The sequence below is a fragment of the Centroberyx gerrardi genome, chromosome 2 (assembly GCF_048128805.1).
Source record: "Centroberyx gerrardi isolate f3 chromosome 2, fCenGer3.hap1.cur.20231027, whole genome shotgun sequence".
Classification (NCBI taxonomy): Eukaryota; Metazoa; Chordata; class Actinopteri; order Beryciformes; family Berycidae; genus Centroberyx; species Centroberyx gerrardi.
In genome coordinates, this window is record NC_135998.1 from 24,596,620 (window position 1) to 24,668,708 (window position 72,089).

The following is a 72,089-nucleotide window of genomic DNA, read 5'->3' on the forward strand; positions in this document are numbered from 1 at the left end:
TGAAAATGGTGAAATCTGAGGTGAAAAGAATGAAAAATCAGGTGAAATGTGTCAGACTTCAGCTGAACAGGTCGGGATGATGAGTGCTGTAGTGCTGGAGGGGAGTGACAGATATTGATTTAGTGAGATCAGCAATCATATTGAAAATCTTGTTTTCTTCAATCAAGTTGGAGAGCTATGCAGACCTGGCCACAGCTGGACTATAATGAGTAAATCCATCTTTCTACACTAATCGGTGCACTTTTAGCCTAGCGGCCTAGTGACACCCTCAAAAACAACAAAGGGAGGAAAGGAGTGGAGCTCATCAGTTGAGCCACTGATTGATTTATCACAATTTATCACAAAGTATCACAATTCTGTCTTGTCATCAGATCTAAACGTATCCCATTTTTGTTTAATTGACTAGCCCACCTTTCTTTGATTCACATGGAACAAGGTGTCATGAAAACTAGGATGGTGATGCCTCATTTAAAGGGATGCATTGTAAGATTTAAGCCTGTTTTAAGTGAACACTAGGGAATCTACAGTAGCTTGTGATTTGTAATAGTTTGTAATTATTGGGTGTGGTGGGAGTTAATACTGATTAGATATAGTCATCATCATCATCATCATCATCATCATCATCATCATCATCATTATCATCATCATTTTAGTGAGCTGACTTTATTTGAATCATTTTCTAGAAAAGTACTCTGTATAATACAGTACTTTTAGCTCCAGCCTAATAGACTCCAGACTCTAACAAGGTTAGTCCTGTACCATTTTGTCCACTAGGTGGCTCTGATGTCATGTACATGAAGGATTTGCTGCCATAGTGATTGCTCTATACATACAGTATTACTCTATATATCACTACAGTAAAGTTATTGACCGGGTAAATCAACAATTTGGAAATTCAAGCCACTGCCTGTTTTACAATGTTTCAACAGGGGGCAGACAAAAGATTTTTGTTTGTTCAGAATTTGAATGACAGACTATGTTAATAGGGAGTTTAGCAGCCGCTTGGAACAGAAGTGCTACTGGCATGTAGGCAAACATCTGCTAGTGACAACAACAAACACAAACACCACCACCACTACTACCATCATCACAACAACAACAACAATTAAATAGGCTTAATAAACCTAATAAATAAAACGAAGCTACAATAAAGTGAAGACTTGCGCTGCTGTCCTCATGAAGAGCAGCTGAAAAGAAACAAGACCACATGCGAGTATGTAGCAGGAAAATAAATGAATTACACTACAGCCTGGAAAGCCCACAAAGAGTTCAGCAGGAGCCAAGCACATGATCAAAAAGGACAACAGATATGGCTGTCTCATAAAGACCCACTCAGCAAAATACAGAGACCATATTGGACTGACAACACCAGCAACAACTACCGACTTGTGGTATTCAGCAGTGAGTTTATAGTAACCTTATCACACTTTATGGTATTTTCTATCTCCTATGGTATCACTACAGTTTTAGGGTAGGGTGGGATATATTATATGGGCTATAGTTTGTAGTTTTACTGTGACATTTGTACAGTATGCTTCTAAAATGTATTGTAGGATTAGTTCTCTTCTTAGGGTAACAATTTCATTAAAGTGAAATGTGAGCAATAACAAGTTTAGAAAAAAAATTAAGAAGATACTGTTTGCTACTCATATTTCCTCAGGCATGTTGTTTCAAAGTTTAGCAGCCCTGATCACAATTGCTAAATCAGGTCTTGTCTTGACTTTGGAGCAGTTGAATACTTTGTCTGCGGATCTAACAGTAAAGCTTCTGTACACAGAAAGTCAAAGGCTCCACAATGCAAGCTGGGTCCATGCTCTTTATTGCTTTAAAATCAATCAGGTAAAGTTGGATAACTCTGAATCTAATGAAGAATCCAACAAGGCTTTGTGAACTCAATGTTACTTGATTGTGGTTATGGTGTTGGTGGGTGGATGGGAGGTCTCCGTCCTCTATACTGTAGCAAATGGTCAGAGGTAAAGCAAACAGATGCACAACAACATTTAGTTGCACTTGCACTGATCGCTTGCACATTAAATTGGGTCATTGCTGCTGAGAATAAGACAAACAGAGAGCAGGCTACTGAGGATAACTAATGACAACAATCCAGCATGACAATAATGAAACAAATAAAATGCATAGAGACTTATTGCAGGCAGATTGCATGCAGGTTTGAAGTCAATATGCAAGTGCATCACTAGCTATTCACATTCACACAGAGCTGCAGAAATGTGTCCAGACATGCAAATAAGCATTGTAATAAAGCATTGTGGATCACATTTACATATAGAAAACATCTCTACCTGCATGCAGAGGCTATGCAATGATGCTTAGGGCTATTTTCTGTCCTTCAGTTTCACTTGTGTCCAAACCCAGTGACAAGTTTGACTTTTTCACACCTTCAGTGCAGTAGTACCCAAACTGGGGTCCGGGGACTCCCAGGGGTCCCAGAGAGAGGGTCCCAAAATTGATGAATAGTTTAATTTGACTAATTCGCACAATGAGAAAACATGTAAGAAAGACTACTCTGATATTAGGTTCCCACTGTTATCTCTCCAACTGGTGCAACTCTAAACTAAATTATAGCAATATCTTGTCAGGTGGCGGGAGGGGGGGTCTAGGACAAAATGTCATCAAGCGGGGGGGGGGGGGGGGGTCCGTGGTCTATCTACTTGGGGGTCTTTGCCATGAAGAAGTTTGAGAACCCTTGCTTTAGCGGACCAACTATTGCCTCCATACCACTCTGCATACCCCTCCCACTTCATTTCCTACACGAGGCGACGGTCCTCCCCCTTCTCACTGTAAACACACCCATTGATTTGACCGAGGGAAGACGGGGAGCGCAGGAAGGGGCCGGCAGAGAGGAGCAGCGCCGCGGGAGGGACATTTCTCTACATCTCGGTCAACCGTCCGTGCTGAGCCGTGAATTATCTCATCCAGCATTTGTAGAAACCCCAGTGTAAGGGCCGTTATCCGACGAAAAGAGCGTTAATCCTGACTGAGTATCCTCTAGCATTTCGGACATAACCAAGGAGTTACACTCCCGAGCGCAGGGTTTGCATCGTGGCTCTTTCAGAAGTGGCATGTTCGAGGGATAAAGCGGGCAGAATTGAACTCCTACTTTCACCCAAAGAGGTATGACACATGGAATTGACAATATCACATTAGTATTATGTCATTATTAATATATAGCGCTACTAACAAGCTATTGGATCCTTTTCTTGTGCCTGATTACAGTAAACTCCGGGTTATAGCAGAGAAAGAGCACTAGCCTATTCACAAATGTTGTCTCATTTAGAAAACACATGCAGGCTAGTAGCTAAGAAAGACTTCTATCGATATTCACTGATTATCTCATCATCATGTTGATCTGATCATTTACATGTAAGCAGCACATTCCTGTTCGTTTTTAAAAGGCATGCCTGTCCTTTCACGGTGCATTTGTAACGTGTCTTCTGCTTGCACATCACCAAATGCACCGGGGTTTAAATGGATTAAAGGGGGCATCAGGTGTGCCAGGTCCTTGCTTACATCCTTGCTGATGTGTCATTAATGTTGCTAATTTGATAAACAACAAATCCTCAGTGGCAGGGCTTTGGTCTGTAACACAATTAACCTCGCCCGTAGAGATGTTGACAGCTGGCTTGGGACTGTGAGCGTGAATCTGTTACATTACAATTAAGATTGATACAATTTGAAGACCGGTTCAGACTGGACATCTATGTTGTCTGGAGTCTTCTCTCTGTTTCCTAGTAGCAGATGTGTATGACCGGCCCATATAGCTCGGTGTTTACTTTTGAAAGTCTCCCCCTCCCATCTCTCTTCCTGTATCCATGGTCAACTGTGAACACCTGGCAATGATTTTAAACAGATTCCAAGCAGCCAGTCGTCAGACGCAGTCCAGAGGCCGCGTGTGCCTTTTCATGTGTGTTTTATGAGCGTGGCATGTATGTGTCTGCGCCCCTGCATCTGTTTTCTGTGAGCGGATCATGAGAATGACAACTCTCACAGCCACCCAGCCCCTCCGACACTGTAGGCATCCGCGTGTTGCTCTCGGGGCACTTTGTGCTGATATTTACTGTAGCAGACAACAGCCTGAGAAATCAAACGGAGACCGAGGAACAAGTTCACCTCCCATTATGAGCACAGATTATTGGCCAGAATAACATTGGTTGGTTCATATTCTGCTGAAATCAGAGACTTTTTAATTTATTATGTGTGTACAGTATGTGTACTACTACTACTATCTACTATTACTACTACTAGTAGTACGACTACTATTACTACTACTATTACTACTACTACTACTACTACTACTACTACTAATAATAATAATAATAAAGATAATAAATCACTTTACTTAACAAAGGTGCAATGTGCTGTGAACAAAACAAGCATTGCAACAAATAACTCAATAAGATTATGTCATGGCGAGAATGAATAACAACACTATAAGCTTGAAGTTCCACTCAGTAGTACAGCGACCTCTAAGCACTCCATCAAACTGAAGGCAAAGGGACAGTGGATACTCTAGTTCATCTCTCAGCAAAAATCAGAAACCATAGTGGAATCCCAAGAAACAAATTAACCACATATTGCATACTGTGAGCAACAGGTTATCAGACCACATAGACAGTGAACAAAGTGGTGATGTGATCAAGGCAGTGCTAAGGTCAAGTAGAACTAGAACAGAACATTCACCGGCATCCATATCTAAAAAAAAACAACATAATTTCTAACTCTGAGACCACCCAGTCAGATAGCTAGGCAAAAGATAATACAGAGTTCTCCATGAACAACTATTGAGGATAGGTGAGATAGTATGCAAATATGTATGAGAAGGCAAATTTACATTTAAATTACAAATGTGTATCAACAGACGAACACGGGACGTTTGGGGCCCCAGGGCATGTTGGTAATCCAGGCATTATTCCCTCATATCTAAGTGGAAAAATATCAGGTTTACCGCTCTTCCGTTTTTGTTCAGCTTTCCTGCACTTGCTCTTAATTGCATGGGTGAACTCATTCAACCATGGAAAAAGTTTTGCCAGTTTGTTTCTTTTTATTCTAAAATTCAAAACTTAATTTAGATAAGCCATTGATGTTCTCCATTAGATTCTTAAGTAGACATTCTATAATAGATGTAAAACAAAGCTAATGAAAAACATTTTTAAATTTACTTCCAGTGATAGAATTAATTGTATCAGACAGTATGTAATTTAATGAGATCTTAGTAGGACAGAAACAAGGAATGTTACAAACCATAGGAAGATGATTAGAGACAGTTAAGCCAAAAATTGTGACAAGATCAAGTGTTTGAGTTGATGAGCTTGTCTTTTAATGAATTGTGTAAGATTAAAGAATTTAATTAAATTTGAAATTCTTGACTCAGTATATTATTTGGACAACAGACAAAAGTATTGGTATCTCCAAGAACAATTATCAATCCGTTTTCAAGATGAGATAAAAGCTCTTTGAAATCAGAGAGGAAATTGTTTTGTTTTGGAGGTTGATATACAGAAAGAATAGATTGTTCAGAGAGCTGCAACAACAGCTACATTTCCATCGTTTTAGTATTACTGCCATTACTGACATAGCAGTGCTTTTTTCTTATTATTCTTGTTCGTTTTCCCATTTTGGGGGGTAAACATAACCGCAAGCCGAACGCTACCACATCATTTGAAATAATCATAATTGTTGATTTGCTCTCAATGTTTCTGCTGTGCCGTCCTCCACTGAGGTTCTTTGTGCATCAGCAAACTAGCAAAATACCTCTGGACTAATTGGAGCGGAGCAGCCAATCAGCTGCTCTGCTTCAAATCAGGAGAGTAGTTTGATCGATTGTTTAATTGCAGGAAGTCTGAATCGATGATCAGTTGTAATAGATCAGGTTCTGTCTTGGGTAGATATTGGCTTTGACCCAAATGGTGAGGGAGAATGTGCTTCAAATAAGGGAAGGCTAATTACTGCCGTATGCAAAAACTTAGCGTGCAGATTTCTCCAGTTTACCGTCTGATTTATTAACACCACTTATGCAAGTCAAGTCAGTCGCACTTTTCCAATTAGAATACCCGAGGTGCAATATAAGTACGGCATGTCTACTAGGTGGAACATGCACAGGTGAGAGAGCAGACTGTGTTACCCCCCACTAGCTGCCACCGTCCGCTGGAATTACTCCTGCTGGACTGAGGTTCCAGTTAGATTTCTTATTTCATCAAGTAGTGATAAATAATATCAATATTATTATTGTTTTAATAATTAATATGACTTGGAGAGGGGGGGCAGTCCAGCTTGGCGGTCGGCACAGATTATCCTGTAGTGTGACCGGGTTCAAGATTGCCGACTCTGTACCTTTGGCCCAACAACATTTTTTGATGCTCCAGAATTGGTGTTAAAATTGTCTAGTGTGACCTAGGCTTTATTTGTTGTCCTTGTTGCCTGATGTGCCTTTGAACAAATAACACAGCAGCCAGGGTTTCTCAGGGTGAGAAGCATTGGTGTAGAATCTAGATAGTTCATAATGCCAGTTTATTACTGGTCAATAATATAGTGAATATAGTGAGCAGAATGGGAGAGCTCAGTACACAATATGTAGGTACTGGGAAGTAAACTAAAGGACAAAATGAAATGGCACCTTTACTTCTTTACTTCCTTGATGCATTTCCTGTTGAAACAGGATGTTGGGGCGGGACATAATTCAGTGAAGGATCATTCAAAAGTCTAAATGGTCCAATGGAATATGAGTCAGGGAGAGAAAGGCAGTTTTATTTTATTGGATGGGAGAGGTGCGGAGGGTCGGGATTGTTAAAAAATCTGATGGTTTTATTGGTTAGAAATTTATATTTACACCTACTAGTGCAGCATGAGGTCACCATTAAAGATACTGTGTTTTCCAGGTAGTAAAAGTAATAGGAGTTCATTTCATGTGGACTTAAGTCAAGCTGTTTGTTTCAGTCAGCTGACCATTCAAGTCATAGAAATGTCAGTCAAACAGCTGCTTTAACTGCACAACAAACAAGATAAATAAAAACTCTACTCTAAGCTCTATAGCTCGATGCCCACCTCATCATTTTTTCTGGCACCATCTGACAGGAGGGCAGCTTCCTCCCCCACAATATTCAACTAACTACTCTATCTAGAAATGCGTTGTAAATGCACTCATGTGTAGGCCTACTGCAAACTGAAAACACAGATACATGTTTATTAATTGATTCTTGTATATAGGGCTGCGCTGTCGCGCGTGAAAATAGGCCAGCTGCGCAAAAAAACAATTGTCGCGCTCTGAACAGCAGCACTGCTGTGTGACTATATGAAACAGGCTCAGTGGAGCAGCTTTCATTGATTACAATGAGTAGCATAACCTTGTGGCTCTCTGCGAGCAGCCATGTTGTGTTGGGTGCAGCAGCCACCTAATGAGCATACGGTGTATGCCTGCGTATCAGATAGACTACACTAGTGGTGAGAAGTGTGTTTCATCTGGCCATTAAATATCACATGCAATTAGGCTACAGGTGAAATTGACACGTTTTGATTTAGTAACGAGAGTAGAGAGTGATCTATTTCAATAATCTCCATTTTTGCGCCCTACCATTGCTACTCCTCAAAATAATTTGCTAATTGCTAATTGTTTGATAAATTGTATTTAAAAGCTGTAAGAATTCACCAGAGAATGTAGGATAACTGCAGGAGACTCCTCAATAAGACATAGTTTTAGTCACTATTAAAATGTTTCACAAACTGTTTAATAACTTTTTTTTTTCCCAACCAAATTATTTGAATATGTTCATTCTTTTGCTTTTTTTTTGTTTTAGGGAAATGAAAATAGAATGAAAACATGAAATTTAGGCAATGAAATAGGCTAACAGGACATACTTGAAATGGACGCAATTCTTTTGAAACAGCGGTCACATAAATATTTTCTCATCTATGCAGCTCACATAAGAATCAATAGGTTATCTCCCCCTTCTGCTATCTCTGTCACCCGGCTACTTTCAGCTCCACAGCTTCGGCTCTACTGGTGGAGGCTTGGGCTGGAATGCATGGCAAGTAGTTTAAATACATTATGTTCATACACGGCTACAGTTTATGTCATTCCCATGAATGACAGCCACACAAAAACAGCGAGCCTGGGAGTCTGGACTTTTGAGAGTAGAAACAGTACAGGAAGTGGCTCGATTTCCAGATACACTGGAAGTTAAAATGAGAATAAATTAAATCAATACAAATAAAAGACTTGCTTACATGTAACATAAAGAAGACCAAAGACCTAGACCTAAATGATCAGGGTTATTATTGAGCTCTTGAGCCAAAGGTTTGTGCTACACTGCCACCCACCTTCAGGGGCCTCATTGGACTTGCACTTGATCTTGCAGTAAATCTACCAGGGCACAGTTTGATGGTCTAATCCTTTACCCGAAGAGAACATTGTGAGGATCTTTTGGAGCAGCTGATGCAATTGATTCATGTCTGTGATGCTATGGATGTTGGACCACAAAAAGGGGAAATGGGGAGAAATGGGAGTTGTTCTCTTTGAACGGGCTGTGCTGCCTGGTTTTTGGCAGGAATCATAGTTGGCACCTGGGATCTTTGAAACTCTAAATAGGAGGGATAAGGGAAGTCTGTAAATTTGGTTGAGGAAGCTGACAGCTCTGGATGTAGGTCAGGGAGGCACTCAGTATCTCTGGACATAGAGTGCAACAGGCACCTGACATCTCTAGGAAATGGCTGGAGGAATGTGGGAGGAGAATGCATCTCTCAAGAAAAGGAAGAGGGGAGCTGTGGTTCTCTGGAGGGAGAGTGGAGTACATTCTGTGCATTTCTCAGGGGTTTAAAAAGGGCCCTGATCTCTCTTTCTTCTCTCTTTTGTTGGAGAGGTCTGCAGAGGGACCCTGACTTGTAAGTTGTGGCATCTCTAAAAGAGGGGGATCAGTTCCTCTCAGAGTTGGAAGTGGAAAAGCCTCCTGCTCTCTGTGAGAAGACAATTGTTATCTTCTTGACCTTCACAGCTTCCAGTCTTATGTTGTTTTGACTCTCTCTCTAAATATCTCTACCTCTTGGGAAGGAGTTCAATGCCCTCTCCGAACAAATGCATATCATTCATCATATGAATATGAACATCGTTGTGGAGAGCTGTGCGCAGGGAGAAGGAGGACAAGGCTTATCAGTGGCAGAAAGAGGGCTTGAAGGATCGACAGCGTTAGTGGTGGGAAGAGACTGGAGGAATAGGGATCTTCAGTGAGTGTAGAAGGAGGTTGTGTTAAGATGGAAGATACGCTCTTTTAATACGCTTATTACGCTAATGGTCTCATCTCTCTGCTTAAGCTCTCTCTTGACAGCAGCAAGCTCTCTCATCATATCATCCTTGAAAGCTTCCATCCTCTTAACGAAGAAAAAAAACTCATTAATATGATGCAAGCCTCTCAGCTCTTCTCACAACTGTTTTAAAGAGAATTTCAAATTGTTCTTCAACTGGCAGACCTGGTCCAACTGGATGTGAATCCTTTTTTCTTGTTTAACTGGCTAGGTATACCATTATTGATTGCAGAAAGTGTTAGAGTTGACCTTGAGGGGGTAAATGGGACTGTTTCCTAGATCATATATTTAGTGAAGCCTTTTCAGACTGCCCTCTCAGCAGGTCTAACTAGTGCTTTATTTTTATAGAAGTCCTCAAAAACCTTTAAGGTTGATTATTTACCTTGAGACTGTACCATTGACATGCAGCGGTATTCCAGTTTTATTACTGTTCCTATAAATGTAAATTTATCTAATAGCAGCACATTCAGTATAACAGTAAACATATTATACACCAAGAGTCTAAATTTTCTAAAAAGCTAAATAACAACTGACACTGACCAGATTTAATGAGTTTACTTTTAAATTCTATTCATTTTGTAAAAAAGTGGAAAAATTAAAATAATCAAATTAAAGAAATTGTATACTTACCTGCCTTTTTTCCTTCTCTTCATTGGTCTTGGTTGAATGTCTAAGTGATCAGAAATCCTTTATGAGGGGAAGATGGTCTTTGTTCTCCTTCACTACAAAAATTATTCAATTCAATTCAATCAAGATTTGTTGATATTCTTGAAATCTTAAGTAACCAGTAGTAGAATACAAAACATCCCACACTGTAAATCCTATCGTAATTTCCTTTCAAAGCTGCAAAATTTCTCGGGAGTAAGAATGGTCAGCAAAAACATTGTAGAACTCTGTCAAACTGATATTATTTTTATAATATGGAATATAGCTAAGAGAGATTTTCCTTGTCTGTTCTTTTTCAGGATTCAATGAAAATGTCCGTGTGCGTCCATGAGAACCGGAAATCACGTGCCAGCACTGGCTCTATGAACATCTACCTGTTCCACAAGTCCTCTTATGCCGACAGTGTCCTCATGCACCTCAACTCGCTGCGGCAACAAAGACTTTTCACAGATGTCCTGCTTCATGCTGGTAGCCGTTCCTTCCCCTGCCATCGTGCTGTGCTGGCTGCCTGCAGCCGCTACTTTGAGGCCATGTTCAGTGGTGGCCTCAGGGAGAGCCAGGCCAGCGAGGTTGACTTCCGCGACTCCATCCACCCAGAGGTCTTAGAGCTACTGCTGGATTATGCGTACTCTTCACGTGTGGTCATCAATGAGGAGAACGCAGAGTCGCTACTGGAGGCCGGGGACATGCTGGAGTTCCAGGACATCCGGGATGCCTGCGCTGAATTTCTAGAGAGGAACCTCCACCCATCTAACTGCCTTGGCATGCTGTTGCTGTCTGACGCTCACCAGTGTACCAAGCTGTCAGAGCTCTCCTGGGGCATGTGCCTCAGCAACTTTCCTGCTATTTGCAAGACAGAGGACTTCCTCCAACTCCCCAAAGACATGGTGGTGCAGCTTCTGTCCCATGAGGAGCTGGAGACAGAAGACGAGAGACTGGTTTATGAAGCTGCCCTCAACTGGGTCAACTACGACCTGGAAAGGAGGCACTGCCACCTGCCAGAGCTGCTGAGAACGGTCCGGCTGGCCCTGCTGCCCGCCATATTCCTCATGGAGAATGTCTCCACAGAAGAGCTGATCAATGCCCAGGCCAAGAGCAAGGAGCTGGTCGATGAGGCCATCCGCTGCAAGCTGAAGATCTTGCAGAATGACGGTGTGGTTAACAGCCCCTGTGCTCGACCGAGAAAAACCAGCCATGCCCTCTTTCTGCTGGGAGGGCAGACCTTCATGTGTGACAAGCTGTACCTGGTGGACCAGAAGGCCAAAGAGATCATCCCCAAGGCGGACATCCCAAGCCCCAGGAAGGAGTTCAGCGCCTGCGCCATCGGCTGTAAGGTCTACATCACAGGTGGGAGAGGCTCAGAGAATGGTGTGTCCAAAGACGTATGGGTCTACGACACTGTCCATGAGGAATGGTCCAAGGCAGCACCCATGCTCATTGCCAGGTTTGGTCATGGCTCTGCTGAGCTGAAACACTGCCTGTACGTGGTAGGAGGTCACACAGCAGCAACTGGCTGCCTCCCAGCCTCTCCCTCCGTGTCCCTCAAACAGGTGGAGCAGTTTGACCCAGTGGCCAACAAGTGGACCATGGTGGCTCCTCTGAGAGAGGGTGTGAGTAATGCCGCCGTGGTCAGTGTCAAGCTCAAGCTCTTTGCCTTTGGAGGAACCAGCGTCACCCATGACAAGCTGCCGAAGGTGCAGTGCTACGACCCACAGGAAAACCGATGGACTGTGCCTGCATCCTGCCCACAGCCCTGGCGCTACACGGCTGCTGCTGTGCTGGGAAACCAGATCTTCGTTATGGGCGGCGATACCGAGTTCTCGGCGTGCTCAGCTTATAAGTTTAGCAGTGAGAGCTACCAGTGGACTAAAGTGGGCGATGTTACGGCCAAGCGCATGAGCTGCCAGGCTGTGGCGTCGGGGAACAAACTGTATGTGGTGGGTGGTTACTTTGGCACGCAGCGGTGTAAGACTCTGGACTGCTATGACCCCACACTGGATGCTTGGAACAGCATCACCACTGTGCCATACTCCCTCATTCCCACCGCTTTCGTCAGCACCTGGAAACATCTCCCTGCCTGAGCCCCACGCCCTCCGTCCACCCCTTTCCATGAGGTAAGGCGAATCTGCGCTGCTACCCTCTCATGTCTGTTTCCCTCTCTCAGGGGGATAAAAGGAATGTATAATATATGAATTTTACAGTTAGACAAAGCACTTACTGGGCTTCACAGAGAAGGAAAGGATTCTTAGAAGAGAGTAATTTAATTGTATGCTCAGTATTGATAGAGTAATCTATCTATCTATCTATTGATCTATCTATCCATCTATCTATCTATATTATTTATGTGTTTATTTATTTATTTATATATTATTATATATATATTTGTATATGTGTTTGTTGGCTCTCTCTGGATGTCTGGTTCTCAGTGATATATATTTATATACATAGGGGAGCAGAATTTGTTATGTCTGGCTGATACTGACAAGATGGCATGGGTTTTCTCAGGGGAAGAGAGGACAAAGATCTGGTGGAGGGGGAGGGAGGGTGGACTGGTAGGGGAGCTGATAGGGGATTGTGTGTGTTGGTTAAGTGAGTTATGAGGCTGTGGGGCTGGGCCGAAGGACAGAGAGGGTAATTGAAGCAGAATAGAATACGTTTATTGTTCCTGTGGGGGAAATCTTTCTAAGAGGGAAAGGAGTTGGCCAATTAGACAAGCCACACACCAGCAGGCTACAACATCCCGATGAGGCTAATCCACTCTCAATCGCCTCTCTTTGATGAGGTTATGGTCTTGCGCTGGGTGAGAGAGAGGCAGCCAGCAACCCATGCAGTGTGGGAGGCCACTGATCATCAGTTACAGTCCGGTGTGACTGGGAAGAGATGGCAGCGGGAGAAGTAAGGAGCGAGAGTTGTAGGGCCATAGAGCATCCACCCTCCCCCGACTCCCCACACACACACACATATCATCCTTGATAGTAGTGGTGCCTGCCCTGAAAGTGAAAATATACTGTTAGACTGTGCAGTCTCCCCCACCTCCATCTCCTTGGCCTCATTCTAACCCTGCTCTCCTTCTCTGATGATAAACAGGCCAGACGTATGTGGAGCATGGGTAGTCAGTCGGCAAACCTGATCATTCTGCACACTGCAGGCTGTAGGGTCACAATCCTACTCTCTTTGAGACTCACATCACAGCACAAACACACAAACACACACGCACACTAACCCTAAACCCACGCCCCCACACACATACCAACACAGGCAGTCCTTTTCATTTATCTGTGTTTGTTGAAATGGCTGCCTGCTCTACGAGAGAGAGGGAGAGAGAGAGAGAGAGAGAGACAGAGAGAGAGGGAGAGAAGAAGAACGACTGCCCAGCTGTCCAGCACAGTACAGTCTCCCATTTGATAATGCCGGGGAGCAGCTCAGACCAGCTTCACCGCTGCGATACTCTGATGCTCCTCCACTCTCCAGGATGAAATACTTTTTGACTTATAATTCCCTTTCTCTTCCGTGACTCATCTCTGAAAGGGAGAGACTAGAGTGAGGGCTTTAACTATCTCTAAGCCAAGGCAACACAGTGTTCAGTGAAGTCTATAATCCTGCCACTAATTTAATACAGAGTTTGTTTTCTGTGTGCCTGCCTGTCATGGTAACTGACAGCCTACTCGCTGAACACGGTGAAAAGAAGAGATGTGGAGGAATGGAAAGGAAGGCTGTTCAGGGATAAAAGGGGTAGGAGGTACAGTATGTTACACCTAACAGAGGGAGACGGTAGTTGGGAGAAAAAAAGTTCTCTCTCACATTTTCTCTTTCTAATTTTTCCCAGGGGAACTATTCTAACTAGCCTAAAAATCCTCCTGTTCATGTCACACGTCTTTTCTAACAAGTGCATAACAAGTGCATGATGCATAGAGCAGAATTAATTCATGCATACACTTTTTTTCAATCAATGACTATGTTTACCAGCTGCCTGGTAATCTGTGAATCGGACTAATTGAACCGCCATTCCAAATGAACCAGCCTCTACAAACACTTTGGACTCGAGTAACTTGATCAACTTCATCTGGGTTGAAATTTCCATCTGTTTGACCTGGTTCCTCTTTTGCAAATGTGTTCCACGACCTTTAGCCCAAAAGCTCTATGTAAATGGCTGATGCATACATTTCATCCATGCACCAGGCGGCAATGTGTGTAGCTAAATGGTTTGCAGTTAAAAGAATGAAAAAATGAGCATATGATATATGTGCAGTACGGACAATTTTGATCTCTTTTTGCAATGTGTGGTGGAAAGCCTGCTGCTCAATACCCATTTACCCTCTGCACTCCACTCCAATGTTCAGACTACTTTTGATTGGGTTTGACTAGATAATAAATTCATGGTAACTATGTAACTGTATTTAATAATTCACAGTAATGCTAGACGGATCCAAACTGGAATCCAAAGTGTAGTTAGTTTTCTGGATTTTGATTTATTCATGAGAAATGATCACTGCAACCTCAAGGCAGATCGAGGCTTTGTCAGTAACAAGACATTTCTCTTCAAGCCAGAATGCTAATGGCTCTTCACGGAGGCTGAGTCGACTATGTGCTGGAAAACGATCTTTGGGGGTTGGTTATTCACTCATCATGCGTATGTCCTCCAGCCACAACAGCCAGTGGAAAGCCCACCTCCCCCACTGGGCCATATAGGGAGAGGGAGAAAATGTCTAAAATGGATATTAGATTCACATTACACATAGAGGGCCTGCCAAGCCTGTAAACATCTGTGGTGTAAAGATAAGTATAGATTGAGTAAAAGCTTTAAAAAACGGAAAGGTCAAAATGAAATTCCTTGCAGGAGTCAAAAGCAGTCAGATGTGAAAAATGAAGCAGGCTGGGGGAAAGATAAAAAGCTGTACAAAGGCCAAACTGTGTTGAGGAAATAGAGTAAGTGGATAACGTTTACAAAATCCATTAGTCTAATGGGAGATACCTTTGGCACAGGGGAACAGGTGGAAACCATGGGGATTGTAAATAGATTAGCTTGGGAGGCTGTTGAGGAGTTTTGTGCCTGAACCTTTGATTCTCCAGATGTGTTTTATTTTCTCTTTTAGGCTGCTTTTGTACTTGGAATAATTAATGAGTCTCAGGGAAAAAGTCACCTCTAAACTGTTGAGCGTCGTTTGCTTTCAGGTGTTCACATACATCTTATTAGCTTGTCTAATAAGTTGCTCTTTTCTCTTCCTCAGATTTCCCTGTTTTGCATCATCCACTGGATTCCAACTGTGAAGAAGAACACATTTTCTTCCTCCAAAAAGAGAAACTGAACAATGATGTACAGGCACCTGCATTCATTTTGATGTTGCAAATACGCGGACATTTGAAACGTACAACCATCTTGTTCGTGAAAGGACGCTTTAACTAGAATGATGTCATCTCTCATTTGTGAGAAGGAAGCTGGGACAAAGCTCATGCAAACAAACCAAACAAACTGCTGCTTGTTGTGTGAGATACAAACTCCAACCTAGTGTACAATTTGGCATATCAAGCTTGTGCTTTTCAGGCTGCCATGTAAGTACCGCAAACATATCAGCCATTCGCACACCCTGCATCTTTCCCATTTAATCATGACCGGTATTGATGTTTTTCACTATGATAAAAAAGAAGAAAAAATGACCCTCTTCACAGAGACTGTAATGTATAGCATGAAGGATGTACTATTTAGACGGAGGGAGGGAGAATGCAATGATCAGTGTGCTAAGGAACAGAGACCAGCTCTAGTTGTCTGAATCCAGCTGATCCATACATGGCACAATGAAGGAGCAAATCTCCCCTCTCTATCCTCCACTAAGCTCCTCTGTTTGACCCCCCCACTGTATCTTTTTTTTGGGAGGGATTCTCTTACCCTACCTAAATCAAGGAGAAAAGAAGATAGATGGACATGCTCCTAATATTGCTAATATTTCTGACATGGTGGCGGTCTCCTCTTACGAAGGCTTTGGCGGTTTGCTGTCACTACACAAGCCATGAGGTCTTGATGACCGGCACCAGCTGAGGCCGAGCAGGATGGAGGCTGGTGTGCGGCGAGGGTAGAGGTGCTTCAGGGTCACGACTTTACATGTTTGGTGTTTTGCAGCTACGCGTTACCGCCTGTCGAGCGCCGGTTACCTTACCCGCTGCACATGTGGGCAGCGTTCACACTTTGGATTTCAAATGCTTCAGAAAGGACACTGTCACACACTCAGCTGTACGCTAAATGCTGTAAAAGACCGGCTGTGCTTCTGTTATTCCGATAAAAGCAGCAGCTCTCTTGCTGAGTCATAGCCTTTTTAAAGCATGTCCGCGCATAGTAACTCAGTATAATTGGCATGAACCTCTCTGTGGTCATAGAAATCTTGTCACCTTAACCTGAACTGAGAATTAATGAGTTTCCTTTTTTAAAACTTGCTGCAATGTACTTTCCTTAGTCTTAATTTATATGACAATGGTTACTTTGTTTATGTTAATATGTTTAATCCTATTTATTGTTTCTCTGCCTGCATTCATATAAGTGAATGTCTGTTTGGGGTATATCATGCATGGCCAGGTGTTGTGTTTTATTCGATCTCAGTCGGGCTGCATTTTGCACACTTCAGCCTTTCCCAAGAGGAACTTGTTCTTTTTTAAAGGGATGGAGGTACACCGAATCTCCCGGCCATGTTGTCTGTGAGGTTTTTAGGTGAGGTCAGAGTGTGGATGGATGAGGAAGAATGGTTCAGATTACCCATGGTGCAAGCAGTTAGGCCAGAGGGTCGCTGCCCAAATAAGAAGACTGAATGGGGTAAAGAAATACCTGATTGAACTCCAACCAGGGTGCAAAGCTGCCTTAAATCAGCCTATTAGGCCCAGTCCAAACTATAACAACAATAAACCATGTATGAACCATACATAAGGAGGCTGTTGGAATGGTGTGTATTAGTGCAGAGTGGCTGAGGCGTGCCGCCCTGACCCAGTAACTATCAGGGCCATCACCATGAAAGTACACAGAGTAACCCCGACCTGGTAAAGAATGTGACCGTCTGTGCAGCTGTCCTCGGGACAGCTGGAAGACTCTGTCACATGTGCTTAGCTGGCTCCTTAGGGTGTCACCCTGCACCCACCCCAAAAGTCTTCTTAGTCCTCTTCACCATTAGGTTGAGAAAGATGATGAGTTGAATCCAGTAAGCTGTGCATTGATAAGGGCAGACACCGCAGTGCTTTTCACCATAGTGTCACTGATGCACAAAAAAAAAGAAAAACATTGCAAGTTCCTAAAGACCAAAAAAAAAAAAGAATGTCTTAAATACTTGCGTCTTAAATACTTGGTACCTCTCATCAATGTTTTTGTCTATATGTCTGTCTAGGTGACCAGAGCATTGACATTTTACAACTGAACATTAATGAAATCATTGAGTTTCAGTGTAAGAGCTATAATTTTGGTGGAATATATTTTGAATTTTTCCCTTCCATGAATTAAATTGCCAATCCTTAAAAACCCTGAAGATTCATGTTCAATTGTCCAACCTTACAAAAGCAAAGAGCAATTTTAGGACTTCTATGGAGACCTTGTTGGCTCTGTGATGTCGACCTCAAACCACCGTTCACAGAACACTGAACCTCTGGCCCCACCAATCAGATAAGAGGGTTTCTTCCTCACAGAACACAAGTTGCCCTGGCAACAACGAGTAATGAATGCCCCTTCAATTTGCACCTAATTGCCGAGTGGCATTTCCCATTGCTACTCTTGCCCTCTTCCTAGCCTCGTTTTATCCGGGATCCAGCTGGCTCACATTGGAGCGCAGTCCAGATCGGATCTGCTTCACATAATGATGTAAATTCAGACAGGAAACACTGTCAATGTGCATTGGTTTCATATTTTTTGTCATGTAAAAGTTTTATTTTATTTCTATTTTTTAATGGCATTATTTTGTACATGTGATTTTTTTCACAATGTGAAATTCATGGCTAATAAACATAAGAGTTTTTTCCTCTTGACTGTAAAGCAGTGTCTCTGTCTTCACTATTTGGTTCACTGACTAATCTGGTTGGAAACAATGTTGTCGTCTACATTTAAGAGGGAAAGTATATCTAACTCATTTCAACACAGCGTGGGTTCCTCCCTCATTACTGCATGCTTCACATATTTAGGCAGCTTTAGGGTGAATATAGCAACTAAAGTGTCCTGAGGTATTTAAGCCAGTATATCATGCATACAGCTTTTGTTCTGTGGAGGAGGGACTGAAATCATCTTATCTATGCCTCTGGCTTCTAAGCTTTCTGCACAAGAACAGGCAAAAACACAGCCAGATACTTTCCCTTTCTCTGTCAAGTCACCTTGGCAACCGCAACCTTTATCTGCAAACTGTGGGGGCTGAAGGAGAACATGAAATCTTAAAAAGCGCCCCTTTCTATTCTCCTCCTCTCTCTCCCTCCCCGCTCACTTCCTACGCCCCCTCTCGCACTTTTCATCAGTGAAATGCATTGCAAAGCTGCCTGCCAATTGTGGACTCCCCTGTGTTTGACGATCCCTGGTTTCTAACAAGTCGAACATCCCATTAGTGAGTGACTGCAGAGCACACCGCCAGTCGCCGCATTCCTCAGGCTCTGAGGAGTCCGGCTCTGTTCATTGTTTACATTCTTCCCCCTGAAACGACTCCTGATCGGTGACAGGAGGTTGAGAAACACCAGTTTTACTGGCTCCTGACCCTCAAGCTAGACAAACAAAATACACCCATACACTCATGGGGGAAGGGGGAACAAACAAGCATTCTATTTACTGTAGTTTAAATGCAGCCATAAACTGATTAAAACCTTATCTTCACTATTCCAGGACACCTCAGTCAGAAAAACATTTTTAGTATTCCCTGAGTAGAAATGATGAATAGCAAAAAGAAAAAATAACGTTAGACATCGGAGGTGAAATGTGGTTTCTCTGTGTGAGGGAGGCCCTTCAGTGCCCTTATGTGATCCAACATTCCCTCATTAATCAAGACGGGAAGTTGAATTTCCTGTCCACCAGGAAATAGGTCTTATTCCGCCAAAACACACTGCTGATGGCTCAACTGCTCAGCACCATGAATCCTCAGGGTGCTGTAACCTTATGCTGAGTTTGGTTGAACAGAGTCAAATCAAGTATTTTATGTGAGCAGTCTGTACAGTATGTGCCCACAAATGACAAAAACAGTGTACCTTCATGTCACTGTCGCCTGGCAACACGTATAGCAGCCCTGATTCAGCCATGCATATTTACACACACACAGACACACAGACACATATACACACACACACTGTGGTATACCACCCGTTGTTGGTATCTTATCATCATGACAAGATGCCTTTCAAAGATGTTTTCCAAGACAATTTTAGTACTTTTGTAACTGCCAGAAATCTAGTTAGGCCTAACATCTAGACATATAAACTATACTAAGCATTAGCTGGTGCAAAACTTGCTATGTTGTCTACTAAGATTAAGTACAAATTACTAAAACTACTCAAGTATTATAATAAACGCATAATATGGAGGTAGAAATACTGCAAACCTACAGATAGCTGCTTAATTTCTTAATATCAGATACACAAATTAAGTATGCCCCAACCATTATGTAAGTTATCTTAAGTTAGAAAATATACAGTACAGCTTAGTCTCAGCTTAGCTTTCTTGAGAGAAATATAAGCTGAGGCATTATTGTTACTTATGTTGATTGTACAATTCTAAAACAAAATATAACTAAAATGGTCAGAAAATTGCCTGAATGTTTTGTCTTTAGGGTCATGCAGATCCAAAACCCCTTTGGTGATTTGGGTGACTTTTGTCATAGGTGGGTGAAGGTGCAGGTAGGTGGATAATGTCTTGCGATGCCTGGTAAGCTCCTTTGCCTTCATCCATCTACTAAAAATACAAAAATATTCATACCTGGGGTGATTGGGTGGGTTAGTAAAAAAAAGTGTTCCAGGGCAGGGTGGCCCTGGCCAGTTGATTGCCTGAGGTTTGTGCTATGGATCGCCACTGCACACAGACACACACACACACACACACACACACACACACACAATGTGATCCTGCATGTCAGAGACAATTTGAGATGAGAGAGCCATCCTTTGAGCTGTGCTCGCTCTTACCTCTGTGTTACATCAGCATTCAGAGACACAGCTGAAGGAGACCAGTCATCTTCAGGCTCGGGGACCAATGTGTCGATGTCAGAAAATACCATTTTTTAACAGAGACTTTCAGACTGAGCCTGGGTCATTTATCATTTGAATTGTTTAGCACAATTGGCAAACTGAGCAAGTTTGAAAAAAGAATGAGAAATGTTAAGCTGCTAACACTTCACATGACCTGTTTATCACACATTCAGAACACTTATATATACCAGCGTTACTCACTCCATAAAATGACACACTGTTCAACTTACAAATGAGTTACATGAACACTTGTTGAAAGACGACATGCAAATTAGCTCAGTATTCATGAATGTGTAATGTAACGGTTATGAACTTCTCGTTCAGGTGTTCTGTGTTAAATGTTAAATGTGTTAAAGGTCCCATATCGCGTAAAACAGGATTTGCCTTGCCTCTTTGATTATAAAGGAGTTGGATGTGCTATCTAAACATGGTGAAAGTATCAAAACGCACGGTCGCCAAACAAATCCACACAATCTATATTAGAAAACCAAGCCTCTAAACGAACCGTTTGGACTTCCGTAACTTTGTGGCGTCACAAAGGTTCACTCATTAACATTTCTGGAAGAAATAATAGTTTAACAAAGTGTTTTTTTCAAAGCGGTTGAGCGGTTGTCATTGTTTATTACCGGAGAGTTTTCCCTACCTGTAGTAAGGGCTGGGCGATGCTCAGATCTTGACCACACAAGATTTTCAAAACCCGCTCTTATCGGATTCCCCACAGTGTGCTGTACAATACAGAGAGATGAGAGAGAATGTGTTGGAGTTTTTGTTGCTGTTTGTCTATAGCAGCCTAGTTCCAATTACGATTATATATTTTTTGTATTTACTCTATATGAGCCCTTTCTTGCTATGACTGACACATCTTCATTAGTCCCCTGTGCATCTTCCTCAGCACACCCCACCCCCCAGCATTATCGTGCAATGGCTGAATGAAAATGGATGAGAGGTAATTAAGTCTGAGGAGGTCTGTTCAGATGCACAATGGCTCCTCTCTTCTTTCTTTCTTATTTTGCCTCAGCCTTTCTCCCTCGCTCCTCTCCGCTCATTCCTTCACCCTCGTCCTTGTATAATCCCACTGACCCGGCCCTTAACATCTGTGGCCGTCCAGGGAAAGATCCTCCGCTGATTGGGTTTGCTTTTCCAGTCACAAACTGATTTACTCCTTGAACATCACCTCAAGTGATTTCCAATCAAATGAGGACGGTTAGTAAAGCGCTGTAATTAATAGAACGCCGGGGAGCAACAAATACGTGTCCGACCTTGACTACCTGCCTCCCCACTGCTTTGTGAAGATCTCCAAAGCCTTTTAAAGCTGTGCGAAGTGATTCGAGGCAGGATAATGCATCACAGAGCTCTAATGATCTGTTTACTCTCTCAATGTGTGACGTGACGGGAGTGCGAAAGTGACAGGAGGGAGAGCCAGGAAGAGGGAAACGAGCGGAAACAGAGCCTGCGCCACCACGGTTGTGCTTATCTGTGTCAGAGTTGAAACACCTTACTTCTGGAAAAAAATAAAATAAAATGCATCCGGATCCTTCCTAATCCTCCTCTGCTGCGTCCCAGACACTTCATGCTGCTTCAAAGACGCAGACTTTACGTGAGCTGAAAACAATTTAGTGGCACTGAATGCAATGCTGACATGGACACAGGGAGATAAAAGCCCCTTGATACAGTTTGATGGTTTTGGATTGGGAGGAGAAGTTGCGCTTCACCGAGGTCGAAGGTCACGTCTAGTTTTATTTCCCCCTGATACTGGCATTTCGATTAGTACGCGGATACTTACATCTTTTACCATTAACCAAATGGTCATCATGAAATCAGAGTTTAGAAACTAATTTATCATGATTAGAATTCAGTCATCAACTCCATAATGGAGACCCTGATCTCCATTAGATACAGATCTGCAGTATCTAGGTCAAAACAGCACCCACAGTATCTGACCTAAAGTAGAATTTACAAGTAAAGCCTTTACAACAAGGTTTTATCTTCTGTAAAGCATGAAACTCCGTGTCTCATGCAGATAAGAAGACTGATAGGTTCTGTTACCCAGCTGGCTCACTACCTGCATGTTGCAACTGTTTTCAAAACCTGGTCTCATTTTTCTGACAGCTGCAGATTTATGAGCCTTTCTGCTGCTTGTATCCAAACACCACATCGCCCTTTGAATGCGGTGCAGCTTTATCAGACTCTTTCATGTTGATAAAATGTGTTTAGGGTCATTAGTACATAATTATTAACTGCTTAAGTAGGCTTTTAAGGCCACTTAGCTTACCTCAGCGATCTCGGGCTTATCGCGCCGCTGAAAAGCAGAGAGAGATGAAACGGCACGGCTTCATAAGGTGGATGTAATAACAGTTTGGGGTGAGTCACTGCAGGCGGTGTGCTCATAACATTGTTTACGCTCGCTTTGAAATCGGGGCTGTTGGGTCTTTTAATCAGCGTGGCTCAAAGGCATCTGCCCTGCAATTTCTTCTGTTATATGGATTTTCACTGGGGTGTGGTTTGAGGTTGGATAAGGAGAGGGAGAGGTGGAGGAGGGGTTGATGGGGCTAGACTCACTTCGCTTTAAAGCAGCATAGTTTGGGTAAAGTCTGTTAAACAGTAAACATTATTCTCCCCTTGAGGTGAGTGGGAACCCAAAACAATCAGCTGCCTTCAGCCTTCTAATTATGGATGGGAATTCACCAGTGAGGTGGCGGGTGTAAGTGTGCCTCCGCATTGTTATCAGCTCCTTTCATTCCCTGTCAGCTGCCCTTTTCAAACAGACAACAGAGGGAATTAGTATGAGGAACCAGCGGGCATGATGTCAGTACTGACCTATATCATTCTAGCATCTCATTGACAGGACTTATGCTTTTAGAAATGCTTAAAAATAAAGTGGGTCAACTTCTAATTCTCATTCTAGAGAGTTACAATCCCTCGCAAGTTTACAGCACATCACAGAAACTCTGGATAGAGATGATCAAAACTCTTCAACGGCTCATCAGCCTCGACTGACCCTCCCTCAGCCTGTGAAACTACCTGTCAGATAAAGGTCAGCGCTGCTCCCACTCCGTCAGGCGCGCTCGGCACAAACAAGAACTCCAGGCAAAGACCTGAATCTGCAAACCAAAACAACCGCACAGAGGAGAAAAAACAAAACAAAACAAACACACAAAAAAATACAGCTGAAGGAAAGCCCAGTGTTTACTGAGGCACGCTCACAATGAGGCTGATTAATGAATGTGTGCTGATGTGAGGTAGCCTAGCCGCAGCTAATGAATGAGCGCGAGGGGTGTGAAGAACTCCGCAATTTCTCAGGAATTTTCATAAGCACTTGGAAGTCAGACTGCGGTTTGAAGTTGCATTTCCCACTCTCTTTCATCAATTAAGAGAGCCCCCCTTAATTAAACAGCGAGCTTGCAGATGGAGCCGGAGGTGAGGTCGGGACAGCGGTGGGTGCGGGGGGGGGGAGTAGGAGGTTTGGGGGGGGGTATCAGGCCACGGCGGGGAGTGTTGTGGGGAGGAAGCCCACTGAGTTTGTAATTAGCAGAGTAATGCAGGGCGTCCAACAGCTGGTTAGGATTTTGAGTGTTTTATCCTTTGCCTCCCCCACAGCGGGTTGTTAACTGTGCCTAAGAGAGATTTCAGTGGCTCCCATTGACTCCCTGATGGGAGTTTCGAAAGCCGTATCTCAGCTCCTGACAGGGAGGAACCCCAGACTTTTAATATTAATCACATAGAAGGATGCTTCACTTGACTCAGGCATGTGGTCCCCGTTGGGGTGTCGGTAAACACCGACACCCCAACGGTGAAGATGAAAGCCTGCTCCTCTTCTCTGCTTCGACTGTGCTGTGCGCACGCCAACTCCGCTGATGAGTGTCCTGCTTTTGTTCTGTCTGGGACCCCACACACACACACACACACACACACATACACACAGCAAACCACACATGCGCTGAACACACTTCCAAACACCCACAGACACATTCAGTCAACCGCCGTCACTCAGACGCAGACTGCCACCCAGACCCCAATGTGCTGTGAATACTTTTCCAAACACCCGAAGCTCTGCGTCAGAGATGATGAAAGCGGCTTGCATTTGATAGGAGCTTTATCACTCAGATGTGCTGATGGCTTCAGTGACCACATCAAAATCTGGTTCTGGTCTCAACTGTGCTGGCTTCATATGGAGTGAGGAGAAGAGATGGAAAGAGGACTTCCAGACTTATATTTGAGCTCTCACTGTTGGAAAAGGAGCTACATCAAAAAGTCCTCTGCAGCAGCAATATGAAGCTGTCAGCTCACACTCTCTATGCCAGTGGTGGATGTATGACCAATGGCAGCAATTTAAATCCTAGGCCATGCAAGTTATCATGAGGGGATTGAATTTTCCATTTCGATTATATATTTCCTGAACTGAATTTTCAATATGGATACAGGGAACACCTAGCCTGATATTCAGACTGAATGGCCATTTTGTTAGCACTCCATTATTTTGCCTGACATAGACTCCTAGTTAGCTGTTTTCTGTGTGGGGGGTGATTTCCCCCTAACCAATCACTAGTGACTGACGTATCTGGCCACCAGTGTACCAAGAATTTTGGTTGATTTTGACAAAAATAATGTTTTTCAAAGACAATATATTGGTTAATGGGGTGATTTCAACAAATGTTATTGTGCTGAAACGCCAAAGAAATACCATTGCACAAACGTTTCAAACTCTAGTCCCGCCCGCAAAGGCTCTGATTGGCTCGATTGTTTCTCCGAGCGAGAACAAGCGGCTGACTAGAGCAACACCAGACTCTCTGAATCGTTCAACAAAATCTGAAAAGTGGGCGGGACGCGATTCAGGAGTCTGGAACCAGGCTCGGAAACACCCTGAAATACTTACATGCCAGTATAGCAGATGTGTATTTCAGCAATGCAGATATAGTTATGGCATTTGTTAGGGAAACTATTGGTTAAGCATTATAATCTCCTCTTCGTTGACAACCTGTGCACAGTGGGGCATGGCCTGGTAGGCCTGCCACAACAAGGGAAAACAATATGAAGTGTGCACCACCTCAGCCATTAACAAAGTCTTAATGTAGCTTAGACTGGACAGCAAAGGCAGAACATACAACCTGTATCATGTATAGCTCTCAAGGTACAGTCAGTGGCAAAGGTATTAACTAAATACTAGTTTGGGGACAGAGCATATCCCAACACTGGCCCTAGTGAATGGATTAGCCACAGTCCACTCTTTGTTAGGGCGGTAATTATAATTGGCCCATGCCAGTTACTCCTCAATCCTCAGACCCTGTCATCTTAATCTCCGCTAATCCTCCTTTGTGTTAGCAGAAATTAGTTTGTGAAGTAGGCTCATTCTAGGTCAATCCTCTGGGCACTCTGGGAAGGGTCTGGCAGGGTTTGTGTGTGTGTGAGTCCCCCGTGACAGATTTGATGGGAGGGAGGAAGGGATGGAGTAGGGGTGCAGCGGTGGGCACTGGGTTATGCAAACACCTATTATCACCATTTTAATTGGAGATTAGTGGGAGGATTTAGCTGCAGAGTCTGCAGGGAGGCAGCCGGCAGCGGGTGCTGGCAGCGCTTGTCTGTGTGCATGACTCTATGTATATGAGCAAGTAAATCTGAGTGTGTTTATGCACAATGTAGAGGGGAAACGAGAAGAAAGTCTATTTGAAAGTGCCTCTCCCTCTCCCTGTTTCTCCCTCTTTCTGAAAAAAAAAAAAAAAGACAAGATAGCATGAAATGATGGACTATTTCAATTATGCCAGAAAATGACTTTGCCCTTTCACAAAGTCACATGTGATATTCTTTCAGCAGATTCCCGAGGCAGGCTAACAACTGGGTCTGATCATAAGGAGAAAAATAATAGTGATTGAAAAATGATCAGCAGCCAGCAGAGAGAGGTGGGAAACCTGCATGACTTTAATGGGAATGGAGAGTGCACCATATCAAGATGAAAGATTTACATGATACTCCTGGTGTAGACAGACTTGCCCGTCTACAGGGGCGTTGTTAGGATTTCAGAACATCCGGGGCTCAGCCCAGAGGAAGTCACAGAACCATAGTAGGGGGATCCGGGGGCCGGGGCTCAGCCCAGAGGAAGTCACAGAACCATAGTAGGGGGGTCCGGGGGCCGGGGCTCAGCCCAGACGAAGTCACAGAACCATAGTAGGGGGGTCCGGGGGCCGGGGCTCAGCCCAGAGGAAGTCACAGAACCATAGTAGGGGGGTCTGGGGGCATCCCCCCCCCCCTACTATGCTATCCCCCCCCCGCTAAAAAAAAAACTGCTGTAGCTTGTAGGCATCTAACCATGAAGCTATCAACCAAGAGTCAGTCAACTCACCACCACACAGCTGCCTGATTTTTGCTGTCTTTCCAGATATGGATAATCAATCACTTGATTAAACTAACCTATAACATACCTTACCTTTCTTCCTCTTTTGAAAACGTGAAGAAGATCCATAACCTGTCTTGTCTTTTCCTGACATTGTGTTTCCTGGCTGTTATGGCTGGCTGTATATAGCCTACCTTGCCTTCTCTGACCTAGACTAGGACCGACCAATTAAAATCATCCATATAGCCTATTCCTTTAGTTCGACTCAAACTACACGATGACAGATTGGCAGAGCCCGCTACCAAACAGACACACGTAGCAAGCAGCGACAGGTGAGTTCGATTTGTGTCCAGGCATGTACCTCGATGCACCCAAAGCCGGGCTTCAAAGCTGGCTCACGTAAAATAACCGGCCCGCTCTGACTACTAACTATTCATAAAACATTCGGGGCTGTAGCCTCGGACGCCCAGGCCTAACGACGCCGCTGCCCGTCCACCTGCCCAGTGACATACTTTCCAGGTAGCTATCTCTGCAGTTAAAGTCAAAGGATTGCACATTATAAAACTGTACATAAATTACAGTATATTCTCTGTTCTATAGCCTATCTGAGACCAAGCACACACAGCCTGAATCAGTACCCATGGTGCAGGTGTTAATTGATAAGGGTTTTTATATCATATCTCATAAGCACAGCACCTTTGGGTGTTACCTTGTGACTGCTGCCACAGGGTTTCAAGGTGAAAAGTGGACTCTATTTAATCTCTGATGCTTAAATTGCTGGAAAGGGTACCGTCATAAACATGGTAGCCTTGGCAAAAGTCCACAGCATAAATGTCAGCGTGTCAGAGTGTGATAACACACATGGCCCTCAGTGCTAATGGCTAATAGGAGGGAGAGCTGACAGGGATCCATTGTGATATACTGGAGCTTAACAGGGTTAATGTGCTTGAAAGAATGTCCTTTTATCCCATTTATTTTGCTCTTTCCCCCCATCCTTCTCTTTCCCATTGCTCTTTCCGCCTCCCCCTTTCTCATCTCTCTCTGTTCTCCCTACAATCTATTTCTCAGCTCAATTATTTTCTTGTTGATGGATATATTTAATCCTGTTGAAGGGATTGGTGGATCTTTGCAGGAAGGTCAATGAATACATCCCACTTTGCCATTGTTTAATGGGCTGCTGTTGGAAGCACTCTTCTGAATTACCGTTGCTTTATAATTCCTCTGCGGCCTGCATGCTCTCTGTCATGCTCTTCATATGAAAGAACTCACTTACATGAATTCCCTCTGGTAAGAAAGGACATTTTCTTCGCTGCCTCAGGTGCTACAGTTAAATTGGCAGTCAGGGGACTTTGACAGAATCGAAGCCATTTAACTATTCTTTGAGAGACATCTGTCTAGTTGGTACCAGAAAGCCTCACACCCCTTAATCCTCAGCGGTTATAACTGCACGTGGAACTAGAGCATCTTATATCATATGTAAGAGGTGGAGGGCTGGGAAGCGTCAGAATTTGTAAAGCATGACTGAAACATCACTGAACATCTCCTTAGTGGATATTTAAATGCCTTACACTTCACCTCTTATCACAAAAATACACTCACTGTCCACTTTCAGCATTTCACGGTTTTACTTTTTTTTATCAGTTTCATAGAAAAATTGGTATGAATTGAACTTAATGAGCGAATGTCTTTAATTATGAAAGTCTTTCTTATCCATCTTTACCCCCGTCTCAAACGCTGCCTCTGTCTGTCTCTCTCTGCCTTTACATCCCATGAGTCACTGACCCACTTTTCAACTTTCAACTCTTCTTGACTTCTGTGTGAGAGCAGCAGCAGACATTCTCCATCTATCAGATCTCATGCGGAGAGCACACAAAACCCCACTCCTCCCTCGCGATTAATCGACCGGAACGGTTTTTCTTCCCAAAACGCTGCCCACTCCCTCTCCCCCGGATTGAGAACTCTTGACTTTTCCTCACAATACACTCACAAGCTTGAATCGGGCCGACTCACAAAAACTCTTTAGGTGTCCTATGTATCATTGTGGTGCAACAACAAACTGCCACAACTGCATCACAAAAGTCCACCTCCTTCTATATCTTTAAATAGAATATCACCTTTCCTTTCCTTTCCTTTCCTGTCCTTTCCTTTCCTTTCCTCCTCTCCTCTCCTCTCCTCTCCTCTCCTCTCCTCTCCTCTCCTCCCCTCTTCCTCTCCTCTCCTCTCCATTAGCCAGCTCCAAGTAATGCTGACCTGCTGACTGAGTCACCACTTTGGCTCTGGTCCAGTCCAAATGAGCCCACTTTGGCCCTCGTTCCAGCGGGGATGGCTCTGACCTGGCGTTAGTCCATTCATGATGGAGCAGGTTCACTGCCTCTGAGATCACTCAAGGTCACCGTTCAATACTCGCATTTCTGTTTCCCCAGGCAGGTCATGTGCTTTGTGTGCTTTGTGTGTGTGTGTGTGTGTGTGTGTGTGAGAGAGAAAGTGTATTAGAGTTTTGGAGTCATTAAAAGTGCTAGAGCCAAAGCCTGAAAGCTCACATTCTCATGAGTTTTATCTTCAGGTCATGCAGCCAGTTTAACATGGTAGGATGGCTCTGTGCTCTCCAAGCATCTGCTATCCCAGCATGCCCCTGGGGCTTTGGGTCATGCGTGCCGTCGCCCTCTGTGAAATGACACTGGAATGTTAATTGACCCAGAAATCACTAGGTGTTTTTCTGTTGAGCTCCAGAGACCTACAGCGGTATACACACATGCAAATACACCCACATCCACACCCACACCCACACACACACACACACACACACACACACACACACACACACACACACACCTGCCTCAGTCAAAAGTGCTTCAGGCAACAGCCTCGTCCAAAGATGGAAATTCCAATAGTCCCATCTCAGATGCAAATCAGCTTGTGCAGATGCTGCGCTGAAGAGTCAGAACAGACCACAGGTTACAGTTTAACCCTGCTTGTTAAAGCAGTCAGGTAGAGGCAGAGCTGTTAGACCAACTGTTTCTCCCCCATGTGCTACATTTCCACACTAAAAACCTAACAAGCCTTCATTGTGATTCAGGGGATGCCGTTTAATTTGCCCTGGAAGGCAACATTTTTTCCAGGATGTGTTCACTGTAATGAGATTTCCACTGTATTTCCCACAGCTTTGAAACTATTCTCGCCACATTTGAATGAAGCAAAACCCCAGAAATGAAACTTTATGACGAATAGCAATAAGTACCACTGGTTGTATGTTGGTTTTGCGTCACTAGCTCATGCTTTGGTCTCTATAGTCTCCTGCAGACAAGACCGAGTAACATAATGCCTTGTTTACTCATTACTGGTAAGCAAGTCTTCTCCTGAGGAGAAATAATGGGACAAAATGACTCACACTGTTCAGCACTATGGGGAGGGCAGCATATTGTCAGTTGTTGTTTATTGGGGAGGACTTGTGTCTAAGAAAAAAATATTACTAAATCGAAATTAAAGTTATAAAGTAATGTAAAATAAATAGAACAAACATATCAGTGATCATGTAATGAAAGATAGAATGCAGTGCTGGTCCCATTAGCAGTAGAACAGAAATAGCACATGACTATGAAATGGTATTATCATGATAAAAATACAAATATACATGACACATAATAACACTAGGCTTGAAAGTCCTCTCAACAGTTAAGTGACTGCTAAGTAGATCATCAAAATAGAGGCAGAAGGACGACAGATGCTGCTGGTTTGTTGAGGACCGCTCTGCAAAATCAGAAAACAAAAACAAATTAACAATATACAGCATAGTGAGAGCCATTAGTTATTAGTTAAAAGCACGTTATTATAAAGAGAGTTAATCAATACAAGATTGACTAGATGGCAAGATTAAGTAGATGGCACTAATTATACCTCCGCCAATGCTATGCAATTTTCAATATATGTCAGATTTTCACCAAAACCTAATAATTTCTTCCATGCCTGCCTGTTCAAATTCTAACCAATTCAAAGCATTTTAGCCAATTATCACAACACCACATTGCCAATCAGCACTATATCTGTTCAGTTTCCATTAGTGCTGCCCTTCTACCACTGGACCAAATTGGCAGGGTGGCAAGTTGGCAAGTTATGTCTAAACTGGAAGTGAGCTCTCCACTGCCCCCATGGTGTTTGATTGGGCCAGCAATGGAGGGTTTGCCTCTTCTTCTGTCTGCTGATAGGCCACAAAGTTTGATGGTATTACATGAATCCATTCGGAAGCTACATGCCTTTTTGTGAGAAGCCATGCCCACCACCCCCCTTTGGACAATCAGTGTGGAAAGTTAATCAGTTCTTTCCACAAAGTTTCATGCAAATCCATTCCTAACTTTTTTAGATATCCTGCTAACAGACAAACAGGAATAGGGCGAAAACATAGCTCAGAAATATTATGTCTACAACTTATATACCCAGTGAGACAGAGAACAAAACAGTATTCAGCATGAAACCTTGAGATTCTCTACAGCTAAATTGTGCTGGGGAGGATTTTGAACTGTCCAAGCAACAAGGGACGTTTAATGTAGAAATCAATGATGACCTAGAAAGAGCAGCGTCTGTAATTCCCACAAAATCTCTAAATTGACTCAGATTTGAATAAAACTTGAATAGAAAATGCATCAGCATCTGCTATACACAGAATATTTTCCAGTATTATTTTTTCAGTGACAATTATTTTGAGTTGACAAGTGTTGATTAGAGTGTTGTTTGTTCACTCGTGGAGCTGAAATGGCTCCGGGGCGGCCGCTCAAAACCATGTGCAGTAAAAGCGTTAGATGAACTCTGATGGTGTTGACGTACGTATATAAACACTGGCATAGTGTTGGTTTTTACACTCTCAGAGTTAAATTAACCCTGACAATTTTGCTGTGTACTAAAAGAAGAACATTTTAACTAAGTCAAGCAGTTGATACTAATATTTTCAAATACAAAATGTGAGTTTAGAAATAAGCCTACAAAGTGCAGATTAGAATTTCTATGCAGACAGTGGACAGTGTATGTTTGAAATATGATGGATCAGAGACAGTGGCTAATGAGCTGTTTATAATAGAAGGAATATTACAGCAAATAGTTATGAGTTCAGCTGGTATAACATCTAGGGGATATGATGAGCACAATACCAATACTCAGCCTTTTCTCTAGGAAACTAGAGATCAAACCATGACACAAAATATGAGATACAAAAGTGTCTGTGCTGATATTTGCTCAAAAGAACTATAGAAGCTCTCAGATGGTGGATAATGTTCAGGTTACAATCAGATGGTGTAATCTGATTTCTTAAACTCTCAATGTTCTTACTAAAGAAAACAAAGAACTTTACATTCTTAAGGAGAGTGTACATTTTTACCATTGAGTGAGTAGGATTATGGTTGCTCTCAGTAGTAACATTTAAAACACACACACACACACACACACACACACACACACACACACTCAAATGTATAACACCATCTGAGTCAGAAAGCAAAGGGTTGTATGGGGGCGGCTAGAGCGAAATATAAGAGCTGATATATTGTCGGGGACAATCACTCGGAGCTGAATTAGTCATGCCAATACATCAGTTGAAAAGCACTGACACATTAAGACTCACATTTGAGGCAGCCCCACTAAAACCTCACATTAGAGCCCTGCATCACCCTCCTCCAGCCCCTGCCGAGCGCCCCATCTGTCATAATCACTCACATATGTTTTGGGAAAGGGCCTAGGGCCGTCCTCTAAAGGCACCCAAACATATCCGACCCCTCTGATTAATCCCCCACAGAACAGACTCACTGTATGACGCTTAACACATACACTCCGCGATAACACTGCTGATTGGCCCAGACTGAGGAAACAGAGCCCCCCCCCCCCCCCCCCCCCCCCCCCAAACATATGGCCCATTCATAAAAATTAACATGTGAGAAAATGCGCTCTAATTGTGCACACACATACACATACACACATGCACGCGTTTTATTTCTCACGGGGCTGTGCGTGTCGTTCTGGTTGTGAAAGGTGACAGAATATTATTAAGAGCGTGGTGCCTCGCAGTGATGCACAGAGTGTGGGAGGAGGAGCCAACAAAACTGCTGAGTTTATGTTGTGATGAAACGCCAACTTCATCTATCATCCACCGTGACACTGAGTATGTTTACATGCACATTAATAATGCGATTAAGGCAATAGTCCGACTACTGAGATTGTCATGTAAATACCTTTATCTGATTATCTTAATCAGAGTAAGCATAACCCAGTTAACACCTAGATTTCTGCTCAGTCTTTTGATTTATTGGGGCATGTAAACACCGTAGTCAGATTTCTTTTGGCTTTTTCAACCTGTGCATGACAAAGGTAACCATAAACCAGCAACCAGGATGTTGTCTTTACAAAACATTTTCACACAGTTATTTCAGGATCACAACTTAATTGTCTTATCTCGAGATAACAAATGAATGGTTTTGCCAAGCCGAGTAAACCTGATAGTGTTGCCAATGTGTAGAAAGACTGGAGTTCCAAAATTGCTACCACAATCTTACTTAAGTGGTAAAAGCCATTTCTTCTGTTATCTAATGATAAAGAGATAATAGATCGCATGAGAAAAAAATGCTTGAATGCTTGAAGTCATGATCTCGATATAACAGGATTAACACATTTATTTATATTGTGCCTTCCTAGTGCAGTAATGAGCGGTAGAGAAATATATATATTGCTTTAAGATGATTACTCCCAGTAATCAGGGTGTTGGTGTGCATGTGAACTTACTCAGTGACAGATTTAGACACCTGCTATCTCTTCATTGTGCAGCTAATTGGAAGAGGCCAAACGTTTTGTTCCCGGTGGCCCGCGCCCCATGTTCCCTCTTCTCTCACTTACATACATCCCCCCCCTCCTAACCTCTTCACCCCTTTTGCCTTTTGCTCCTCGTGTCGCCCACTGGGACAGACTGTCATCTACTTGCTGGCTCCCTGCCGGGTGCCCATTTGGAGAGTCGGGGGAACAACAGGGGAGGACGGTGGGCCAAGAGTGGGGGTCACAGTGTCCCGCAGTCTCTTCTAGAGCCGCTTTTACAATTTAGATGAAATGACGGAGGAGGATGCATTGCAGCCTGTATGTCCTTTGGAATATGAACCTGCAAAGTAAAGAACTTTGTCCTTGTTCATACAATGTTTCTTCTGTTTTTATACCACCTCTCTCTCTCTCTCTCTCTCTCTCTCTCTGTCTCTCTTTGTGTGTGTGTGATGGGGTTGAAAGGGATGCAGGCTGTTTTTCCACACAAATACACGAGAGATGGCCAGTGTTCTTCATTAGCTCTGCTTTCATCCAGTTAATCATCTCATGAAAGGACTTCTCACATATGAACAAGGAGCCTCGTGTGAAAAACCTGCCCATCTGCAGCTAGTCTAAAGCCCAGTCTTAAACCACAGATGAACCATGGATTTATTATTAAGAGGAAACAATGACAGCCTTCCAGTAAGAGCGCATGATGTAAACGATGAAAGCAACATGTTGGTGTTGTAACAGGTATATTCATCCACCTGGTAGGAAGATGACTTCTGCTCAGTATTTGAATCAAGTGCTTCATGATTCTGATTACCTAACCTGCCCATCCACTGCTGTGGGTGTGTGTCAGTGTTTTTGAATGTATAGTTATTGAAGAGCTTCAATAATTCACCGCGCCGTATGTGTCAGAGTTCTGCTCTGTGCAGGGAAGAGATGTGGGTGTTAATATTTGATGTCCTGCTTTCTCTCTGTGAGCCAGCACGAAGCTGACGGACGACCCCTGATGTTTGTATGTGTCAGTGTTATTCATCAAACTAATGTGGGAGAGAGCAGCAGAGAGACACGGAGACTCATTGAGGCCATCTCGGGTCGGACGAGTTTTTTCTTGTGTTTTCTTTTGCTTTTACTATCTTGCAAAATAATCAATTCTTAATGCGCCCGACCTATACATAAATCCTGAATAATTGACCGTAAACCTCACCTTTCACCTGCGAGGTTTTACCTGTCACTCATGGCGGGCTACCAGCTTGTAAATGGAAACAATGAGAGCAAGACCACAAATAATACATGAGACAAGATGAAACTTTAATGACCCCGTGGGGAATCTGAGTACATAAATGTTGTGAATATTTTGAAATATAATGATTGGTTTTGCGGATGTTTAGGCTACCTGTAACTTTTCTTGAGACTTGTACGTTTTCTCAACCCTATAGCAGAAAATATATCGTCCTGGGCCGAGGATTGTGTGTGTGCTTTTTCCCCCACTCCATTGGGGGTGATCTACTGACGCTTTAGCAGTGAGCTCGACATCACGATTGCGACAACCACTCTGCTGAACGGGGATTATTTTTCTTCCAAGCTCTATACGAGGTGTTAGCGCTGTGATCCAGAACCACAGGCCTGCAAAGCCTGCGGTATCAGATGAAATGAAGGTCATATCTCGCCCTGATTGGCATGCAGTCATCCTCCAACCCGGTTTCGTTTTCCTCAAAGCACAGATTTTTGTTTTAGTAGGGGAGGAAATCATTTCTGAGAATTCCGAGGGACTTTAGAAGTACGTTTTGTCTTGTCAGCTCTTATGAAACGAAGCAGTGACTACTGAGAGAGACAGAGTTGTGTGATAGGTTGCACAACGGCAAGCCTGTATAATGTATAAAAGGTGTGTGCAAATGTGTTTTCTTATAAATTGTGCCACAGCTTCCCTGGAAAAGTCAGAAATGTTTTTTCATATGGCCCTGTAAAAATTCCCAATATAATATGGTGTAAAAACACTCTGACACTGATCCTCTAGTGTTGCAACACTGCTCATCGAGTGTCGATGCATTTTACAGCTGCACATGCTTCTTATACAGTAAGAAAGTGCAGAGCGTACACAACAATAAAGTTCTCAAACTGTAGTGCATACACCTTTTTCCTGACCTTCAATGATGTGGTTGAATAGCCTGCCGGGTTTTGTTTGTATATACTTGATCATTCATATATATTTTTTCTGAACTTTCTGAACTGTCACTTTCCACTTTAGAATTAGCCTCCAGGCTGCAGATTCCTTGCTACATCAAAAAAAAGAAAGAAAAAAAAAGAAACATAATTGAAAGTTTGACTGCAGTCGTTGGAGTGAATGGTGTGTCAAAATAGTTAATCAGGGCAGCTCAGGAATGGGGTCACATTCTTCTCCAAATGAGAGTGCCAGGAACCAAAGAAGCCAGGCAGAAGACAGGAGATGTCAGATAGAGAGAGAGATAGAGAGAGAGAGAGAGAACATAAAAACAGCCTGTTCTCAAATCCTTGAAGTGGGTGGGCAGCCAGGTCCTAATACTAAAGTGAGTATTAGTGCAGACTGCAATGTTTCTTGTAGAGAGAGAACATCGACCCAGTGGGACACACACACACACACACACACCTGTCCATCTGCCCAGACCAAACATTACAAATACGTGACTGGGAAAATGTTATCCGACAAACCCCTATGTTTCAGCCACATATACGTATATCTCACTGGTGTGTGTGTGTGACTGTGTGTGTGTATGTGTACTTCGTGTTTCCGTGCATTGATATTTCATGGACACATTACTTTCTCAGCAAAATCGATTGACGTGCTCACCAACCAGGAATAATTACTGTGTGCTATTTTGTCAAAACTGCATACATTTGAAATGAGATTAATCTTGAAATGTAAGAGGTGTGTCCCTGTGTCCTATTTTCTCAGCTTATAGTGTATGCAAATGCAAAAGTACATGTGCCCACCCAGCCCACCCACAAATAAACAACGGAAAGATAAATCTGTGACAACTTTTACTATATTACGATATGTGGCTGCAGAGGAGAAGAGCTCGGTTCTCATAACAGCCCCTTCACCGCTTTAAAAATGTTGAGTCTGTGTGAAAACACTGTCTGGAATCTGTAGATAAATGTTGAAAATATAAAAGTAAAACATGTTCTTAACAAAGCCTTTCAGGAACTTTGTGTTTCCTTGCCTGTGCTTAGTTCATGTCTTTGTGTCCTCTCCAGGATTAGTAGGAATGTGTGCGTGACGTGTGTGTGTGTGTGTGTGTGTATGTGTGTGAGTGTCTGTGTGCATGTGTGTGTGTGTGTGTGTGTGTATGTATGATTATTTGCACCTGTAGAGTGCTGAAGCCCTGGGAAAAAAGAAAATTAAAAAAAGACTGAAAAAGTTTAGCCCATTAAACCAAAAACGCGACTTGAAAAAAATATTTTTGGGCCAGAAGCAGCACGATTTAAAATGAAAAAAAGTTGAATGTTTTGCCTTTTAAACCTTACATCCCAGTCACCCATGTCTGCCAAAAAATAATAAGTCACTTTGAGATATATGTGTCTGTGTTAAACAAACACAAACACACGCACAACACTCAAACAGTCAAGTTCACACATGATGATTTCCAATTCAGTGTGTGTGAGTGCATGTGTGTGTGTGTTTGTTTGTGTGAGTGAGTGAGAGAGAGAGAGAGAGAGAGAGAGAGAGAGAGACAGCGAGAGCAAGCTCATGTTTCTTGGCACTCCATTAAGTTTTAACTCGTGTTTACTCTCATTCCGTGAAGACCATCTGAGATAACACATTCTAATTAAGCATGGCTAAATAGGTGAAATTCATCATTTACGCACAAGTCACAGCAGAACTCTCCCAGCACAAACAGAGGGATTCAGTCAGAAACTTTACGAACCCGCTGGCTCAGTATAACCTGCTAAGAAACCCTTCGAGTGGGTCTTGTTGTCTCTTGGGTCGGCCCTTAGCAACACTGCAGTAACCCCAGGCTGCGATTGGCCCAGCAGCACCATGGCGGGACGGCTTGACATAACTGGAGCAGCCCGGTCCAAGTTTCAACCCCTTGAGGAAATCGGACTCTCCCTTCATTATTTTACAGCGACAAGGCTATCATCTGTGGGAGTTTCAGAGTGCTTGTTTAGCACTCTGCCTAATCACATGTGTGTGTCATGGATGTTTCTTGGTGAACTCTACCGGGTTGTTTCTCCATGTGCGGTGACAGACTGAACCTGCTCCTGTCTAAACCCTGTTGCAGGAGGACAGAGCTGCCAGGTGATTTACTGGGCCTCCATAGTGCTGGGGGGCATTAGGGGATTGATTGGAGAGGCTAAGGCCGGCTGGTGACACTTCATATATCAGCCACATCCCCCGACAGAAAATAACATACATTTAGGCTTAGACTCCTCTCCAGACAAAGCTTAAGGGATGATCAACATTTTATTACCCTATACAGCGGTCCCCAGAGTGGAGTTTGTAGTGTATACCCGAGCCTGACGGGACGCGGCCCGAGCCTGAGGGTTTCTGTCCGGTTCGGGCTCTGAGTCTTTCATCACTGCCTCGGGCTTGAACGGGTCGGACAGTCTGACTCACGCTCAAGCTCCGCTGCAGTAAAATTGAGGTCACACCGATCATTTAAGCCCGATACATTTGTACCTTAAATTCAGCCTGATTCAAGCTCTACCCAGAAGCTGAAACATTGTATAGTCAGGGGTAAATCTAAGATCAATAATGTAGCTTTTATTTTCACAGCATTTAATTCAAATACACAGGCTTTGCCCTTGTCCAATGTGTGTCAGAGAGATTTCCTATTAGAAGAATATCAATGAAAGGCCTTAATACAACACTGTAGCTTTAAAATCTATTATGAGATACTTTCCAGTCACCCATTTTCAGTCAATCACCATGAGACTCTATAGAACAGGTTTAATAATAGGCATTAGGATAATATTTTCAATCAACACCAATTTATTAGTTGGATGGTAAAGAGGAAGATGCCCTGGAGACAGGAGCTCTCAGCTCCTATAGGTGTGATGTGTCAGTGTTAAGACAGCCCAAGATTGTGAATGGAGAGGGAAAAAAACCTATGATTCAGAAACCACACAGGAATACATCACCGTTGAATACAATACATTCAATAACATGATGAATTTAATTGAGAAAGAAGGAGATATTGAAAGAGAGGACATTGTCAGACAGCGAGGTGACAAAGGAAAGATATTGAATGAGCGGGACAAGGAACTTCTCATTCAGATCTCATCTATTTTGCCCGCTACAAAAAAAAATCCCCCGACATTTTATCTCCTTGAATCTTTAGAAATGAGTTTTCTCTGGGCAAATGACTTTGTAATACGATGTGTGAGGAAAGGGTATAATTATATATTACGCGTGTAGATGGAAATTTAATTGGGGCAAACGAGGGTGGGGTTGAATGTTGATTATGAAGAAAAGCAGCCACGCCTGAAACACGTTAACCCTCTCCTACACATGTATACCTGTTAAAAGATCAGGTTTTGTAGTGTGTATCGGTGTTGCTTCCTATAGGGGGTAATTAAAGACTGTATATTTGCTTATTCTTGCCACGTCGTCCACGTTCCCTGTGCCCCAGTCCTGTGAGAGAGCTGCAGAAGCGGATACCGGATGAGTGGCAACATGAGCCGAATCAAAGGAGAGAGACAGAGGGAGATAACAAGGTGAGGGAGAGAAGGAATGAGAAATATGTGGTGTGAAAAGAGGGGAGAGGTGAGACTGGGAGGCAGCCGGCGAGATAGTGGTGAGAGAGAGAGAGAGAGAGAGAGAGAGAGAGAGAGAGAACCCATCTAACCTCCTAGCTTGGCTGTCAGCGTGTTGAATTCTCCCTCGGCCGAGCAGTGGCGCCCGGAGCCCGGCAAGAAAGATCATGCCATAAAAATGATGCAGCGGGGGGGACTTTGGCCACGGCCAGTGGAATATACATTATACATATCCGTGCTTTCATTACGCCTCAGAGTGCACACAGCACGGCGTCCTCTTCTCATCCAGTTCCCTTTATTACCTCCATTTCTCACACAGAGAATTCATTAGAAATTGACCGCGTGACAAGTGTGTAAAGCTTAAACAACTTAATGGATACAGGGTATAATAGATTGTGAGGACAATGTGTGTGTGTGGCATTATTGCTTTGTATGTTTGTGTGAGTGTGTGTGTGTGAGAGAGAGAGTTGAGTGTGTGTGTGTGTTTTCTGTGCTTGTACATGTGTGCCTACAATGTTGACTTTTCTAAGTACAGTTGGTCATGTTTGTTTATCTGGCCTTTTGTGTGTCATTAACATACAGTACTTCCTTGTTTAAAGTTTACTTTCTCAAACAATCCAATAGGGTTCAGGCACACCTGTCTATAAAGGAAATGTGCATAGATAAGACCTCTCTCTCTCCCACACACTCACACACACACACACACACGCACACACACCTTATCAAGAGGCTGGCAGGCAGCTGTGTGTGTTTACCTATCACACCAAATGCATGACACTCTCTTCATCAAGCTGGCCACAGTGGAAACTGCAGAACTGGCACGCAGCTCTTTGCTAGTAGATTACAATACAATAACTTGTTGATCTGCTTTTGCGCTGTATGGAGGCAGCTTCACCCTCACTCTTCACACACTGATAGGCATAAAAGCACACTGGCATGAAACGTGAATTAAAGCGCGACAAAAAAAACAGTGGAAGGGCTGTGACTGAATGCTTTTTGAAGGTAAACAAGGACTCTTTCCAAGGCTGTCAGATAGCTGACACTCAGCTACCATTGCTATTGATAATTGTTGACTTTCATTGTAAAAACCTTGAGATATGTGTGTATATATAATAATAATAATAATAATAGTAATATACGTAATTTATATAGCGCTTTTCAAAACAAAGCTACAAAGTGCGTCACAGTGAAAAAATACAACATGAGTTACAAAAAATTACTAAGAAAAGAAAAAAAGAAAAAAGTAACATCAATATCATACATATAAGAAATAAAAACATAGGCTACATTTAAACTAAGACACTAAGAAAAAGTACCAAATGAGAACAACACGGAATATTATACAAATTATAAGAAGGCCTTTGCGTATCTCTCCTCAGTTTTGGCGATGTCATGATGCTGGGAGATGAAGTGTGAGACGATCTACACCGTATGTAAAGGAGAAGTGGCTGTTGGCTGGGAGTTGTGGGTTGAGGCCGAGGGCCGAGGCCTCCGGCTGAGGCTGAGACAGGGATTGTGAGAACAATAAGCTGTCTGGAAGGTGAGATCACCACTTAAAGACAGGGTGGAGCTGAGGGTGGCTGGCGATAGGGATTGCAAATGGATTTAACCCAGACCGAGATCTGATAGGTCATAATTCACACACACATACACACACACACACACACACACACACACATGGGCGCGCGATAACAAAGCACACACACACATATGCATGCACCCACACCATGTGGAGGTGGTTAGCCAATCCTACTTGAATTGAGCGGGGGCCTCTTTTAGAGATGCTTATCGCTGAAACCTCCAAACTCTAGTTAAACACACTCTCTTCTCCTGTAGTGCTCTCCCTTGTTAGAGTAACAGAGTGAGGAGGGGCGACTGTGTTGTGTTTTCACAGGCAGGCAGCCCGGCCTGACCTCCGCTGGCACGCAGCCAGGGTGGAGACACTCGACTTAATCCACGCTGATGAAGTGCTGAGGTTATCCAGTCATACTGGACTCCAAAACAGGGAGGTTCGACGGCTACAACAATGATGTCTGCCTCGCTGGATCACTGAGGTCACTGGCTTCACGGGACGGGACACGGAGGAGAGGGCATATCACGATGACTCAGCTTGCCCCGCACCCTCACCACCTGAGGAAAAAGGATCTTTTCAGAGGTGTTTTCTCTTTGTGGGCTTGAGCCTAAAAAAACATTTCTTTGTCCGTAACATTTCACTCTATTCTTCTTTCTTCACCAGCTGGGCAACGTAACGAAATTGATTTCTCAAGTGTTGTTTTAACCTTTATTTATACAGGCAAAGTAGATTGAGTAACACTCGCTCTTTACCAGCAACGCCCTGCTTCACAGTCACACAGTTACACACACGTTTGATGAGAGACTTCAGCTGCTGCAGCATGTTTTCATTAGCTACAGGGAAAGAAATCCAAAATGTTCTCAGGGTGTAAAGGTTAATTATACCTAGGTCTTGACCAAATTTGACCAACACATTGGGAGAGAATGGACACATGGTGTTAAAAAACACATAATAAATTGATTAGTTGGGATAATTTGGCTATGGTTGCAAAGGGGTTATAGCTGGTGAACAAATCGCTTGTAAGCATGAAACTGACTGATGTGTTACAGTGACCAAATTCTTGCTGTAGAGCTACATCTATATTATAAACCAGATATAAGAAATCAGCTAGAGACTTGCCTCTTACTGATAAAATATTACAAGGCTAATGCAACCTTTACAAGATATCATTTTGCATCATGATTTCTAAGAGGAAGAATATTGCTGTGTACTGAGGATGACATTTTGCTTTACGAGAGTGCAGAGAGAGAGAGAAAGATGGAGTGAGTCAACTCCCTCAACGTCAGTCAGCTAATCCCCATTCAGGACACACTTTCGGCTCGGTGGATGGACGATGCTCGGCTCCCTCTCTCCCCCCTGGACTCTGTGGCCAGTTGGCCACACAAATGTTTTTCTCAATAGAAATCTCCGATGATGTATGGTATCATCGTGGTCGTTAGTATTAAGGGACAGCAAACACAGAAATAAGAGACATTGTCTGCTTTCTGTTTATTTCCTCGGCCGCTTCCTGACAATATGTCTCAGCTGTTGCCGAGGTAAAATAAATCATCGCAATATAGCAACTGTAATGAAGAAACCTATGAGGAAAAAATCCATTTAACATCAACAATGTTTCAGTAAGCGGCGTCACGTTGGCACTGCATGTGTGTTCGTGATATGTCATCAAGTGTATGTGTGTGTGTTGTGCATGCACCACCCTTCCCCTTCCCCCAACACACACACACAAACAATCAACACTCAGGTACAACCATGGGTGACACAGTGATTTATGAGGCCGGCGCTGGACGCTGCTCTGCAGTGTAATGCATTAAGCTCTTATCAGCCTGTCCTGTAGACGGCAGCCCTCATATCATTTAGCGGAGGATACCGCTCCTATAAACCACTGCCGCTAGAGATTCATCCACCCACAGGATCTCCCACTGCAGAGGGAGGCGGAACACAACAAAAATACTTCTTATTGATGGGAAGTCGACTTGGCTGAGAGCGGTAGGTGGGAACGGCGTTTGAAAAGTGTGTGAAGGGGGGGGGGGGATCCGGAAACAGATGAGAAACGGAAGCCCATTGAAAAGATAAAAGATCAAATCACCTTATCTGCGCCGGGCGATCTTTGAGGATGTTTTGTGCCTTCAAAGACAGAGGCAAAGCAGAACCTGTTTAATCTGATTCAATCTAATAAAGTCTGACATAATCCTCTCTCTTTAGTCTTCCTGGGAGCGAGGTGTCAGGTGAATACCAATAAGCCTCAGACTTGGCTGAAAGGAGACTAAATAATGCTCTCTGTAACATCTTACTCTCAGTAAACAAGCTGAACTGTTGGGAAGAGCTCAGGTTTGTTTGTTTGAGTTAGAAATAGAGCGCTTTGTGGGTTTGTGTATAGAGGAAGACAGCTTTTACTCCCTCCATGCCCACAGCTGCCTCTAACAGTCTAATGAAACACATTCAGGTGGGCAAATCAGAAACTATTCTCTCTCTCTCTCTCTCTCTCTCTCTCTCTCTCTCTCTCTCTCTCTCTCTCCATCTCTGTATATGTGCGGATATGTGAGTGAGATGTATGGAACAAAAGGATCGGAGGCAGATACAGGCTTCCCACACTCACCATCTGTGGGTTAGTCCCTCTTTCATTCTCTCTCTCTCTCTCTGCCTCTTTCTCTCCCCCCCCACACTCTTTCTCCCCCATGTTGCTTTCATTGGTCACCAAAAGTATATGCAGCAGCAACACACATACTGGTAGTTTATTCACATTCCACACAATATTTGAAACAGAGACCAAAGCCTATAATTAGAGTCTGCTGAATTCTTCCTATCTGTCTCTCTCATGAGGTCTTGCGGTTCGCTCGCTCTCTGGGGGGCCCTGCAGGTTTTGAGAGCAGGCTTCTCCTGACCTGGTTGTGTTGGCTGGAAACCGAGTGGATTTCTCCAGACGGCTGACCGTGCTTCTCTTCAAGCTATGTGGGTAAACACAGACAGAGCAGACGCACACTGGCCACACAGAGGCAGTTCAAACAAAACTTTAATGAAACACAATTTAAGAGAATCCAGTCTGAAGCATAGTCTCAGAGAGGAAATATAAAAGGCAAGATGACAGAGGAAATTATGTAGGGGCTGTAACATCTGACAAAAATATCTCTTGTTACTGCTTGTTATTGATACTTTTGCACTGTAAAAATATCCATCTTAACAAGTAATTTAGTCTAGTATAGAGTCTTAAAATCATTTTTTTTCTCAAAAACCAATGAAAAAAATCTGACATTTGGGTGAGATAATTTCACTTGCTTCCAATGCAAATTGTTTCATGAATTTTATGGAATTAAATGTCATTTTCTTGATGCTAGTGGAGTAATTTGCCTTCGCTTGTTTCTAGAATTGTGACATTAAATTGGAAAGAAGTGGAATTGCCAGAACTTTTCACTTAGTTTAAGGAAAATAAGATTTTAAGACTGAATATATAGACAAAAGGATAAATAGGGCGAATCACTAGTGTCTCAATTAGGGAGATGGGACGCTCTGGTGTATTTTTACATAAAAAATCTTGCCTTCTGTAGCTTTAACACTGATATTTTTGCAGTGTTTTGGACCAGAGCTCAGATGCTCAGGAGGGCGTGCAGGGATTTAACTGCCGCTTTTAATTTTTGCACACCCATTGTGGTGATTCATGCTCACAGGACTGAGTTATGTTTGGAATTTAGGTTTCATTTGTGTTTTTGCTCGGTGCGTCTTTCTTCCCAGATGCACCTGATTCACAGCTTGGATGATAAAAGAAAAGCATTTCACTATTCATCAAAGGCTGCAGAGAACCACCCCAGGCAGTTTTCCATCACTTCTGCCAAGAACAATATCGTACACATACCATTATAAATATTCCAATTAATCTCAGTGTACATTATCCCCAGTGTTCAGCAGGCAGACCGTGATTGACACATTGACCATAGCAAGTGGTATGAGATACAACAACATAAGAAGCATTGTTAGAGGCTGAGATTGCACTGACATACACAAACATTCAAACAAATATGCCTGCATACACATAATGCATTCACTACTGCACTGCATACGTGTGTGTGTGTGTGTGTGTGTGTGTGTGTGCAAGCACAAAGACACACATACGAGGTAAGTGTATGACCCTCTCACAGTGTCCTTAGAAATAGGTGAGGTGAGACTTCTGCAATACTAGAACTGATGAAATAAACATGAAGGACTCCCATAGGACACGTAATTCAGTCTGAGGCAACAGCATCTGTTCTGCGGACAAAAACACACATACACACACACACACACACACACAGATACACACAACAGACGCCCACACAAACATGAATACTCATATAGACAGACAAACAGACAACAGGCACACACACACACACACACACACACACCAACATCTGCTGCTCACAAAACTTTCCACTAATCTCTGGCTATAGTAATTGACTTCAGTAACTGATTTTGAGTGTTATTGAGGATATCAAGCTCCAGTTCCTTTCCACCATGATTAGATGAGTGTCAAGTTACTGACGGGAAGAGTGAGTGACGACGTGCAAAACAATACTCATAAAACACTTCTCCTCAGAATGAGTACAACAAGGAACACAGAAATATGGCAAACCTATCTAATCCCTCTTTTTTTGTTGGGTCGATGTGCTGTTGTGTCTGCGTCTGGCTGAGGATTTATTCCTGTCACTTCTAATGTGTCCCAGAGGGAAACGGGAGAGACTCGGCACTATCACCTTACTATTGTGATACACTGGAATACAGTTTCAGACAGGCTCCACAGGCTGGTTTGAACAGAGGCATGCAGACAGACACGTTCTACAAATGTGTGTACACACACAGACAGACACACACAGACACAGGCGAGTCTAGTCTGTAGATATACCTGTCAACCACATCTGACTAGACAAACATAGATCTCTAATGAAGAGAAGTCTGTGTTGGTCAACAAATAGAAGACGCACTCACATCTCAAATCAATCGACTTTCTATTTACCTTATAATACGGCCATCGTGCATGACATGCTCTAAAAAGTAATATACAGCGGTGTGGTAAATGAGATGCCCTTCACAGCAGATGTGACGGGGCCGTCGATGTGTAGCGCGTCTTCCCTTGAACCGCTGAGCCTTGTACAGGGTCGCTCAGCTGGAATGGGTACGCCAGGACAAGGTCAAAGGTCAAAACGAGCACATCTCATCAAACAGCCACATGTTAAGCTGAGCGTTCGCTGCAAACGGGCGCGCTGAAGACGGTCTCTGTGTTTAATGGAGGGGATTGCCTTCAGCCTCGAATCTCTCTCGGCAGGTACACACACACACACACACACACACACAAGCGCAGACCCCTCAGTGGAAATGCACAACTACGCTCGAGCACCGGCGCCTAATGCAGGTGAAAGCTGCCCGGTCAAGGATGAACTGTGACAGCCCAAGGACGCGCCGCGCAGAGTGGATGCTAGAACGCGCCCATGCAGCAGGCGGCTCTTACTGTATACTTTACTCTGAATGATACTGTCAATCTCCTGGTTTACTTTGTCAGTGTGGGCGTCGAGCTACTCTGTAGGTGGATTAGGTTCTGTTTGAACACAACTCGCCCTCGGGAGAGCAGCGATGAAGTGGATTTGGTTAATGGGAATCTGTCCATCACCATATCTCAACTTGCTGTACATTCAATTACCCCGCTGCCTGCCTGACTGCCTGTAATTATTTACTGATCTGGCCCACAGAGCTTTCAAGATCAAATGGGTGGAGGGGTGTGTGTAAGGGTGGTGGGTGGGGTTGGAGGGGTGGGGGGGTTAGGAGAGTTTATTACAAGGGAGGACGGTCATGTCTCGTTGAAGTTCACTGTGCTGCGGTGCCAGCATCCCCTCCGACTTCACTTCTTTTTGTCATTTATCGGAAATGGATTAAAATGGGATGATGTGCTTGCGAATTGGTTCTCGCAAAGCTAAGAGACTCATGAAGAGTCATCGCCTTTGTAGGCGGAAAAGCGCAACAATGGTTTGCGTTCGCTTTGTTGTTTTTAGAGCGGTTCCTATAAACATCTGTCACAGAAAACCTCAAGGAATCCACAATCGTGTACTGTGTGGAACTGCGGCAATAGAAGTCTGATTTGGAGGCAGCCAGGCCTAAATGAAGACAGACACATATGCCCACACAGTCACCACCCTCTGGTCAGGCCGTCAGCATCAATCAATGTGCGTAATATTTTAATGGGCTGGAGTAATGTATAGCCACTAATCTAGAGACCGCTGACATCTTACTGGCAGACGGCCAGGTGGGTTTCCCTCTCAAAGTCTGCCCTTTCTCTCTCTCTCTCCCTTGGTCCCTTGGTCTCTTCTCTGTCTCTTGTCTTCTCTCTCTCCCCCCTCGTCTTTTTACTCTCCCCCCTCTCAAGTCTCTCATTACAGCCTTATCGTAACTATTAATCTCACACAAGTACTTCACTCAGCAGGTCTTATTGTGAGAGCCACCTGCCCAGAAGTGGGGGGTAATGAATACGAAGATCACTCCTTCTACTTCAACAACCCCCATTGCCCTCTCACTCCTCCACTTCTTTTCTTTTCTTTTCTTATATTTACTTGCATTTTCTTCCCTTTCTTTTCTCTTTGTCTCTCCTTTTCTGCACTTGTTCCCTTCCACGCTTGATCGAAGCCCTCACCTCCCTCTATGTGGGCTAGCATTGTTTTGAAACCCTCGATGATAATTTTCGCCCACTGGCCCTGCAACAAACCTCTGATTTAAGCAACACTCCGCGCTCAGATTATCCCCTTAGCACTGCATAGAAATCCATTCAATGCCTTTGAAGTCCTGTGTGGGATGTGCGAGGGCAACTGAGAGCATGACAGATAATACAGAAAGGAATTTGGAACTGTTTATTAGCAATGGATTACTATGGCATCATTGTGTTTCCAGGGGTATGGGGGTATATGGGTTGGATAAATGACGCAACTGTATAGTGTAGAGTTGTCAAAACAACACTAGCCTCGGCCAGCTGGGACGGTGCCAAAGCAGACTGCCTGCATTCGCTAAACAAACTATCCTTAAACATTCCTACAGTCGAGACTAATTTCCAATCACAGTCTCTGATCTGCACATATTTCTATACGTTCTGTGCATATGAGTTGGCACATATCTTTGGTCACACTTCTTTGTTTATGCCACCTCCATCTCTAAATGTGTTCTGACAATGATAATGATGATGAGGACAGACAATGATGCACATGCACCCTTGCATATTGACACTTTTTCTGTACATGTGGTACCTTCATCTGGAATTTTTAAGAAGGTGAACAATGAGTAATGAACATATTGTTCTGTACATATACTGTATCTCAGCCTGATTTTCTGATTTTTATGAATTTCATGAAAAAAGCATTCACGTCTTAAAATGCGAATACGTGCTCCATGCATAAAAATGAGAGAAACACGTTTTCCTACCACAATAGGATTACGTGTTGCCTCCTCAGCACTGTCTGTCCAACACTGAATGGAGGAACATGTTGAGTAATCTGTTACATACACTGAAAGACCTGAGCCTCTTCAAGAACAGTCTGCTCTGCCCTGTCATGTTAACAGTCATGAGTCAATGAGAGCTGGACATAATGACATCGCACCTGAAATCAGACTTTTGTGTAAATGAGAATGTTGAACAAAAGTTATGTGGTACGGCTGTTTCCATTACAGGATAACAGTTTGGCTCCAGAAGAACAGTCTATTCTGCCTTCTCTTGTACAGTGCCTCTGTGTTGTCAGTCCAGTCCAGTTTGTTGTTGATGTGAACCCCCAGGTACCTGTAGGTCTGCACCATCTCCACCTCCACACCTTGGATGGTGACAGAATCAGTGACTCACATCAACTTCCATCTCCTTTGTCGTAATGATTTTGAGCTGAACATGGTTTTTCCTTGCACCACCCGACATCAGACATTATGTATGCTGTAAATTCACATATGTATTCTTCCCCCAGAAGATTCCCTAGTGTTTCCTTGTGTTTCCCCTTCCCTGTGTTCCCAGTGCTCCCCTGTCTGTCTCTCTCTGTCTATGTTTTGTTTGTGTGTGTATTGGCGTGGGCGTGGTCTCCCTTCCTCGTTCTCCTGGCTCCCGGCTCTGCTCATCCTGCACACCTGTCTGCAATCGGCTCATCACCTCTCCCAGTCTGATCACCTGCCTCTCATCAGCTCATCTGCCTGCAGTATATCTACCCCGGCTCTTCAACCATTCTTCGCCAGATTGTTGTTTCAACCTCAGTGGTAGTTACACTTCAAGGCCAATCTAGTTAGAGCTCCCAGTGACTTTGTTTCTTCGTGTTTCCTGTGACTAACCAGTCTCTCTTGTGCCCCAGGACCATCACCTGCCTGCCTGTCTTCCAGCAACCTCCTAGCCTCCAAGCTACCCCTGCCTGCCACACGTCCCCTCATCCCACGTTTACGCCAAGCCCCGCTCCTCCCTTACAATAAAACCTTTTCCTTACCCACACCACCCTGTCCGTGTCCTGCGTTTGGGTCCCACCTGTGTTCACAACAATTGCATCTATCTTAATATATTTTTAAATACATTTTAACTTATTTATTACTGCACATATTTCATATTTTTGGTATATATTTTTTCCAAGGATACATTTTTTCATTTATATTTTAGATGTTACATCAGTTGCAAGTAAATACTCATAGTAGTATTGATGAGGCAATTTCATGAACACAGTTATTGTTGTTGGTGTAGGGTCAGGGTCAATCTGAAAACATTTTCAATAGATGACATCATCATCATCATCATTATAATGATGCCAGGATAGTGGGAAGTATAGTGTAGATAGGGTGCAGGACAACCTCTTATGGGTTCATGATACAATCAAGAACAATATTTTCATGGTAGAAGGCCCTAAAAGTGGCACAAAATACAGCACAACATTTCTGTGCTGTTATTTAGGATTTAACTAATTTGGTTCTTTAGGCACCTTTGCCTTGTGGAACAGAGACTGAGATTGGGAAAATCTGAAAGTCTCTGTTTGCTAACTAAACAATGGATGACATTTCAGTGTGTCACTCTGTGTATACATTATGTACTTTCACAAGGATCTGTGTGTTTGTGTGCGTTTGTGTGTTTGCACACTCTTTCACAGCATGTGTGCATTTCTGTTTGTCTCCAGTGACAGACATTTGAATCTGATTCTTCAGTCACTTGAACTTATGGGAGATTTGTCAGTGTGCACCCTATGACCCCGTCCCCCTCTACGCACCCTGTTGGGGGGACAATGAGGGTGTTGTAACACAAGGGGCTTTAGATGTGTAATTACCCCTAACTACTCCTCGGGAAGCCACATAAACACACAACTACAGCCATACCTCCCTGCACCTGTCATTTACGGCAGATAAACACAAAGTGAAACAACCCCTTTCACCTTGCAGTGTGGTAAAAATGACTGAATGGAGGGCATTAATTAAACAGATTATAGATTAATAGAATAATTATTGCAAAAAGAAAACAACAGCTATACAAGCAATAGAATCGAAAACAAAATGAAAATAACAGAAGGGATTATGAAGCTATTATTGTGCAAAGGTGGACTTAAGGGGATATGTGTATGTGTGTCCACATCTGAGTGTGTGTGTGTGTGTGTGAGAGAGAGAGAGAGAGAGAGAGATACAATCACACACATACACACAAAGAGAACAAGCATGTTTTGCATAAACACAAGCGCATGAATGGAAGGATGCATGTGTGTCTGTGCATGCATGTACAATTACATGCACATTATGTATTTCAGTAACTCTTAGGGTTTTGCATGTGGGAAGATCTTCCCACCTTCCCTCCCATTGAGGAATCCGGGTTAGTTCACTTAATCGTGTGCCTACTGACAGCCAGATAGTGACATTTGCTTTGAAATTTGCATACTGGCCATCGGATGAAAATGGGTAACCTTTTCCTCTTGACCCTCAGGGTGTTCGTTTATGTTCCAAATTCGCATGTGAGAGGGAGCGCCATGCAGGGGAAAAATGGAAAGAGCAAGAAAGACAAAGAAAGAGCGGGGGATGTGCACTAAAACAGCCGCCACAATAAATCACAGTCCTCCTGGAAATCATGCACAAAATTATGATGACCTGTGTAATTTTTCACACCAAGCGTCAACCAAGGCAGAGGTTGGCACATGAAGGTTATGGGACACCCTTTGAATGGGACGAGCCAGCATTGTGTGTTCTTTCGGAAAGATACTTTAGAGCTGCGCTGCTTACCAAACAAATCAAGATGATGAATTATTGTTATTATTATTAGTTTGAGAGTCGGTGCAAACGAGCAGTCATGTGGTTCCTGTCAAGACATCCTCAGAGCCCAGGAAGAGAGATCGGAAAAAAAGACAAATCAACTGGTACTGGTACCACAAACCGTCAAACTTTCACACGCAAACACTAAAGACACCAAGAACAAAAGAATAATAACACACCCACCCACCCACCCACACACGCACATGCACACATCATAATTGTAAAGCATTCAAAGTAGCTGAAATTGACTAAACATGTTCCCACATGCATGAAAAACACATGACCTCTGGGAAGGATTTACATTTAACATACATCAAAGAGCCGAAGCCTGACATATATTCATTTTCTATGTTCTGAACCCACATTCTTTCATAATTATTCCTATTACATACTCTGCTCAATGTGTGGGCAGAGGCGCCGCAAATGATGTTATTGGGGCTCAAATACAGAACTGTACCGCGGCTTGGTGCAAATTGTTATGACTGTTCATGTGGCTTAGGACTGGTGTAAATCGAGAGAGAAAGAGAGCTAAAGGGAGAAAGAGAAGAGGGGTTTAACATATTTTCAACATTTGTGGTACAAGCAAATATCTGTTGACAAGTTAGCAAAACTGTGGGAAGGGGACAGCAGCCCCATAAACCCAAGAAGCCTGTGTGTTCAATTCTGCAAATACTGAATGTACCACACTTATGTTTACACTTGCCAACTCTGTTAAATGCCCAACTGGTACCGGTGGGGCAGTGACATGTTTCCCAGTTAGTTTTGGTAGAAAACACAATCACAAGCTCTCTCACAATGTCTGAATTACATGCCGATTGTTCATCATGTGTGTCCACCACAGCTGTAGTTCTGCATCTGAAGATCTTTTGATGAATAATGGAGTCAGATTAAGATACTAACTGACTGAACATTTACTGATGCGGTTGAGCTACCAGGTTATTGGCCTCATGGACATATGATGGGTTATTTAATATCGGCCTAATCGGTTTTGGTGCATAAATTATGCTGAGCATAATGATGTCCTGCCATCATCCCAAAACCTCAACCACTGGCTATATGAAAACCCTCCATGTCCTCAATGCTTAGGGCTTAATGTAAACCTAAGTGTAGGTGTACATGAGTGCCTTTGGTTGTTAGAGTTAAGGTTAGGGCGAAATTCAACCAAGCATCTGTAATAGAAGATGACCCCAATGACATAGCCAGTTTCACACCTGAACAATTAGTCACTCAAGAACTACATACAGTACTTGTGTTGTTCCCATGTACATGTACACTTCGGTGACACTAATCTAGTGATCAGACATATTAGATTCATAAAAGAGCCAGTATTACGTTTGTGATGAAGGATTTGCTTGCTTATAAAGGGAAATGCAAAAGGCACAAAATATATTTGGAATCGCAAATTTTATTAAATTAGCTTTTGCTTTGTCTCACAACATCAAATGTACCATGCCAGGACAATTTGTCAGACATTCTGCCCTTAAATGTGTGGGTTTGTTTGCCATTAAGAACGTGTTACATGAAGGTATATGCATCCCACAGTGACTTCATTATAGAACAATTGATCATTTACTGTAATTGCAAAAATACTGTGAGTGTGACGGGATTAATTTGTTTCTATTGTGCCTGATTGATCTTTCCATTTTCTTCCATCCTGCTTCTTTCCCTGCTCTCTCGCCTCCCCCTCTGTATATTGAAGGATAAGTCATCACATTTCCCCACATGGCTGCACTGATGCATCTTCATTCTGCTCAGACCCTTACCAGCGCTGCCCTCTGACCTCTGAGATCAGTCATGTAGCCAGCGGAGTCTGACTGATCTCCCTGCAGCCTTCTCCTCTGAAGAAGACCTGACAGGATCAACCCGTTCCTCATCTCTTGATGTAGGAGCCTAACTTAGTTTTAGTGCCATTTGCATTAGCATTAGCATTCCTCGGCATTCCTTGACTGGACGTGGCACGGTGTCATGCTTCTGTATGCAAGTTCAACCATGTCCAAGGTGTTTACTTTCACCCCCAAGCTCATTTCCCTTCATAACAAAAAATACACACCGACTGCATTCCTAAATATGAGGTTAGAATACCACACCCACCCGATACCACGAACACACTCAACGTATCTCTAAGGACAAATATCTGCACTATTTAAATGTTATGAGCATGATTGCATGTGTCTCTGTGTGTGTGTGTGCTCCTGTTTCATGCATATGTGTTTGCTTGTAAATGTGCATGCTTCTGTGCGTGTTTGTGTAATTCATATTCTCGTGAACACACACCTTCCTGTGTATTTGGTGTGAGTTTTTGTGTCCCCACCAGTCTTGCCCACAGTCCTTGAACACTGACCCAATGTCCTGTATGTGAATTGGCCATTTCTCCAGACTCTGACAGCTGGGGGGCAGGCTTATCGCACCCTGCCTGGGCAGACAGCTGGTCCTTTCCCTCGGCCTGCCCTCTAACAGTGGGGCCTTGTGTGGCGTCCACCTCTTCTGAATGTCTGCACTCATGTAACTGCCTCACGCTCTCATCGGAGGCTCTGTGCTTCTCTCTTCACTCTCTCACTCTCCTCTCCGAGGGTCGGTCTGTTTATCTGTCACACATTTACACCTCTCTTTTGTTTATGTTTTCCATCTCTGTATACTTTCTGCAAGAATGCCGGGAAGGTTATAAACTCTGCCACTGCAGAGAGACAAACTCGCTGTACTGTAAATATCTTACATTCCCGCATTGGGAGACACGACAAGTCATAATTCATCATATGCACTGAAACAAATTTCCATCTCGAAAAAGCATTTCTTATCTTAATAGGAATCAGGATTACTTGTATTGCGTTGACTTGCTTTTTTAAAGAAGAATTGTCTTTCAATGAGAATAGAGCTATCTGGTGTTAACTGTATTTTCCAGGGCCTATCTTACTCCTGTTTACTGTCCCATACAATTTGTCACCCTTTTCTCCCTATGCAAATCTAAACAGTGAAGAAAAAGCAGAGCACTGCTATCAATTTTTCAACATTAAATTGTAAGATGTCAGACAGCCAGGGGTTAAGTGGGGACAGACACTAAGGTCTCATCAGGTCTGATTCATGTTTTTTTTTTTTTCCATCGTACTGCTGGTTTCATTTACAGAAAAGCTTCTATCAGTTGGTTATAAATGATATATTTCAAATGTATCCACAATCAATTATTTACTTTTTTGTTGTTTATTTTACAGTAAATTTGTTGCTGTATATTGTATATTGAAATCACAATGTCATACATTTTAATGAAATGTTTAAATTAGATTTATGAAAATGTGATTATTTTCATTTTTGCCTGCTGAGCTAGTGAAAATATAGCAGGGGCAAGAACAACTCTGACCTGCTGGCTCGACTGAGAAAGTGGAAAAAATTCTGACTGTCTAACCCTGTAGGCTAATGACATTTTAACGTGCAAGGTTTACTCTGCTGCAGCATGCTGGAGCACAGTGGTGAATATCTGAGTCTTTTATGGATTGCATTTGATTTCACCTCCTGAGGCCTCACAAAATATTCTGCAGTCATGTGAAAATATAGAATTCTGAAGCGACCAGAAGAGTCAGAAGAGACCAGATATTAGAAGAACCTCAGCAAATTACCTGAAGCAACAACAGTAGTGGAGAGAAAGAAGCTCCTGGTCCGCTCTCGTGGCTGGCAGACAGTAAAATCCTTTAAAGACCTTGACATACACCAAGGAAACAAGAGGCTCTCGTTTGACGGGATACAGGAACTTTGCATTGATCAGTACATCTTGAGAAGTAAGTTAAAGCATAACTCAGATCAGTTCTGAGCAAAATCTTGTCAATTGCTTCACTATAGAGCTACTTATGTTTTGCTTGCTTGGGTGGTCCCATAGGACCAATGGACAATCTAAAGATCAACTCCAAAAGCACCCAAAGCATGTTTTTTTTTCCATACATTGATTGTTTACTTGGTCATTGCACTTCCTTGTTTACTCTTTGCCGGCTGGCTGTGGCTGCCTGTCTACATACATCACTGTGTAAAGTAGTGCAAAATAAATATTGAAAGTTGTCAGCTTATGGATAAACTGAAGATGTAATATATCCCATTGCACAGTAAGCATCAATATGTGGAAAATACATGCTTTGGTTGCTTTTGGGGTCGATGTTTTTGAGTATCCAATTGCCTTTTGGGACTCTACTGGAGAGATGTGCACCCAGGCAAGCAGGACGTAAGCAGCACTATAGTGAAGCAATTGTCGAGATTGAATCAATGATCAATCAGAATCAATCTGCATGATGGGAAATGATGGGAAAATAGGGTCCAGGTCGAAAATGTCTGGATTTATGTTTGAAGTCGGTCAAGTGAAGCCCAGCAATAGGTAGCAAACCACAGCTCAGAGGATATCAGCACCCTGTAACTGAGGAGGGAGGCGATGTTGTTGAAATGCAGGGTGTGGAGGGCAGAGAGGTCAGGTAGGAGGAAATACGAAGCGGCCCAAGCGGGCCAAACACAGTTCTTGTGGTCGTGCATCGCCTTACGCGCAGTAAGCTACAGCCACAAAATACCTATAGCCACAAAGACCTACGGTGTAGCCCGAGGGCTTCTGGAAACAAGGACTACATGGTGAAAATAACACCAAACAGGCTGAAAGGAACAGTTGAGAATAAACTACATAAAATGGAGTATATTATCTATTCCTACAGAGTAGAAAGATTTAGAGTTTATGAATAAAGAGAAAAGGCAGTCTCCAACCAAGAAGTCACAGAGAAGAAAATTGACAGTAGTGCAGGAGAGAAGGAAGCTCAAAAAGCCATGGCATCAGACAATGAGAAAGAAGGTATCAATGTTAAACAACTAATGGGGAATAACTGAACTGAACTGCACTGAAAGGGCAGATCATCATAGGGAGAAACAAAAAAGAATGAGTTAAGCCACTCTTGGCCAAGGATCAGACTGGTAGTTTACAGATAGGGAAAGGCATATTGAGGGTATTGACAGTCAAAACATCAAATGCATGTCAGCCACCCAATCGAAAACTTTATTTTCGTTCATTACAGTAGATCAGGCCTATGGTAAATTTATTGGCTTAGCAGTCTGTAATTTATTTTTTACAGCTATTTTAAGTTTTTATTTAGGCCTAATTAAGTATGACACATATTTACAACTTCAGTCAGTAAAACCCAGCACTTTCCATATGAATTTATTATTTTGGCCAATATTATTACATAAATCATGAAGCCTTGGTATGCTTTCAGAAAGACAGGAGAACTGACAAATAAGATTTGAAAACAAATGTATAGGAAGAGAGTGAAACTGCAACCATTTTTGGTCTACTGGCACATTAGGCATGCTATTACCTTTAATATGCATACCAAAAAATAGTGTCCATCTTTTTGTCGCTTTTTGTCTGCCGTTTTTCTATTGCAATTCAAGACCCAGAGAGTTATTCTTTAAGTGGAAGGTAATTATTTGACCTCCCAGTAGATTCGGGCCTCGGTATTCTCTTCTTTGTTGTGAGATAGTGGTTATATATATGTTTATCCTCACAATTTGCTAACATACACAGTGATCTTAAAGAAATACAGCTATCAGATAATTATATGAAAATAACAGTGGTTATAGGCCAACACATGTTCTATGTTTGTATGTTAAGAATGTTCTACAGTCATTCCTAGTTTATCTATCAGTTCCTGCAGAGTGCCTATTGCAGTGCATTACTGATTTACTGCTTTTCCCAGCAACATCTTACAGCACAAGCTCGAACCACTCTCATTGCATTTCAAAAGCTCAATTTGCATTTTTTCAGTGAATACCTCCAAGCACATGCATGTGAATGCACAGCATTGTCGAGTGTCATGTCGAATGGTGGGTTGAATAACACGGTGATTAACTAAGGTGTGAGTCTTTCAGTGTGTGTGAATCACAGTGTGGTTTCAGGATGGCCAGAAGAACTGTGGAAATTATCTCCTCTGCATGTCAGCTGTGGGAGAAATGCCAGTGGCAAAATCCCAATCGGCTTTTATGGAACATTCCAAAGCCTTTGACGGTGTGCAATGTGAAATCCTTGAAATTTGACAGCACCCTCTGTCAGTTACATGAGGGAGTGAAAGTCAACCTAACCATGGGTAGTTTGGTTTGTGCCAGTTCTGCTCCACATCTTCCTCCCCTGTGTTACAACAGTCCTGCACAGTGATGTGGTAATGGGCTGACTGTAGGCCTAAGGTTGAATTGCAACATCAGGAGGTCCCGAGCCTGCATGAGGCTCACGTCAGAGTGTATACTTTAGCTCCAGCATGCTGCTGATTGTGCTTTGTGGTGCCCATAAAACCCTTCAAGCCAGCCTGGCAGCAGCCATAAAGGCATACAGCAGAACTGAGCAATCTGTTTTCATCACAACAGCAGTGATGTACACGGTTAAAGAATCCTTCACCCAAACTGTCCACTCTCTCCTTTATCACTTATCACTTGCCAGCACACCACACTTAAAATACTATGGACTCTTGCTTTTAGACATTACACAGGAATCAAGCAGGCGTCATCTTCCTTTCAGCAGTCAAAGGTTTTCCATAATATCTACCTGTGCATCCACTCCAGAATTACAGCTTACCAAGTAGTCTGAATATCCACAGTATTACAGGGACGAGAGGGATGGACACTATTCTGCTGCAATCAAGAGAAACATCACTTCTTTCACTTAAAATGCTTCCTTAAGAAATTTTGAGTGACCTGTGCCTCCCTTCAGGACTCAGAACAGACTTCAGGGCAAAACACTGCCATGGTAAAGAAGAGAACATGTGACCGATGCCACTCTGTCTGCAGTGAGAAAGTGACCATCGCACATTTTACAGCGCACACTGACTCAAGTATGTTTACAGCTCACGTTGTGGCCTAAGAATTCAACAGATGTTTTCCAAATGCAAGACAAGACAAGCTTCACTGAGCTTATCAGTAAAGCTCGGGGAAATTCCCCCCCGACATGGTTACATTCCTGGCTTGGCATCGATATGGATACACTCCGTGCGCCGGTGACAAGGGAAATTGCCGGTAAACAAACAACCGAATCTTTGGCTGATAGCACATGAAAGAGACAGGGCCCTCGCACTGTGTGTGTGTGGGCAGAAGGTATGTGTTCATACCTCTCTCTCCACTGCATTTGCCGCCTTATCTCCCATCGGCATACGAGAGGATTCCCGGCGAGCAGCCGTCCCTTTGAAATCCTCCTGGCGTGTTTGTTTATGTCAAGCACTCGCGTGTTTCAGGGATTACATCTTTTCTTTTCCTTTCCTGCGTTCCCCTCCTCATCCTCCTCAAAGGACTTCACCAGAGACACCCCCTCCCACCACTGCACACACACACACACACACACACACACACACACACACACACACACACACACACACGCACACATCCTGCCTTGTTAGCATGCGTATTTCTGCCTTATGGTGAGGATTATGAGAGGTTATTAGGACAATTACATGGATAACAATGAACGTGGCTTGGCAATAACATCTCACAGACTGCAGGCAACAGGATAGAGATAATTCATTAAAATACAATAAAATATGAATATCAAGATCAAGCCAGAAAACATGTGCATATTTTTTTTCAAATGGGAGAAGGACCAAGATAAAAACCCTGCATCAAACACAGCAGACATGTTGAAAACTAACAAATGCCTAATATTTGTTGTAGAGCGGTATATTCCTTGACTCCTTCAATCATCCTTTGGGCTTGATGGCCGGGCTAATTAGGTCTAAAGAGAATACTGTTGTCAGAGCAGTCAGCTTGGTCACTAGAGAGGAACCCAGACAGATCATTAGAGCCTGGATTGATGCCCCCTAGACAATCACTGCTCCGGTTGTTCATTTCAGACTAAATGAGCCCCCTTAGCAATTCCCAAGTATATGGATGGAATGATCTAATCACTATTGGTTCATCTCATAGCATTTATTAGTGGTCTGGAGGTTCTCTCATGGCTGAGTGATCACACTTTGAGGTAAAGGCATTCTCATTTAGTTGCCAAAGCCTTGTTCAGGGAATAACGCATAAATACTGCAGTCGGGTCATGCCATCGGGGCGAATGATGAGAACCTCTCATATCATGTTTACTCAATACAGCGGTTTTCAGGCCAGGAACCAAACCATGTTCATTTATTCATGGCTGTTTAGACATGTGCAGTGTGACAGCGCACACACCACACACACTGTAGTGTAAGAAGAAATTCATTTTCCTTGCACACAACTTGAAAATCTAAACACTTCAGCGACCGGAGAGCCTCATGTTCTAGTCTGCTAATTGATCTGTGAAATTATCAGCATTTGGGCACAACCTTGAGCACAGAATGAAATCATTCCCCTGCCTGTCATTACTGGGGAGGGGACTATGAATATGCATGATGAATATATTACAGCCAGTACCAGAAGACACAATGCCACGGACTAGCTGACTGTTCAAGGTAATGTACTTACTTTGCGGGGGCAGACCTTCGGCTCGTAAACAAAGATAGTGACGACGGGATGTTTTACCAAGATCCTTGAAAGAGATCAAATCTACCACAAAACACAAGCATTTCTTTGCAAAGCTAATATCTGATTTAACAGCAAGACAGAGACCCTTTAGGCAAACACACTTCCTGACATTACCCTTATAAATATTTTACATGCTGATTGCAAGAAAATTTCCCCTTCTGTGTTGATGTCATGAGGCAAGAATGTCATAGTGCGAATGCTGCAGCTCCAAGTCTCAACCTGAGTGCTTCCAACTGTGGAATCTCCCTCACCAGCATCGTACCATGACATACACAAGGTCAGGGCCATCGCAGTCTTCCCATGATTTGAGCCAAGCTTGACAGCAGTCAGAGGAGAACTGATATGATACTCAGTAGGCTAAATAACTTGAACAATGTGGTCAGAGAAGTGAGGTTTGGGAGGTTTAAAGAGGTTTGTACCCAAACTGAAGGTATTATACAGCAAAATAACGTCCCCCTCTTCTCAGAGCCAACTGTTTCACCATGCATTGTAATGGACCTTGTCTTGGGTGATGAATGCTCTATGCAGATGTATCAAATGGCTCAACATTTAGAAAACAAACATTTCTGCTGACTCTCGGTGCTGGCGTCACGGAGGGAGAGCTTCCTCACATTCCATCCATCCATTTCTTGCTTTTTCCCCTCTGCCAGCACAGAGAAAAAACTATCACACATTGTGATACTGTGAAATAAGTGCTAAAATGCTCAGAATGTAGCAACTCAAACGCTGCGCTTTGTTTCCATAATATCTTCCGTTTTGGATCATATGTCACTAGTGGCTATTGTGTGAGGTGAGAGTTGTAAACAATGCAAATACATTTTTAAAAGGTTTGTTTGATTTTGACACCTGTGTACCAAGACCATGCTAGGTTATAAGCACCCCCCCCCCCCCCCCCCCCGCGAGTCAGTGAAATATACTGTTAGCCCCGCCCTCCTCCCACTCAGTTGGACAAGTTCCCACCCCAACACTTGTCACTCATCTTGATAAACTGTCTTCTTTGAAATGGCATTTAGCCTGCAGCTGATGAAACTGGCATCCGCAAAGCCGCCACAGGTGTTGAAGAGGCAAGGCATGTTATGAAGGCAATTCATCTAATTATGTGGTTAAAATAATTCTCATGGTAATAATTCTCAATAATTTGACTCATTCATTGCTATTATGTTCTGCATAATCAATCATACGTATTAGTGTCATCTTCAGCAATGCAACTAATATATTTGCAGGAACTCTTTAATGACGATGATGACGATGATGATTGATCTACACAATCTTGTGCATGTGATTCTCTGAACTGTGACTCGTAGCACTCTGCTTTGCATCCATTTCCAACATGTGACCGTGATTGAAGGGCACTTTATAACATTCTCCTCATCTAATTAAAAGACAGTCATCTTTTAAAGAAAAAGCTCATACGGTAATAAGGTGTCACTTTAAAAACAGAATTTCTCTTCCTCTGGTGTAATCAAAGTAAATATTTCTTTTCTCCCTTCCCTTGACATTAAAGTATGAGCTATAGTGCTTTCAGCAAATTTCTCTCTCTTTTTTTCCTTCTTTAATTCAGCAGAATTAGATGTAGAGGCTTCTGTAATGGCCCCCTGGAGGCATGAAATTATGAGTCAGAGAGAGCAAGGTAATTACCATCAAGACTTTGGGCCTCAACCAAAAGCACATTACCCACTTCAAACGCTGGGAGAGAAATGCAAACACTGGGGCAAGATAACTGCTTTGCTGCACAAGTAAACCCTCTGACCACCTCCTCCTCTCCTTCGGTGAGGCTATGTTTATGGAAAAATGAGAGTGCTTTCTCAGTGCAGCCTCGATTTTTCATTATTTCTTTTAGGAGTATTATAATTTAGGAGTCGTCAGTTTTAAAATGCATATAATGATGGTGTGCAAAAATAAATTCATGTTGCTTTCATTTAGTTTTAATATGTAGCAACACATTTGACTAATCCTCCTTCAAAAAGGTTCTCAGAAGGCTACAACATTGTAGGGCTTACACTCAAGTCTGTAAACCTGCAAATAAAACGCCACTGCATGAAAATTAATAGCGTACACACTTTGCACTTCCAGAGTCAGTATTTAATGGCTTTTATATTTCATGTTTTTAATAGTTTTTCCTCAAACTATCCCAGTGCCTCATTTGTGCGGTTCAGAGTCAGCATTGATTCAGTGATGCAGCCATTAAGCCCTGGCTCCGATCAATAGTTCTCAAAAAGGCATTCATCAGATGCATATGAAGATGATCTGAATGAGCTCCCCAGTCTACAGTATGACTAGCTCAGTCTCCCTGCACAGACACGCAGATCCATAAACAATACAAACATGTTCAGGAATGATTATGTTAAGACTAATCAATCCTGACCCCAAAGTTGCACATTATAAATGAAATAGTGCCTTGCTACTATTAGTTCAACGCTTTCATGAAAGGGCAAAAAGTGCTGTAGTTAATAAGCAGGAGGCGGGAGCCGAGCGGTTAGAGACGCACACTGTAGTCACCAGTTTGATTCCATGTGAATGAGAAATGTTTTCTCCTCCCTCACCAGCGACTCCTTGTGCAAGGCACCGAATCCTCATGGCTCTAGTTTCCAGTAGAGGAGTATGGTTGTACTGGGCAGCTCCCGGGTGTGAATAAATGTAAACAGACAACTGTGAAGCCATTGCTGAGGCATTGCTGAAAAACAGAATGACTAGTCAGCGAACCTTACCAGTTAAAATCCTGCACCCTAATCACTAAACTTAAGACAGACTCAAACACTGATCAGTAGTGTATGAAATTCACATAAACAGCTGATGTGTTGTTAATTATGAATAATGATCTGACCATAAACCCGTGAACAGCTTTTATGTATCTACTGTATATCACACTAAAAGATGTAATTAAATGGAGCTTTGTGGGGCGCATCAGAACCAGCTTTTATTGTAGTTCTCAACCTCAGAGTGCAGTCTCTCCTCTGTCTCTGTCTCTCTCCTCTGTCTCTCTCTCTCCTATGGCTCTCTCTCTCTCTCTCTCTCTCTCTCGCTCTCTCTGTCTCTCTGTTTGAGGCTGGGAGAACTCTCTGTCCTGCAGATTTAATTTTCATCAGAGTGAAATTGAACCTCTGTCCATTGGTAGTTGCAGCAGCAGAGCCTGTTGACCTGGTGGCTGACCTGGCTTACCCAGCAACCCTGTGGAGCCCGACCCACCATGGAGATGTGTTTCAGTGTGGCTCTGGATCAGCTGGTGTTTAAGGATCCACAGCTAAAATATCGCCAGCATGGCCAAAACAGCGAACAGCCCTATCGAGCCCAGATTGCCTTCAATGAACCAAGTGAACCCCACTGCCCCACGGTTGGCCCCTGATATAGTTTTGATATATGTGATTCGTGCCTCCAGAGGGAAAATTCAGTTTTTGCCCTCTGGTTGAAGTGCAGGTTCAGCCAGATGGTGTGACGCCTCTGCAGCAGGTAGGGGTTCAGTATCTTGCTCAAGGATACTTCGACAGGCGAGGCCTCACGGGGGTCAAACCCTGGCCTCGCTGGTCGGGGGACGACCTCACTAACCACGAGGACACCCTTCCACCAATGTCCCAAAAAAAAAACCTCAAGAGTGTCCTAAATGGGCCGACAGCTTCCTGATTGCTGGGGGCCTTCAGAGAACCTGTGTGTAGGGTTCAGTGTTTTACCTTTGTGTTTGAATTACACTGTTTTGCACCGTATGTGAGGGAGGACTGATGTCTTTGAAGGTCTACTGTGTGTCAAACTGTCACTTATTAACGCATGAGCACTTAGGGGATCTTAGACTTTCCTATGACCTGCTGATTTATGACAGTTATCTAGCCTACATGTATCTGTACAAATAACAAGGTATTGCATTTGTTTAAAGAAACAATGATTCTTTAAATTCCAAACAATAATAGTTTAAATAAATATTAATATGTTATCTAAATAGTGGTATGTTAAGCAAGCCTTGCTTGACTGGGTGTGTGAAATGTTTGTTTTAATGAGGTTAATGTGAGAGACAAGAAAGACAGTGTTGGGACTAATCAAAATCAAGTGCCTAGCAAGCTAGCTAATTTAGTTAATTTGAAAACAGTTTGGATTTCAAAAGTCAGAACAGACAGATGGATCAGTATACGCACTGAATCCTGCTGCCAAACACTAAACAAAACAAGGAGTCAGTGAAGCGAGAGAGGCAATGACGGGCTAGGCCCTTTTACAGACGGTACCATCTACTTTTGTGGTGGACTTTTGTGGATTTTGTGTGGGAGAAAGCTAGAAAGAAACACCTTGCTTAAGTTAATACCAATATATGTTTATCTATAGGCTTTTGGGGGGTCTCAGAGGGATCCATGGTCTTAGAGGAGGGGCGTCCTAGAGGGATCGCTGCCTGGGGCCCTTGGTCTTATAATCCATCCAGTTACATGAGCTTAGTTTCTAAGTAGCCCACATACCAACATCTACTTTACCAAGCCCCACACACAGAGAGCATAGAGTTATACATCCCTTTATATCAGGGCCACTACTGGAGGTTAAGGGATAATACTGGTGTTTTTCACTTTTATATACACTATTCATTTCAATTATCCATGGGACATTTCCCATTATTGTGCATGGCTTTGGTAATATAATTTGTGGAACGGACCTTTTAAATCGAATAGTTTGAAACATATGATGTTTAGTCACACTAGAGCCTAAAACTTGCGGGCTAAAGGAGAGGCTTTTGATTTATACACAATATACTTTATTTACGTAAAATAAGTTTTTAGCTATCAGTTTCAACATAAACTAAATTATATCTGCTCAACACGGTGATTAAATGCTACTTTGAAACTCCTTGCCAGTTATAAGAGTTATTTTCCTGAGGGAAAGGCAGGTAATGCTCTTATATAATTTGTACTAAGGCTTCTGATTGACATGGATGTTAGACATTTGATATAAGAGAATAGCCAAAAAGGCGTTAACACTAGAAGGTAAGACATTTTTGCTTGTGTTAATGGCCAATTAAGTTTTTCAATCTCATTTCTATTTTCCATTAATAAACAAATTTAATGGGGTAAGGGATCATTTGTTTCAATCATATAGAGCAGTGAATCGAGATGTGGGAAGTATGTTGAGAGGAAACACTGGAGAAAGAGCGTGGATAAATAGATGAATGGACTTAATTGTGGTGGGCACATTTATTTGTCTTCTGTCACGCCACATTTACAGAGGCAAGAAAGTAGTTACCCAGGAAATGATTGGACCTCAACTCATTTCCATGGTGCTCTCAAGAAAATTATGAATTGAGACAGCAAGATTGTCTACCTGATCCTTTGAAAAAACTAGCAGAGTCTTTACTGGCACAGCATAACATTCAGCTGAAGGGAGTATAGTCATTTTTCCAAAAGTAATATGAAAACTGTCAATCAACATCATCATCATGACGCGGCAGCTAATACAGCTACATGTAGGTTAGTTTTCCAAGTCCTTGGGATCCTACTCTGGATGTATTTTACTGATACTGATTCATATTTTACTGAAGCAAAAAACACTTGTGTATGTCTTGACAGAATTATATGGATACTGTGGGATGAAGACAAAGCCTGCGTTTGTTTCTGTTAGCACATAGTGGTTCCATATGGGATGTTCGTGATGCTCCTAAATTATGACCAGGAAAAATGGGCTCAAGTTTCACCGCCAGTAATCTCACATCAATAAACAGCTGTTAGCAGTGACCTGCACCGCTTGGGAGGTCAGCGAGGAATCCTTGATTTTGTTGTCTTTCCCACTTCCAGTTCCCACCCAATAAAGAGCAACGTATTCACACTTGCGTGTGAACATTGTGCTCGGCTGCACCATTGTTTGAGGAGAGACTGAGGTTGAAGTAGTGGGGAAAAAAGTGAATGTGGTTGAACACACTGTAACACATAATAATGAGCAGGATATGATAATCCTATAGATTCAGACAGTAATGTGTACACTTTATAATGATATTAAAGGAGAATACTGGTGTCATTTTGAGTTATTGCCCATTTTCTACTGTCTGTGTAGTTTATTTCCACCAAACATTTTGCAATACATGCAGCAGAGCATAAGATGATGTACACGCTGATATGAACTAAATACTAAAGAATTATAAAACAGAAACTTAGACAAAAGCAATTTTCATGTCTGCGGACAGTGTTTTTAATACTGTACAGAAATGAATGGCAGCAAATGGCTTCTTCTGAAGGAAGGAAAACAAGCTCTGATATCTCCAACTACACTGACTGTGTGCAGACACCAGCAGGAAGAATGTAAAGGAGAGGGGAAACTAGACGATTGTCACAAATACCAGAATTATCCTTTAATTGGCACAAATACCAATCCTTTAAATCATGATCCACATCAGAGTCTGACCTATGCATATGATCAGATGGAGAATACAAATACATCTCAGAGCTAATAACCACAATAAAAACATGTCATGAAGAAGTAAAGATGTGAGGAAAATAGTGCAAAGTGGATGAACTCATGACTGCCAATCAACATTTTCACGTGATTTCCTCACCGGTCAGAGCAATAAGCCCTCTGACTCCACTAGTAGCTGAATAGGTGCTAAACCTTATTTAGATGAAGCAATGGGTTTATTCCCTGTCACTGGCACTCTGTGATTTACTCTCTCATTAGAAATCACACCCACCTTCTGTTGATGGCAGCCGGCTAATTCACTCCCTGAGTGGGCCAAGATGGAGAGCGGGAGAGAGCTGATGGATTTGAACTGAGACTTTCATTGGTATGTTGCATATCGAGTCATAAAATGTTTAGTTGCTGGCATTTGCAATGCAAACACCACGATGCTTCCTCTTTTTTATTTCTAAATCAATATTTCCTCTCAGCAAGGTTTTTGCTGACAAGTCAGAGGGTTGATCAGCTGAATAAGAGGCTAGAAGCATCGAATGTCCTCGTAGGATGATAAATATTATGACATATATATGACTGCATATCTGAGTCTGTATACATGCATGCACAGACTTTCGTATGAGTTTCTGTGCGTGTGTGTGTTGGTGTTATTTCTTCTCTTATTAAAATAAAATCTCAGGAAGCTTTCGTTATGTGTGAATAATTTTCCCACAGTAAAAGGAAGAGACAAATCAGTGTGACTTTTCCCCTGAAGCAAATGTTTGTTCCCATGGCAACAGCAGCATAAACACTGGCCCTCTTCTCCCTTCATGTCTCAGTGGTCAGATGATGAGAGTTTTCATCACCCCAACACGGACACTCCCATGTTAACGTCGGGGAGACGTCACATCACACTTCTGCAGTAATGACAGGGAGGCCCTTCTCTTTATGGGCCACAGAAACAGGCCCGTTACCCAGACCTGCATTAAACGGCATGTGAAAATACGTTTTAGGGTTTGTTGGCACAAACTATAAAAAGCCTTATTAGTGGGGTTGGCCACGCATGACAACAGAGTGCCAGAAAATTTAGACAATCACAGGGAAGTACTTTTCAAAGTCAATTTAGTGCAAATTTCCTTAATTGAAAACTTAACGTCCTGACGTGGCAAATTCCAGCCAAAACAGATTATTATATAGGTAATATTTGACCAATAGGACGGCTCAAAAGACGTTGTCCCTGCTGTTAACTGTCTGTATGTGAAGGAGCAGTCTAAGGAAGACAGGCTGCCTCAGCTGTCCAAATGGAAAAGGGGTGGGGGAGCTTGACGCAGATAGTTTGAAAGTAAGGAAGAGGTGTCAAACCCCAGAGGTCCGAGACATTCCTACGCTCCAAATTGCCAATATCTGTGAGTGTAGGTGTGTGTGTAGGCGTGTGTGTGTGTGTTTATACTCATGTTCTTGTGAGTGTCTTTGGCTATGTTCATCTGTGTGTCTTTTGTTGTGTTTACCTGGGTCTTGTGGCATCTTTGCTTGTGTTTGTGTGCTTGTTTGTGTGTGTGTTTTAGAGCCAAAGAGAGAGAAAGAGAGAGAGAGAGAGAGAGTGAATGTCTTAGGCTGTGTTTGTGTGTTTTTGTGCCTATGTGTGTGTGTGTGTGTGTGTGTGAGTGTCTTTGGCCTGTGTTTGTATACGTTTGACGGAGGTGTCCAACCACCCAGGGCTGAGACGCTACACAGCTGCGTCAGTCTAGACAAACACCTCTCAGGGTTTCTCGGGGCGGATTACGACCGGGGATGGAGGAAGACATTTGGGTGGGGAGAACAACAACAGACTCCAAAGCTTCCAAATCATCACTGGAGCAGATGGTCTGGAAGGAGCGAAGACTGGCATGGAGATATTCCTGGCGTCTTTAGCATTTTTGTGAAACCTGCTGGCTTTGTGTTGACTTCAGCTCGTTTGTGTGTGTGCGGGTGCGCTCCTGTCTGCGTTAGCATATCGATAAGATGCTCTGGCTCATTATCGTGTGGCTCTAACTCGTTTCAGGATGAAGTTAAGGAATTCAGAGCCTCGGTGTGATATTTCTCCAAGCCGCGTTAGACCGGCACAAAGCACTTCCCTTTACGACCGTGAGAGGTGGCTGTGTTTTGTGTGCCATGCGAGGGCGTCTTTGAACTTTGAGCGGAATTTTGTGAAATGGGCATGATGTCTTAAAATGCAAATATGTGCTCTGTGCCCAAAAAGTGAGAGGAATATGTTTTCCCACCACAAAAGAGATTATGTGAAGGAGGCACGACTAGAAACAGGAGGTAGTCTGACAGTAGAGTGGTGGAAAGTAAGTGTGTTGTGATTGCGGTGGTGGATGGGTGTGTATATCTGCTGTCAACTCTGATGACCAGGGTTCAATTCCCAACTTGTACCAAGAAGTTTTCTACTGTGAGTGAATTTTTGGCAAAGGTTTTTCATATTTAACCAATGTTTACTTAACCATATAACCACCTTTACTGGCCCAAACTTGCCGTTAGCTGACCTTTTCATGTGACGAGCGGGTGAAAATGTCGTGTCCAATTCATGCTATTGTCCCATAATCCAATTTGTGGTGGAGGAAAGTAATCTTCACATAATTCTCACCCACAGCACGTCGTCTGCATTTCAGAGTTCATGCTCATTTCACAAAATTTCATGAGCCTGTGTCGCTTTAAACTTTGATGTTTTCAGTGCCAATTCCATCGCACATTTAGCACAACCTGTAGCCCAAAGCAGCAGGTTGTGTTCTGAGAGACAAATTCCCAACTTACATCAGGTGTTACAAACCCCTCAGTCATACTGAGCCAGCAGATTCCTATCTAAAAACAGAACAAGACAACAGTGTGAAACTGAATGAAACAGTGTGCATTGACATGTGACTGTCTCTACATACTGTGCATACATGCGTACGTGTGCATGTATGTGTGCGTGTGTGTGTGTGTGTGTGTGTGTGTGTGTGTGTGTGTCACCTTTAGTGCCAGCTTAGGGAGTTGATTGCAAATAATCGGATAGCATTCTTTCCCCAACCCCAAATTAACATAAACGCTGCTTGAAGTTTATTATTATTATTATACCATTACCACATCAAGGGAACATATACCCACAGGTATGCTTGTGGGAGATTAATACTAGATTAGTGTGTGTGTGCTTGTGTTTTTGTGAGACAGTGTGTGTGTGTGTGTGTGTGTGTGCGGGTATGTATGAGAGAGAGAGAGAGAGAGAGAGAGAGAGAGAGAGACAGAGAGAGGGAGAGAGAGAGGGAGAGGTGAGGTCCTCAGGGTCTTAAGATGTAATTCCAAAAGTTCTGCTGCTTAATAGAGCTGGGGATTGGTTTCGTATAGTGAAACCCACTCCCACTCTCATTTTTCATAATTCATTTTGTTTTCATTTTGTCCAATTAAACAACTGATTGATATAAGAACAATTACCACTGCCCAGGCCGGCTCCCAAACAGCCACTGTGCTGTGGGCTTCGCTAATGAATGTAATTTAAGTGCTATAGAGGATGGGGTTTCATATTGGTGATGGATGGTGGTGTTGGGAGGCCTATTTTGTGTTGTGGTGGAGGCGTATTAATCATTATTAAAGACGGCTTAAATGCTTTCCCTATACGCCAAGGTGATTTAGACTCTTGGGTGGACAGTGTGTATAACACTGTGGGACCTGCCGCTGCTGTTTTCCATAATGAAGCACTTACTCAACGTGCTGCCAAGAGACTGCAGGGTTACGATAAGCTGTTATACTCAGGGTGAAGCAGTTTACTGGCACACTCAAGGGCACATACACACACACACATAGAGACATTAGAGAACACTGCAATACAGCAATGTATACACAATATTAAATCAGATATTTTAAAATACAGTTCTTGACAGCACCTATAGATTATGCCCGACAGATTGTGGTTGTTTTGACGCATTGAGCTTGCTTTTGACATGAAGATTACAGAGAATAAGCATGTAGCCAAGCATGCACTAAAGCCTCCCTGTTCTTCATATAGGTTCTAATATTTGCACACACATACAGTACACACACTATCTCTCTCTCATACACACACAAACAGAAAGAGAGAGAGAGAGAGAGAGAGAGAGCAAGTGAGAGAATAGCATTTCTCATAATAAGGAGATAGTGGAGTCTTCAAAGTATACATTCATACAGTATGTCAGTTTATTAGCTTCGCTAAAGTCAGTGAGATGCAGGATTTTATGCATATACAGACACAAACACACAAGCAAGTATGAGCTCAAAAACAGCTAGAAACATCATGAAAGTCAGTTTGATTCGAACCCAATCAACAGACGCATCAGTGATTTCCACCGTCACTTATGCTTTCGCGAGGGGATGGTTTGTTTGTGGAGAAATGTAATTACCTCGACTTGAAAGCTACCATCAATCTGTTCTCTTTACAAGGAAGCCAGCAGCAGGGGTTGGGTTTGAAATGCCAATACCGCTGCAGAGTCTTTCCAAAATATCTTTAATTTTTTATATCACAAAATAAATACATAATAGAAAGAAAGAGGAAAAGACACAGAGGGGCTTCTGATGTAGCTGGGCATCTTATTTACAGCCAGCAGAGCAGTGGCGGTGGGGTAGAGTCAATATTTAATGAGCCCGGAGACGATTTCCCACCCGAGACAAACGGCTCAACAGTAAACATCCCCGAAGTCCAGTCTGAAGAGCCAGGGGTCACATGCCAGGGGTTCAGGGGTCAGGGGTCATCCAGGAAACAGTTGTTTCTGCATTGGAGCCTCTATTATAATTGGCAAACAGAAAAATTGCACTAACCGCTAGTGTGATGGTAACAAAAATTTTAAATGTCATTGTAATATGTAGTGTTGACGAGAAAAAGGATTCATAGTAGTAGTCTCAATTTTCTTCAAAATAATTTGAGAATGATATTTTGAGGTTAATATTCCACATGTAGGGGCTTTAAATAAGATAAAAGTTTGGTAAAAAATGGAAACTTCACTCATAGAGAACTTATTGGCATGAGTTGAGAATTGAACCTGGGTTGCCCAAGTTGAAGGTAAATGTTTTCGCCCAACCACCACCTGACCTCCACACCTGTACTTTCCACCAGTCTGGTTCACTGTCAGATCTCTTCCTGTCTCCTTCATGTAATCCTGTTGCGGTGGGAAAACATATTTCTTTCACTTTTTGTGCACAGAGCACATATTTACATTTCAACACATTGTGCTCATTTCACAAACTGCTGGGGGATCAGGCTCACACGGTAACAGCGTTCAGCCAAGTCAACACACAGTGAGTTTAGTCGATGCTTCCCTCTCTTGTAAACATTGTGTAACGGTGGACCAGCAGAGCTGAACAGCTAATTTCTCGTTTCACACAGTTCTATTGATTTGATGTTCCTCTTGGGCAGCTTCATAAATTCAATACCAAAGATATGAAATACTTTGTTTTTTCAAAGGTTTATCCTCTCAAAAATAGCATCTTACATACTTACATCTTATGCTTTAAAACTGTAAAAAGAGATTATGCTAAAATGATGATGATAATGATGGTGATAGTAATAATTATAATAATGTTTTCTCCGTTGCTTATTGTACATTGCTTGCTTAACATTGTGAGTGTGTTAGCAGTTAGTTAATTTTAGCATATAGAGCTGGTGGAATATCATAAACAAAGGAAAAAGAGACATTTATTGCATGTGGAGGAGGAGTGGGGTTTGTCCAGTGAGGGATAATTATTAGTAACATGTCAGCATGAGACCTATGAGGTTCATCTGTGACATCAAGCCAAAGTTAGCCAGTTATTTCCTGAATACCCAGGCAGCCGCCCTGTCACCGCCCCCCTGGCCCTCCATCCATCATGCCCAGTGTGCTCCCTCTCCCTGCCCTCCTCCTCCACACAATGTATCACCTCCTGACGCCTGAAATGAATTACATTTCTTGATAAACAAAGATTCCCAGCTCAGAGGGTGGAAACAGCCTGCGAATCTGTAGCAACCGGGGGTGAGAGGGGAGACTGATAAATGGGTGTTGCATGCACCTCCACGTCTCGGTGGCCCGGTGGCAGGTCAGGAGGGTGAGACCCTATTTAACACTGACTGTATTCGGAAATGTAACACTCTGGTATGCCTTCCTCTTCTGCTTAAATGGAAGGAAATGGATGCTGAGAGCTGTGAAAATGGGAATATAAATGAGATACATACAGTAGAGACTAACAGCATTAAGCTCTGTGACTGTGGCTCATGTAAAGTGTTTTTCAGAAACACAACATGAACACCTTTTTATTCATAAAATCTGAATAAGAGCTACATAACTTCTGCATGGCAAATTCACAGCTGTTTTCCAAACATTGTTTTTGTTATAAACACCACCCTGCTGTGTTACCACTTTTCCATGTGATCATGAAAGTCATGAGCACACCTCAAGGGATGTCTTTACAGTAAAAAAAATG

The 72,089-nt window shown here is 42.9% G+C and overlaps 1 protein-coding gene across 2 annotated transcripts; it reads left to right on the forward strand.

Moving 5' to 3' along the window:
- Positions 1 to 2,885: 2,885 nt before the first annotated feature.
- enc1 (ectodermal-neural cortex 1) lies at positions 2,886 to 17,935 on the forward strand. Of its 2 annotated transcripts, XR_011785116.2 has the most exons (4): positions 2,886 to 3,132; positions 10,275 to 12,089; positions 13,636 to 13,714; positions 15,204 to 17,935. XR_011785116.2 is itself a non-coding variant. In XM_071912051.2 (3 exons), exon 2 carries the CDS (start codon positions 10,281 to 10,283, stop codon positions 12,054 to 12,056), a length of 1,776 nt encoding a protein of 591 aa, XP_071768152.1. In that variant the 5' UTR covers positions 2,886 to 3,132; positions 10,275 to 10,280; the 3' UTR covers positions 12,057 to 12,089; positions 15,204 to 17,935. The 2 variants fall into 2 exon arrangements, 1 of the variants encoding a protein (XP_071768152.1); XM_071912051.2 differs by lacking the exon at positions 13,636 to 13,714.
- The last annotated feature ends 54,154 nt before the right edge of the window (positions 17,936 to 72,089 follow it).

Coding starts and splice junctions, on each gene's coding strand:
- enc1 (XM_071912051.2), top strand. CDS start 10,281: ATGAAAATGTCCGTGTGCGTCCATGAGAACCGGAAATCACGTGCCAGC.